This window comes from Lolium perenne, chromosome 3, assembly GCF_019359855.2.
Source record: "Lolium perenne isolate Kyuss_39 chromosome 3, Kyuss_2.0, whole genome shotgun sequence".
Classification (NCBI taxonomy): Eukaryota; Viridiplantae; Streptophyta; class Magnoliopsida; order Poales; family Poaceae; genus Lolium; species Lolium perenne.
This window is the reverse complement of record NC_067246.2, coordinates 272,421,696-272,493,784: the sequence shown is the minus strand read 5'-3', so window position 1 is coordinate 272,493,784 and position 72,089 is coordinate 272,421,696.

Genomic DNA, 72,089 nt, shown 5'->3' with positions numbered 1-72,089 from the left:
TAGTTATTGTCTAGTACTTTTGGTCCTCTATGTAATTTTTTGGACTAGTTTCCATTGGCACTGATAAACTTGAATTTTGACAAGTTCACAGGGAAAAAAATTCCTTTGCACATATGGCCTATCATGTATAAACATTCTTGAGATTTAAACTATATGTAATGTGCCATGCATTAACCCTAAACCATATATATGTAACTAACCCTAGCTGATCAAACCCTACTTAATTAAAACAAATAACCCTAAACTATACGCATGCACTTTATGCGCAAAGGCGCGGGTGCCTCTAATAATGTGTGTGCGCACTCGATCGATGATCCCTAAACCTTATACAACCCTGAAACCCTAATCCCTAATCCCTAAACCCTAAACACCCTAAACACTAAACCCTAAACCCTAAACCCTAGCTAACCCTAAACCCTAATTAAACCCTATATATAGGCCAACGACACTTAATTGTGCATCAAGCAGGCCAGGGGTGCCTCGCGGTCCTCTAATTAAATTAAATGTGCCATGCATTAACCCTAAACCATATACATGTAACTAACCATAGCTAATCAACCCTACTTAATGAAAACACATAACCCTAAAATATACTAGCTATAACCCGATCTAATAAAAACATGCTCTATATATAGCAGCTAGCTAGCAAACCTTAGATTAACACCAATTAATATATACATGGCCTATATCGATCATGTTGTATAACATATCCCTGAGATTCATTAATTAATTATATAATTATCGTGATAAATTAATTAACTCTAATTTTGACAAGTTCTCTCGAATGAAAACACATTTGATTAAGTTGCCTCATAATATATATATAATTAGTGTGCATGCATGGCCTACCATGCATTCGTGCATATATTTTAATGTATATTTGAACATATTCTTGGGGATTTCAATCTCTCTCTCTCGATCATCTATATATCGTTGGTGGCCAAAAAACACACATATATATGCATGCAATTTATGCATAAAGGCGCGGGTGCCTCTAATAATGTGTGTGCGCACTCGATCGATGATCCCTAAACCTTAAACAACCCTAAAACCTTAAATCTCTAATCCCTAATCCCTAAACCTAAACACCCTAAACACTAAACCCTAAACCCTAGACCCTAAACCCTAACCCTAACCCTAACCCTAAACCCTAGCTAACCCTAAACCCTAATTAAACCTTATGTATAGGCCAACGACACTTAATTGTGCAACGAGGCAGCCGCAGTCGTTTGAGTATGCCTAGGCGATAGAGGTGAGGGTGGCGGTGCTCATTCCAGGCATAGGGATGCAGGGGGAGGAGTAGGGCGCTCGAGCGCATGGCGTCCTGGCGCGTTCCAGAGCGTGGTCACCACGACGACTGGCACGCTCTGGCACGTTTTGGGGCGCGTCCGTTCTGGCCAATTTCGTGCGTTTGCGATCGAGTGAAAGGTACTGGTGTGATCCTTGTGCTTCAGGGATGTGTTTGGACACGATTTTGGAGAGAGGGGAGGGCCAGAGAGAGAGTGGCCAAAGGTGGCCGAGTGTGCATGGCATGGCATAGTTTAGGGGTTTTCTCCACTTTAAACAATGAGGCAAGTACACGATTCGATGCAGGGGGCTCAGAGAAGCAACAATGATCAAGTTTGGAAAGGGGTTTAGGCTAAGAACTGCTGGACAAAGGGCTATGTTGCAAATCAGAATTTATGCCTGCCAAGTGTTCGATCATATGGCCGCATGAACATTTAATTTGAATTTCGAAATTCTTTTTGGTGGAACTCATACATATTAATTATAGGTCAGTTTGGTGGTGGTGGGGTTCAATTTGAAGTTGAAATGTAAAGTTTCAACTTTGAGGTCATCTTCATATTGATTCAAAGTCACCACTTGTCAATACTCTACTGGTCAACCTGGTCAACTTTAACCATGGTTGTCAACATGAAAGTTGTAGACTTTGACATGGTCTTGGATGACATAGCATTGGTTGACCAAGTTTTGTTTAGGAATCAGAAGATAAATGGGTGCAAAGCGGTGAAGAAAATAAAAATGGGACATATGACCATTATCATATGTGAATTGAATTTGAGATTTTCTTTGATTTGATTCTTGTTTCTTTGATGTATTTGTGTTTGTTTAACATATATAAGTATTCTACAAGCAAGAGATCAAGCAAAGGTGGCCTTTGGTGAAGATTTGCAAAATTGGCCTTATGTGTATGTGAGTGAAATTGGGAAATCCTCACCATTTGATTTCTCTCCAATTGATTTGACTTTCTTTGACTCTAAAGTGGTTCTTATTAGTTTAGAAACATTTTAAGACCATTGGAACCATTTCAAATGGTCTTGTTCAAAGATTTGCGAAAATGGCCATAACACATAAGAGGTGATGTGTCATATTTCATTATTCTTGTAATTTGTTGACCTTGCTTTACTTGGACATGGGTTGGGGTCAATTTAGTGTTATATTAGGTTGAGAGATGGTTTCCCACCATTTGGTCAAGGTCTAAAGTCCTAGATCAAAGTTTGGTGAAATGGCTATGTGTCACATATACCTCTATGCATATGTTGCATTTGAGTTTTAATTTGACTTGGCTTGACCCAATTGGTGTGGTTGAGTGTTGAAATGGTATATAGGAGTGATCCCACCATTCACAACAAGTCTTAGGGTCAAGATCCTTAAATTCACATATTTGCTACTTTACTCTCATATGCCTCTATGGCATTTTTAGTTTCTTTTTAATTTATTTGGAAACCAATTGGATTTGGTTTGATAAGTGCTAGGTAAGGTGTATGAAGGTTTTCCAAACCTCTAAACAAAGTAGAAAGGCTTAGGGTAAAGATTTATAAAAATAGCCATAGGCACATATACCTTTTTCTTATTTAATTTCCTTTTATTTTATTTTAACTTGGGATGGTGAAAAGAGGGGTGAGGTTTAGGGTTTAGGATTATTTCAAACTACTATAACAAGCAATCATGGCAATAGCACAAGAATTAAGCAAGGTCACTATGGATCATACTTAATTTATAAAAGTTTTTGTTGGTTCCAAAATTTGGAACTAGGGAAGTGCATTGTCTTTGTTTTGAAATTTTTGGGATGTTACAAACCCTTCCCCCTTAAACAAATCTCGTCCCGAGATTTTAAGAAAAGTTAGGTTCCTAAGAGAGATTGAGCATTCTGTTTAGCAGGAAGACATACTTGGCATGGTGCAGGGTGCTTCACGAGCTTGATGGCGATCATGTGGTAGAGACGGCCGTTGTTGTTGTTCTGGTTCCTTCTACCTGCGAAGCGACGCTGTTGCTGAGCAGGTGTAGCGGTATTGGCAGAAATCCTGGCAAGCTTTTTGGGGCACTCATTGGAGAAGTGACCCACAACTCCACATTCATAGCAGTTGACGGTGGACTTGTCTTTGGGAATGATGGGGGTAGCATTGCTTCCAGTCCTTGGGGCAGTATTGGTGTTGTTGTTGTTTCCATTGTTGTTGCTGTTGTTGGGGTGGTTGTTGTTGTTGTGGCTGTTGTTGTTGTTGTTGTTGTTGCCTCCGGGCTTCGGGGGTCCTCCGTTGTTGTTGGTGTAGTTGGGGCGATAATTCTGGGCAGGGGGCTTGTTGTATCTTGGGGTGAATCCTCCAGAGGAGTTATTGCGGTACTTCTGGGTATGGTGGGGTCCACTCTGGTTCATCATCCTTCTTTTGCGGTTCTCATTGGCTTGATGCAGCTTTCCTTCCATCTGTATGGCTGAGTCCACGAGGGCTTCTAAGTCCGCGAACGGAATGTTCACTAACACAGTCTGCATCTCGTCGTGTAGTCCGTTCAGAAATCTTTCCTTTCTCTTCTCATTGGTGTCGGTCTCATCCGGGGCGTACCTTGACAGAGTGAGAAACCTGTCGCGGTATTCCACCACGGACATTCTTCCTTGCTTGAGTTCATGGAACTCGTCTCTCATCTTCTTGATCAGTCCTTGGGGCACGTGGTATTTGCTGAATTTCAGCTTGAAGTCTTCCCATGTCATCATCTGTCCCGCATTCATTGCACGGGCACTTGTCCACCAGGCTCTGGCAGGTCCTGACAGATAGTGGGTGGCAAACAGTACTTTTTCTGCGGCTTCAACTCCCGCAACTTCGAGGTTGTTCTCCATGGTCTGGAGCCAGTCATCAGCATCAAGGGGCTCTTCAGTCTTGTTGAACATCAGAGGGTTGGTATGCTGAAAGTTCTTCAGCTTTGATCCAGGGTGATCGTTGTTTCCGTGGCCTTGGTTGTTCTGAGCTATCTGTTGCAGTGCAGCAATGTTGGCTTGGCGTTCAGCTCTCTCGGCTTCCCGGTCGGCAAGCAGGGTTTGCAGCAGTTGCATCATCGCGTCGTTGGTGCGATTGGGAGGGGCCATCTGAACATTGATGTAGATGATAAGATAAGAGGGAAATTTCTATGGTTTGTTTTGTTAAGTTTAAAAAGTTCATAATATTGAAAACTTGAGTAGTGTTGCGGGGGTAAAAACCAACAACACTTTTTCATTCATACCAAGCATCACATATTACAAAGCTAACACACCATTGGTTCGAAGAACCATTCATCGCTCTACGATACAAGGGGATCCTGATACAACTCACACATACGAAAGTGCTTTAAATGAAACTACTCTTCAGGGGGGAATACTTCGTCTTCACGGGTAATGTGCTTGGCGAAAGGCGAGGGCGTTGTCCAACTCCTTGTGGGTCTTGTACAGCATGAAGTCGAGGTGTGCTACATAGTGGTTCATCTCCGTGTGCGGGGGCATGGTCATTGGTCTTCCGGTGGGGTCATGTCTTGGGTAGTAGATGAAGCGAGTGTTCTTAATCCTGTTCTCATTTTGTCCACACAGACAAGAAATTGCGTCTTGCATCGCTCTGACTAGTCCTTCCTTCCAAGTGTTTCCCGTTACAGAAAACCATATGGTTTCCCATATTGGGGTTCCAGGCTTCCTTCGTAGATCGGCAGAAACTTCCCACCGAGGTGGTCCTCCGGAGTGATTGTTGAGGGGTGTTCCGAAGAACTCGGGGTACGGGCGTCCTAGATAGTCCACTAGTTGCTTCAAGTCTTTCTCGAACATCAGGTTTCCCCCGTGACCAAGTTGATAGAACTCCCATTTGTACTCCATCTGTGAAGAATTATGATGAGTAAGTTAGAGAAGTGTGTCAAAATTTTATGTAATCGTATAAGAAGAATAGAGCATAACTTTCTTATTTTGAAAAAGATCTCAATGATAAGAGGGAGAATAAGTTTTTCTAAATAATCACTTCATTTGTTTCAAAACTAAGTTTTTCAGACGTCCATTCTAACTAGGGTCTCCTAAGGTCAACAATGGCTCTGATACCAACTTGTCAACACCCGGATTTTTAAGTCCAGATGCCTATTATGCCATTCCTCGCAATCCCAGGAATATTGTTTTTGCGAGACATAATAGATTGATATCACAACACATCATTCATTACATACCATAATCGTCTTACAAATAAAGGATCACATGATCCAGTCTCATTACAACATACGGGATCTAGAGATCCAAATATGAAACACATAGCGGAAGCGAAATAGTAGCGGTCTTGGTCCATCTATTCCACAGGCAACTGTCGACGTCAGGAGTGATCCTAGTTGTCGTAGACGTCCTGCTGTCCTTCTTCCGGGTTCTGGTATTCCTCTTCATAGTCTGGCCATTTTAATAGCCAGGGACACAGCCATGAGTACTTTAAAGTACTCGCAAACTAATACTAAGGTAAATACTATCAACTATAGTAAGGGGTTCTAAGCTCTAGTTTTATTTGCATAAAGCCAGTTTTATTTCATAAGCACTTTAATAATCAAAGCTTCTTCATTTAACTAACTCAAGTGGGAACATTAGTGTCATTCCCACAACTCAGTTGTGATTCAAAGTCAAAGTCACCTTTCAATTCAAATCACAAGTCACCATTCATATTTTTAGAAAAGTTCTGATGACGGAACAGTATGGCCTTTCCAACTGTCCATAACCGCGGACGCGGCTATTCGAATAGGTTTAACTCTGCAGAGGTTGTACACTTGTGCCACAACAATTGCAATAGTTTGTCAGGGGTAACTGGCCCTGATTTATCGTACGCAGTACGCGAACTACCAATCCTAACCTTTCATTTACATATTCTAGTATAGGCACCTCTCCCCATGAGCTTGGCCTCCCAGTGAAGACACGCGGTCAGCCTGGGAACTGCACAGGGCTTGGGCCGGACATTCACCTCATTTCACGTCATTTCACATCACTTCACCAGTACGGAGGCAGCCTCGGCATAACCCCTATGACGCTTGTTCAGAGGGAACCCATACTAAAATACATAAGTTTCCAGCTAAGCCTTACCCAGATTCAGGTATTGTGGGGGTACTTGTAAAATTGGAATGGTATCGCATCCGAACCCAACCATCAGTTTTTGTTAAATTCACCAAGTCATTCACCAGTCATAGTCACCTTCAAAATCTCTCAATAGAATGACTCATTATTCCAAGGTTTTCAAAGTCATTTCAATTCACAAGTTCCCAACTAGAGTAGTCACTTTTAATATTGCGCACTAGCCACTAGTTATGAGGGGTGCTAAGTATCTTGGAGCTTGCTAGGCTAAGTGTGATTCTCTTGTACTACTCTATAATTCAACCAAGTGAATCATAAATCAAAAAGTAACTTTGATAAATAAAATCAAGTAAAGCTTGTAAAGTAAAAAACTTGGGATAGGTTCATAAAGTAAAATGTACTGGTGCCTTGCTCTTGTAGAGCTTTGCACTTGGCAAGAATATAAACTTGCAACCAAAATAGTTTGCATTAGTCTAGCTTGCCTTGGTTGGTGATGTGATCAAAGTTCTCTTGCTCTTCCTCTTGGTAGAAGACCTCTTCCTCTTGATAGTCTCCGGTACTAGCGTCTATACATGAATACGAGGATACAATCACCAAACAACACTTAAGTAGTCTTAATTAGCCTTAATGGCTCACACAATGGATCTTAGCATCATTACTTAACATTTATCAACAAATTATTCTAGGGTTTCTTTATTTAATATTAGGAGAAATAATTTCCTCTCATTGAAAATTTAAATTAAGGTTTCTCTTTGGTTTGGAGAAATAATTTCCTCTCATTGAATTTTTCTTAAGATTTAATTTCTCTTATGAATAATATATGACCTAGGTTGACCAAAGTCAACCTCTTCATACTTATCATTTGAGAAAAATGATTTAAATGAGGTTCCATACCTCATGCAATTTAATAATAACATGGTAGTGATTTAATGCCACCAAATAACTCAATATGAGATTATATAGACCATGGTCACTACCTCATGTTGAATTACTTGAGAACAAGATTTAAATGAGAGGAAAACCTCTCATATGATTTATCACATAGTTGTAACTAATTTAAAAACTACTATTGAGGTGATTCAATATTCTCAAATAACCAGGGATGATCCCATGTTGACCAAGGTCAACACTTCACACTTAGTATTTGAGAAAAGGGATTTAAATGAGATTCATCATCTCATGTGATTTAAATAACCATGGCAATTGTAAATACTATTTAGATTTAAAAATCTACAAGTGGGCAAGTATGAGCCTAAGCATTTAAAGGTCAACACATTACTTCATATCACTTGTGAGAATGATTTAAATGAGGTGCTACACCTCATTGGTTTAAATTCCTAAAATTTGAAATAGTTTAAATGGGCTAGTATTGACTACATAGCCAATATTCTGCTTCTAGCCCATGATCATATACAGAACATATATCATACTTTTACATATTAAATTAGGGTTTGTTAAATGTGAATTATTGCAATTGGATTCACTTCATAATTCACAATGGTTGATTTTTAAGATTTATTTGAATACTGAAAAGTATCTGTTTTGTTATTTTTTCTATTCAAAAACTACACAACATATGGGGTTGAATCCAGTGAGGTTAGCTAGATAATTTCATAAGCTTTCTATAGCATTTTGAATCACCAGATTTGGATTTGTAGATTTAAATCTATTCAATTTTGAATTGGGCATCAGTATTGGATTTGAACAAAATGGATTAAATCATATTTGAATTATTGGGCCACGCGGGAAAACCTAACGGGCCGAAACAAAATAAACGAACACTGCGCGGCCCAACACGCATCTGGTGCGCGTGGGCTGCCTGACGAGGTGGGGGCCACCCGTCAGTGGCGCTTAGCCACGCGAAACGTTACGCGCGAGATGAACCGTTGGATTAGAGAGGAGATCCACGGCTCACAGAGGCCGTCGTCTCCGGCGGGATTCCGACGAGCTCACGGCGTGACTAGGGGGTCGGAGGGCGTACCGAGGTTCCCGCGGGGTTCTGCTGGGTGCTGGTCGACATTGGCGTGGACGAGGAAGCGACTGGTACCGTCGGCGAGGCTCGGGGCGGCGTGAATCGGCGATGGCGATCTGCGGGCTCCGGCGACTCTGAGCGTCAAATTGCGGCGGCTCCGGCGTTAATTGGATGAGCTAGTGGTGTGGGAAGACTCAGTGGTGAGAGGGGAGCAAGGTGGTGTGAGAGATGGGGTCGAGGGAGTGCTCCTTTTATAGGAGGGCGAGGGTTCCGTGGGTGCTGCGAAGGGGCGGCCATGGCGCGGCCGTTCTGGCGTGTCAAAGGGTGAGGCGAGGACAGCTACGGGTAGGCAGCATCACGGCGATGCTCAAGGTACAGCTAGCGCGGCCAGGGCGCGATAGGATTGCTCGGGCGCGTGCGGTGATCATTGCAGTACCCGCGGTACTTCTCCGGCGAGGACGACGGTGACGAGGCAGCCGCAGTCGTTTGAGTATGCCTAGGCGATAGAGGTGAGGGTGGCGGTGCTCGTTCCAGGCATAGGGATGCAGGGGGAGGAGTAGGGCGCTCGAGCGCATGGCGTCCTGGCGCGTTCCAGAGCGTGGTCACCACGACGACTGGCACGCTCTGGCACGTTTTGGGGCGCGTCCGTTCTGGCCAATTTCGTGTGTTTGCGATCGAGTGAAAGGTACTGGCGTGATCCTTGTGCTTCAGGGATGTGTTTGGACACGATTTTGGAGAGAGGGGAGGGCCAGAGAGAGAGTGGCCAAAGGTGGCCGAGTGTGCATGGCATGGCATAGTTTAGGGTTTTTCTCCACTTTAAACGACGAGGCAAGTACACGATTCGATGCAGGGGGCTCAGAGAAGCAACAATGATCAAGTTTGGAAAGGGGTTTAGGCTAAGAACTGCTGGACAAAGGGCTGTGTTGCAAATCAGAATTTATGCCTGCCAAGTGTTCGATCATATGGCCGCATGAACATTTAATTTGAATTTCGAAATTCTTTTTGGTGGAACTCATACATATTAATTATAGGTCAGTTTGGTGGTGGTGGGGTTCAATTTGAAGTTGAAATGTAAAGTTTCAACTTTGAGGTCATCTTCATATTGATTCAAAGTCACCACTTGTCAATACTCTACTGGTCAACCTGGTCAACTTTAACCATGGTTGTCAACATGAAAGTTGTAGACTTTGACATGGTCTTGGATGACATAGCATTGGTTGACCAAGTTTTGTTTAGGAATCAGAAGATAAATGGGTGCAAAGTGGTGAAGAAAATAAAAATGGGATATATGACCATTATCATATGTGAATTGAATTTGAGATTTTCTTTGATTTGATTCTTGTTTCTTTGATGTATTTGTGTTTGTTTAACATATATAAGTATTCTACAAGCAAGAGATCAAGCAAAGGTGGCCTTTGGTGAAGATTTGCAAAATTGGCCTTATGTGTATGTGAGTGAAATTGGGAAATCCTCACCATTTGATTTCTCTCCAATTGATTTGACTTTCTTTGACTCTAAAGTGGTTCTTATTAGTTTAGAAACATTTTAAGACCATTGGAACCATTTCAAATGGTCTTGTTCAAAGATTTGCGAAAATGGCCATAACACATAAGAGGTGATGTGTCATATTTCATTATTCTTGTAATTTGTTGACCTTGCTTTACTTGGACATGGGTTGGGGTCAATTTAGTGTTATATTAGGTTGAGAGATGGTTTCCCACCATTTGGTCAAGGTCTAAAGTCCTAGATCAAAGTTTGGTGAAATGGCTATGTGTCACATATACCTCTATGCATATGTTGCATTTGAGTTTTAATTTGACTTGGCTTGACCCAATTGGTGTGGTTGAGTGTTGAAATGGTATATAGGAGTGATCCCACCATTCACAACAAGTCTTAGGGTCAAGATCCTTAAATTCACATATTTGCTATTTTACTCTCATATGCCTCTATGGCATTTTTAGTTTCTTTTTAATTTATTTGGAAACCACTTGGATTTGGTTTGATAAGTGCTAGGTAAGGTGTATGAAGGTTTTCCAAACCTCTAAACAAAGTAGAAAGGCTTAGGGTAAAGATTTATAAAAATAGCCATAGGCACATATACCTTTTTCTTATTTAATTTCCTTTTATTTTATTTTAACTTGGGATGGTGAAAAGAGGGGTGAGGTTTAGGGTTTAGGATTATTTCAAACTACTATAACAAGCAATCATGGCAATAGCACAAGAATTAAGCAAGGTCACTATGGATCATACTTAATTTATAAAAGTTTTTGTTGGTTCCAAAATTTGGAACTAGGGAAGTGCATTGTCTTTGTTTTGAAATTTTTGGGATGTTACAAGATATCACATTTAAGACCAAGTCAGCTGGTTTCAAATAACAAAAAACTTGAGCTGCCAAATGAATAAGCCAATATTTACCAGATATTAGATTAAAACCAACTAGATGTTGCTTTGCATGAGATACGAATTTCAGACATTCAGATTTAGAGTAGGGTAATGCCAAGGTTTTCCACATAAAGTAAACTGGCATTAAGAATGACCAAATGTCAGGTTCAAATCACCTTCGCAGTTTCTCCAAGACAAGCATATCAAATAGGCAGAAACATAGTAAAGCATGAATGGCATTGCTATGGCAGGGTTCCAAGTGTTAATCTCTTGCATAAGGAACAATGCATATAGGTTATAGATAATAACGGAAGTAAACTGCCAAAATTACCAACCAAGAACTCAGATTCCAACCTTCCCTAGCGTCCCGGTAATGTTGGATGTTCTAATAAGTGGTTCGCATGATCAATCCCTAGGAAAAATAACATTGACAAGTCAGTCTACGATAATACAAAGACCAGACATGCACGCAGCAATAACTATATAAGCTAAAGACGAGGTATAAGAGCAAGCAGATTGGAAATGCACATAGCATGATTATAAAAGCAGTGTGAGAATAGCAGACACGAGAAAACAGCTAGCAGCTAGCGGTGAGCTAATGACGTGGTATAAGAACAAGCAGATTGGAAATGCCCATAGCATGACTATAAAAGCAGTGCGACAATAGCATGCAGTACAAAAACAGTTGGCAGCAAATGAATGGGTATAAGGCTATAAATATGTGGATGCACACAGGTGTCAGTAGAATGAACAGGATGGTAGCGACCGGATAATGCTTTTGTACTGTACAATATTTAAACAAACTTCATGCGAAGCAACACATCAAGAAAGTTAACGGCATATGAGATCTGCAAATAACTACACAAAACATGGCTAAAGAAACACCGCGATCTAACGGGCCAGCGTACTAACCAAGCTGCGGCGGGGTGGACGGGGGCGGCAACTTGCATTCCAGCGGCGGCGAACGCGGGAGACGATGAATCGACCCTGTTTCAGTAGAAGCGGGCATTAGTGAAGCAGATCTGGTTGGCTGGCAAGGGATTCGGTGAAGTTGATACAGCCGCTGCGCTGAGGTAGTCGGTGGCGAGGTCGGCGGTGAAACAGATCCGTCGGTGGCGAGGTCGGCGGTGAAGCAGATCCGTCGGTGGCGAGGTCGGCGGTGAAGCAGATCCGTCGGTGACGAGGGCGGCGGGGGAGCAGATCAGGTGGGTGGACAGCCAACACGATCAAGGCTATGCTGTGGAGGAGTATGCCGGCGGCGAAGCAGATCTAGTACTGTAGAGAGTCAGAGCTTTGGCGTGTGAGAGTATTTTTGAGCTAATGGGGCGAATGGTTGGTGGGTGGGTGTGGGCCTGTGGGGAGGGTTCGGGATCTAGGGAAGATATTTCATTGTTACCGAATGAGCCCTCCATGGTCGGTGGGTTGTAGCTTCCGGACCAGGGTTAAAAGGGTAAAACTGGTCACGGGATTTTCGAATGGATGTGGCGGGATGATTTGGCGCGTGGCCGAAATTTTCAGTTTCAAGCTACGAGCAGAACGACAAAAATAATGTTCTTCCCCAGGGAGCTCTCATTTCTTCCTCTTCTCTTTCTCTCTCGAGTCTCTCCCACTCCCCCGGCTCCTCTCCCCCTTCTCTCCGGCGGCCTCACCGGCCGGAGACGAGGCCGACTTCTCTCTGTATATTGTACACCCTCCGAACTAAATTAATTGATTCAACTTTCCTTAGACGTGTATGTATCTAGAGTAAAAACATGTGTGGATACATCCATATTTAGATAAGCAAAGTTGAGTCAGCTAATTTGGATCCGAGGGAGTTAGTGTTGTTGTAAGCTTAGATCCAGTGTTTCCCATGAGCAGAATGGCGCAATGGAGTCGGGATCTCGTCATCGGCTTCAGATCTGGCCTATGGTGAATCTGGCGGATCTTGCCGGCCAAACCCCGATCTGGTGCCATCAATGTGATGGCGCTAACGATGAGGCTTGCTTTGGTCAGTGCTTCAGATCTGGCCAATGGGGAAGTCAAGCTGCTAAAGTTCAGAAGCTCGGGGCATACGACGGCGTCATCCGTCTTGCCCGTGCACATCTTGGCCTTTCAGCGGCCCTTCTCAGAGCCAATATGCCGTTGCTGAGGCCCTTCTTCTCCTTCGTCCTGGCGACTACCGGCGACACCGTCCCAAGTGGTGCGTCCCTGGCGACGGAGTTGCTGGAAAGGATGCGGAGCGAGAGATCGATGTGCGGTCGAGAAGGACTCGATTGATTTTCTTCTATATGTTTTGGGGTCCTTTTTGTAAAGTTGCAGGTTCTATTAGTTATTGTCTAGTACTTTTGGTCCTCTATGTAATTTTTTGGACTAGTTTCCATTGGCACTGATAAACTTGAATTTTGACAAGTTCACAGGGAAAAAAATTCCTTTGCACATATGGCCTATCATGTATAAACATTCTTGAGATTTAAACTATATGTAATGTGCCATGCATTAACCCTAAACCATATATATGTAACTAACCCTAGCTGATCAAACCCTACTTAATTAAAACAAATAACCCTAAACTATACGCATGCACTTTATGCGCAAAGGCGCGGGTGCCTCTAATAATGTGTGTGCGCACTCGATCGATGATCCCTAAACCTTATACAACCCTGAAACCCTAATCCCTAATCCCTAAACCCTAAACACCCTAAACACTAAACCCTAAACCCTAAACCCTAGCTAACCCTAAACCCTAATTAAACCCTATATATAGGCCAACGACACTTAATTGTGCATCAAGCAGGCCAGGGGTGCCTCGCGGTCCTCTAATTAAATTAAATGTGCCATGCATTAACCCTAAACCATATACATGTAACTAACCATAGCTAATCAACCCTACTTAATGAAAACACATAACCCTAAAGTATACTAGCTATAACCCGATCTAATAAAAACATGCTCTATATATAGCAGCTAGCTAGCAAACCTTAGATTAACACCAATTAATATATACATGGCCTATATCGATCATGTTGTATAACATATCCCTGAGATTCATTAATTAATTATATAATTATCGTGATAAATTAATTAACTCTAATTTTGACAAGTTCTCTCGAATGAAAACACATTTGATTAAGTTGCCTCATAATATATATATAATTAGTGTGCATGCATGGCCTACCATGCATTCGTGCATATATTTTAATGTATATTTGAACATATTCTTAGGGATTTCAATCTCTCTCTCTCGATCATCTATATATCGTTGGTGGCCAAAAAACACACATATATATGCATGCAATTTATGCATAAAGGCGCGGGTGCCTCTAATAATGTGTGTGCGCACTCGATCGATGATCCCTAAACCTTAAACAACCCTAAAACCTTAAATCTCTAATCCCTAATCCCTAAACCTAAACACCCTAAACACTAAACCCTAAACCCTAGACCCTAAACCCTAACCCTAACCCTAACCCTAAACCCTAGCTAACCCTAAACCCTAATTAAACCTTATGTATAGGCCAACGACACTTAATTGTGCATCGAGCAGGCCAGGGGTGCCTCGCGGTCCTCTAATTAAATTAAATGTGCCATGCATTAACCCTAAACCATATATATGTAACTAACCCTAGCTAATCAACCCTACTTAATTAAAACACATAACCCTAAACTATACTAGCTAGCTATAATCCGATCTAATAAAAACATGCTCTATATATAGCAGCTAGCTAGCAAACCGTAGATTAACACCAATTAAAATATACATGGCCTATATCGATCATGTTGTATAACATATCCCTGAGATTCATTAATTAATTATATAATTATCGTGATAAATTAATTAACTTGAATTTTGACAAGTTCTCTCGAATGAAAACACATTTGATTAAGTTGCCTCATAATATATATATATAATTAGTGTGCATGCATGGCCTACAATGCATTCGTGCATATATTTTAATGTATATTTGAACATATTCTTGGGGATTTCAATCTCTCTCTCGATCATCTATATATCGTTGGTGGCCCAAAAAACACACATATATACGCATGCACTTTATGCATAAAGGCGCGGGTGCCTCGATCTAATAATGTGTGTGCGCACTCGATCGATGATCCCTAAACCTTAAACAACCCTAAAACCCTAAATCCCTAATCCCTAATCCCTAAACCCTAAACACCCTAAACACTAAACCCTAGACCCTGGACCCTAAACCCTAACCCTAACCCTAACCATCTGCCCTAGCTAACCCGAAACCCTAATTAAACCCTATGTATAGGCCAACGACACTTAATTGTGCATCGAGCAGCCCAGGGGTGCCTCGCGGTCCTCTAATTAAATTAATTAAATGCGCCATGCATTAACCCTAAACCATATATATGTAACTAACCCTAGCTAATCAACCCTACTTAATTAAAACACATAACCCTAAACTATACTAGATATAACCCGATCTAATAAAAACATGCTCTATATATAGCAGCTAGCTAGCAAACCGTAGATTAACACCAATTAAAATATACATGGCCTATATCGATCATGTTGTATAACATATCCCTGAGATTCATTAATTAATTATATAATTATCGTGATAAATTAATTAACTTGAATTTTGACAAGTTCTCTCGAATGAAAACACATTTGATTAAGTTGCCTCATAATATATATATATAATTAGTGTGCATGCATGGCCTACAATGCATTCGTGCATATATTTTAATGTATATTTGAACATATATATTCTTGGGGATTTCAATCTCGATCTCTCTCTCTCGATCATCTATATATCGTTGGTGGCCCAAAAAACACACATATATACGCATGCACTTTATGCGTAAAGGCGCGGGTGCCTCTAATAATGTGTGTGTGCACTCGATCGATGATCCCTAAACCTTAAACAACCCCTAAAACCTTAAATCCCTAATCCCTAATAATCCCTAATCCCTAAACCCTAAACATCCTAAACACTAAACCCTAAACCCTAACCCTAACCCTAACCCTAACCCTAACCCTAGCCCTAGCCCTAACCCTAACCCTAACCCTAAACCCTAGCTAACCCTAAACCCTAAACCCTAAACCCTAGACCCTAAACCCTAGACCCTAAACCCTAACCCTAACCCTAACCCTAAACCCTAGCTAACCCTAAAACCCTAATTAAACCCTATGTATAGGCCAACGACACTTAATTGTACGTGCATCGAGCAGGCCAGGGGGTGCCTCGCGGTCCTCTAATTAAATTAAATGGGCCATGCATTAACCCTAAACCATATATATGTAACTAACCCTAGCTAATCAACCCTACTTAATTAAAACACATAACCCTAAACTATACTAGCTAGCTATAACCCGATCTAATAAAAACATGCTCTATATATAGCAGCTAGCTAGCAAACCGTAGATTAACACCAATTAAAATATACATGGCCTATATCGATCATGTTGTATAACATATCCCTGAGATTCATTAATTAATTATATAATTATCGTGATAAATTAATTAACTTGAATTTTGACAAGTTCTCTCGAATGAAAACACATTTGATTAAGTTGCCTCATAATATATATATAATTAGTGTGCATGCATGGCCTACAATGCATTCGTGCATATATTTTAATGTATATTTGAACATATTCTTGGGGATTTCAATCTCTCTCTCGATCATCTATATATCGTTGGTGGCCCAAAAAACACACATATATACGCATGCACTTTATGCGTAAAGGCGCGGGTGCCTCGATCTAATAATGTGTGTGCGCACTCGATCGATGATCCCTAAACCTTAAACAACCCTAAAACCCTAAATCCCTAATCCCTAATCCCTAAACCCTAAACACCCTAAACACTAAACCCTAGACCCTAGACCCTAAACCCTAACCCTAACCCTAACCATCTGCCCTAGCTAACCCTAAACCCTAATTAAACCCTATGTATAGGCCAACGACACTTAATTGTGCATCGAGCAGCCCAGGGGTGCCTCGCGGTCCTCTAATTAAATTAATTAAATGCGCCATGCATTAACCCTAAACCATATATATGTAACTAACCCTAGCTAATCAACCCTACTTAATTAAAACACATAACCCTAAACTATACTAGCTAGCTATAACCCGATCTAATAAAAACATGCTCTATATGTAGCAGCTAGCTAGCAAACCGTAGATTAACACCAATTAAAATATACATGGCGTATATCGATCATGTTGTATAACATATCCCTGAGATTCATTAATTAATTATATAATTATCGTGATAAATTAATTAACTTGAATTTTGACAAGTTCTCTCGAATGAAAACACATTTGATTAAGTTGCCTCATAATATATATATAATTAGTGTGCATGCATGGCCTACAATGCATTCGTGCATATATTTTAATGTATATTTGAACATATATATTCTTGGGGATTTCAGTCTCGATCTCTCTCTCTCTCTCGATCATCTATATATCGTTGGTGGCCCAAAAAACACACATATATACGCATGCACTTTATGCGTAAAGGCGCGGGTGCCTCTAATAATGTGTGTGCGCACTCGATCGATGATCCCTAAACCTTAAACAACCCCTAAAACCTTAAATCCCTAATCCCTAATAATCCCTAATCCCTAAACCCTAAACACCCTAAACACTAAACCCTAAACCCTAGACCCTAAACCCTAACCCTAACCCTAACCCTAACCCTAACCCTAAACCCTAGCTAACCCTAAACCCTAAACCCTAGACCCTAAACCACCCTAGACCCTAAACCCTAACCCTAACCCTAACCCTAACCCTAACCCTAAACCCTAGCTAGCCCTAAACCCTAATTAAACCCTATGTATAGGCCAACGACACTTAATTGTGCATCGAGCAGGCCAGGGGGTGCCTCGCGGTCCTCTAATTAAATTAAATGTGCCATGCATTAACCCTAAACCATATATATGTAACTAACCCTAGCTAATCAACCCGGCCTACTTAATTAAAACACATAACCCTAAACTGTACTAGCTAGCTATAACCCGATCTAATAAAAACATGCTCTATATATAGCAGCTAGCTAGGAAACCGTAGATTAACACCAATTAAAATATACATGGCCTATATCAATTTTAATATATATTTGAACATATTCTAGGGGATTTCAATCTCTCTCTCTCGATCATCTATATATCGTTGTTGGTGGCAAAAAACACACACGTACATATATACGCATGCACTTTATGCGCAAAGGCGCGGGGTGCCTCTAATAATGTGTGTGCGCACTCGATCGATGATCCCTAAACCTTAAACCCTAAACCCTAAAACTCCCCTAAACCCTAAACACCCTAAACACTAAACCCTAGACCCTAAACACCCTAAACACTAAACCCTAAACCCTAGACCCTAAACACCGTAAACACTAAACCCTAAACACCCTAAACACTAATTAAACCCTAAACCCTAGACCCTAAACACCCTAAACTAAACCCTAGACCCTAGCTAAACACCCTAAACACTAAACCCTAAACCCTAAACCCTAGCTAACCCTAAACCCTAATTAAACCCTATATATAGGCCAACGACACTTAATTGTGCATCAAGCAGGCCAGGGGTGCCTAGCTCGCGGTCCTCTAGTTAAATTAAATGTGCCATGCATTAACCCTAAACCATATATATAACTAACCCCTAGCTAATCAAACCCTAGTTCATTAAAACACATAACCCTAAACTATACTAGCTAGCTATAAACCGATCTAATAAAAAATGCTCGATCTATATATAGCAGCTAGCTAGCAAATTAAACGGTAGATTAACACCAATTAATATATACGACATGGCCTATATCGATCATATGTTGTATAACATCTCCCTGAGATTCATTAATTAATTATATAATTATCGATGATAAATTAATTAACTTGAATTTTGACAAGTTCTCTCGAATGAAAACACATTTGATTAAGTTTCCTCATAATATATATATAATTAGTGTGCATGCATGGCCTACCATGCATGCATTCGTGCATATATTTTAATATATATTTGAACATATTCTTGGGGATTTCAATCTCTCTCTCTCGATCATCTATATATCGGTGTTGGCCAAAAAAACACACACATATACACATGCACTTTATGCGCAAAGGCGCGTGTGCCTCTAATAATGTGTGTGTGCGCACTCGATCGATGATCCATAAACCTTAAACCCTAATTAAATAAACCCTAATCCCTAAACCCCTAAACACCATAAACATTAAACCCTAGACCCTAGACCCTAAACCCTAACCTCCTAACCCTAAACCCTAAACCCTAATTAAACCCTATATATAGGCCAATGACACTTAATTGTGCATCAAGCAGGCCAGGGGTGCCTTAGCTCGCGGTCCTCTAATTAAATTAAATGTGCCATGCATATATATATGTGTTTAATTTGGGGATTTCAATCGCTCTCTCGTATGTAGATCTCTCTCTACCTCTCTCTCTCTCTCTCTCTCGTTAATTGGTGGCCAACAACACACACATGCACTTTGTGCGCAAAGGCATGCGCCTCTAATAATGTGTGCGCAGTCGATCAATCTAGTTTTGATTAATCATAGCACACAAATAAAGAAGTTGTATTTGAATCCACACAACCTAATCTAAAACACATAACCCCTAACATGGCCTAATTAATTAACCCCTTCTCTCTACCTAATTAGTGGAAATTGCACAAAATCAAAAGGGGTCCCTCACTAATTGTGCATATCTGCTAGATTGTGATAAACTTTTGCCCCATATATATTTGGTGGATGGGTGCATCTTGGCATGTAAAACAATTAGTGTTTGCAAATGGCGTTGTCAAAATTTATGTACAAATGATTTCTTTCCATCCAAAGTGCATAAAATGGGAGTTTTAAAGAAGAAAGTACAAATAAAACAGCTCAACATGCTTCCACACCCCGATTTCCACACGAAGTAGAGCATATTTAAAGGATAATTCCAGAGTTTTACTATTTTTCAAGCAACTTTGCTAATTTTCCCCCACTCACATGACTTTATGTCGATTTAACGAAAATATGGCGAATTTAAACTACATGGGCGGGATAGTTTGAATTGTGCGCGCGGCAAAGGGAACCGCCTATTCCTCAACCTTGTGCACGGCAAATTACACACGCAACTCCATTAAACGCCACCTACCGACCTTAATTATCACCCCGGCGGCCCGGCCGCATGACCCCCCACCCACCCCTACACAACTTATCCCCGTCCGTGCGAAGAGCTTCCCCTCCTCGTCCCGTCCATGCGAAGAAGAAGCTTCCCCTCCCCGTCGTTCTTCTCGAGACGCACCGGTGGTCAAGTTGATCCACGGTAGGGCTGCTATCTCTAGCTCAATCATGTATCGGGCAAGACAGCCTAACGATTTATATTTTCTTGATGCTGCTAAAAAAATTCGTCAGTATGCTCGAACTAATTGGCACTTTATAGTTTTCCGCTCGATTTGTCATCGATCAATTTGTTCATTTGCGTGGGCATATAGAGTCAGTTCTGCACTCGATCTGTTAATTTGCTGAAATGCCATGGCAGAGTTTTGTACACGATCTGTTTGCTAAAATGTCGATGGGCATTTTTTGTTTTGTACTCGACATGATTGCTGAAATGCATAATCATGTAGTATAGTTTTGTACTCGATGGATATACATTTCCTACTTCGCCTTAAATTAATCACCAACCACTGTATCTCATAATTAAACAGATGGACAGAACTTGGATACTGCATGGACACTTATGTTCCCCTTCATATATAAATGGTGTTCAACCCTTTATGGGGTTTATTAGAGCTCATGAAGGTCACAACCTGGACGTGTATTGCCCGCGCTGCACATGTATGAATGGTGAGAAGAGGCCTCACCCTGTAGTGGCAGATCATTTACACATTTTTGGAATGGACCGCACATATGTTAGGCGGGTTTAGCATGGTGAACCATATAATGATCCTTTAGCAGGAGAAGCAGATCTTGCTCACACTGTATGTGTGCTGGCATATGTAGTTAATTATTTATATTGATGCTGCCGCTGTTTCAATCAATAGTTTGCATTGCTGTGCAAGGTTCTGTACTCAAATTTAACTTGTTGCAGATGGATGGACGGGAAGGAGAGAAAAAGCGCTTGCTTCAGGAAACGGGTTTCAGCTCTCGGACATGTGCTGTGCCAGATGAGAAGGTAAATATGTAAAACGGCATTTGTTCATGTTGCATCCCTTAGATGTTTGTCTAATCGGTTGATGTACTAATTGCAGAAGCATTGAGTTGAAGAGGTCTCTCAGTTTGATGGGAGATTTGAAGATGAATCTCAGTTTGATGCACCTGTGGATGGTACTGATGACGAGCCTTTCATAGACGAAGGTCCTGCACCTGAGATTATCCAGCCTACAGAAGGAGGCCGTGGACCGAGTACACAGCTTTGCGTTGAAGTGGATGCACGCCCGGAGATCATCAGGGGCGTCCGGGTAGTCTCAAGACCACCCAGCCCTGATGCACCTGTGGATGGTACTGATGACGAGCCTCTCATAGACGAAGGTCCTGCACCTGAGATTATCCAGCCTACAGAAGGAGGCCGTGGACCGAGTACACAGCTTTGCGTTGAAGAGGATGCACACCCGGAGATCATCAGGGGCGTCCCGGTAGTCTCAGGACCACCCAGCCCTGATGCAAAATGTTGAGCTACTTTATGATTCGTACTCTTATGTTCTGGTGCTGTAGTATGTTATGATTTGTACGCCTTTGGCGCTAGATTAAGCATTCAGTGGATGATCGCGTTGCAAAATTCGACACCCACACAATCAGTTCATCGTATGAGTAGTAGCACAATTACTTCTACAGCGATTCCTGCCAGCGCATTAGTTGGTAGCATGAAACACTTTCAGGTACTCCCCTCTGATTCATATTAATTGACTCAATTCTGTCTAGATATGGATGTATCTAGATGCATTTGTTAACTAGACTAACAAACTTGAGTCAGTTAATATGAATCCGTGTAAACCGCCCAGTCCTCGAGCAGCTAGTTTATTGACTCTGGACTCCAAGCCTCTCGCGGCAAGCCATCGACGAAGCTTTGACCAGATCTTGGCCCGGAATTTTGTGTGTGTGGCGAATAGCAAAGCTTTGACCAGTTCCTCTCGGGATGCAGCATGCCGGTGAGCTTGCACGGTTGCCATGAGCACTTTCCGGCGGAACTTCCTCTTCAGCGCCCTCAAGCCGCTGCTGCGAGAAAGCACGCAGTGCCTCGAGGTGGACGGAATTCTGGATCTCAGGGCGGGGGGTCCGCATCGTCCGGGAACGATCTCCAGCGGGTTAACGAGGACATGCATGGCGGCCAGGGGATTTGTTTTTTTTTTGGTTTGAGCTTGGGATTTGGGGTTTTTTCGGATAGGGGAGGAGGAACCGAGGAAGAGGAAGGAACAGCCGCGTGCTTGGTGCATGGCGGTGTGCTTGAATTTCGAATTTTTGTGAAATGTTTCATTTCCCCGCTACAATTCGGGGGTTTCTTGACGCGCCAATGCGTCCCGCCGGGCAGCTTCAAGTGAATTTGGGGTGCCACGCTATGGGCCCTAGTTTCAGTGAGACATGTAATGACTAGTCACATCAGTAAGTACACTGTGTAATAAAATATGTTACCCCTCCCCTTTATGTAGCACCCCTTCTCTCCCGATCGAGTGCCGATTGCCGACGGATGCAAGCCGCTAGCTCGATCCCCTCCTTTCGCCTCCACCGTCCAGGCATCCAGCTTGGAGGGGCAAGCTGCATCTAGACCAAGCGGATTAGGTAGGACTAGTAATGTTCTTTCCTTTCTCGAGATCGGTTCTTTTTTCCTCTCCTCGATATCTTGCGCATCTCTTTCCTATTCTGGGCGAAGGGGTGTCTTTCTGGTCACCCTCGAGCTGGGAGTGATTGATGGGGGTGGGGGCGGGGGCTACCTTTGCTTGGATTGGGGTGTTCTTCCTTTATTTGTCGACATTTGCAACCTTTGTAGTTTCTGCTGATCCTCACTGTATCTTTTGTCAGCTTGTACAGGAAAGGTAAGACCTCGGCGGTGGGGGCAATGGAGCGTAAGGCCACCACGCATGTGGGCAGTTGGCTGAGCCTGAGCTGCGTCCCCAGCCCCACGAAGCAGGTACTCCGTTTGCTTATCCACTCTTTACCTTTTAAGTGTCTCTCTGCATCCTCAATCTGTTCCTGTTCTGGAATATGCTTAAAGTAGCACATGTCTTCAGGTGTTTGTGCGTAAAGCCTCTGTGATACCATGCTCTATATTCTCTGTATCAGGTTGGTACCTCCAGGTTCCGTGCTGAGGCTATGGGGAACGAGAATAGCGCCCCACCTGCTGCAGGAGCATGGCCCGATCTACAGCACAAGAAGCGAAATGCCACTGCCGAGCTAGGCAGGGACCGCCTAGGGGTAATTTTTTTTAACCAACTTACCATGATGTAGTCTGAATCTGATACTCCCTCAGATCCAAATTAATTGACTCAACTATATGTAGATACGGATGTATCTAGATGTGTTTTAGCTCTAGATACTACTGCCTCCATCCCAAAGCTTTGGGCTTATATTATTTTTAGAAAGTCAAACTATACCATGTTTGACTAAGCTTTTACCAAAAATCAGTAACATGCAAAATACAAAATTAATATCATTAAATAGATAATAAAATATATTTTCCTACGGTATCTACACAGTATTATATTTGTTGATAGAATGTTCTAAAATTTTGGTCAAACTTTGCTTGTTTTGATTTCTCAAAAATAAATAAGGCTTAAGCTTTTGGATGGTGGTAGTACATTCATATCTAGACAAAGCTGAGTTAACTAGTTTTTTGTCTGTCCATAGCTAGTGTTCACGCTGCAAAAGGCTAAGAGCATCCACTATATGCATCAGTCTATCTCATACAGTAATTCAATATCACTGCTGAGGTCTGCCTTTTGTTTTGCTATTCATATGGAGACTGAAACTTTAGGGCCTTTACTCAAAAGGAAGATCAAAACTGCGGCTGATCAGGCTGCCAGTATGTTGATGCCGCCCCCATCTTCTAAATGCCTCTACAAGCACAAGGCCACGCGCCAGCTGAGTGGTGATCTTTTAATGAATATGGTATATTTTCTTAATCCACAAAACATGCCTTGATTTTTCTCTGTTTATTGTCGGTTTTTTCTATGCTTGCCAAAAGTTTACAACAACAACAACAACCAAGCCTTTCAGTCCCAAACAAGTTGGGGTAGGCTAGAGTTGAAACCCATAAGATCTCGAAGCCAAAAGTTTAGAAACACCAAATTCGTTTGCTTACAATCAACATACAGTAATGTTCATCTACTCCAGTTCCCCTAACCCAACAAAAAATGATGTTAATTATGATTTTTAGATTAAAAGAGCACCATTAGGCGCTGTTAATTATGACTTTGAGATTAAAATGTCATTTGCAATTGTTAATTACAATTTTGAGACAAATGGTTAGTTTAACCTCGATCTCTTCTGCTCTCCATTTGTCCCAACCGAACAAAAATTTAACCATTCCATTCCTCTGAAATGGAACTATTCCATTCCATTCCACGCTGTTTCAAAACCGAACACACCCTTGCATTGTTGTGAACTGTTGTCCATACACGGCCATACCCTTCCACTTACATCCAGCACTATATGCATCAGTCTGTCTCAGAGTCATTCAATATCACTGCTGAGATCTGTTCCCATTCTTATGCAGGCTGAAACTGCTGCGCCTTTACTCAAGTGGATGCAAAATGAGGCTAATGAGGCTGCTGTGAGGACGATGGTGCTGGGACCATCTTCCGAAAACCTCTACAAGCACGAGGCCATGGGCCAGCTGGGTGGTGACCTTTTAATGAATCTGGTATATTTTCTTAATCCACATACATGATTTCATTATTATCTATTTAATTACTGTTGGCTTTGTCTAATGCTTACCAAAAGTTCAGAAACACTGCGTTTGCTTACAATCATCATACACTAATTTTTCACTTTTCAGTCTGTCTCATCCAGTATATAAACTGTTGATTTCCATTGGCTTCTTTTGTAATCATTTGCATTGTTGTCAACTGTTCTCTATGCACAACCCTATTCTTCCACTTACACCCGCACTATTTGCATCAGTCTATCTCATAGATTTATTAAATATCAATGATGAGTTCTGTTGCTATTCATATGCAGGATGAAACTTCTGTGCCTCTACTCAAATGGATAAAAAATGATCCTGATGAGGCTGCTGTGAAGACGATGGTGCCGCCACCATCTTCTGAAAACCTCCTCAAGCACAAGGCCACGGGCCAGCTGGGTGGTACCCTTTTCAAGCAGCAGGTATATTTTCTTAATCCTCATACATGATTTGATTTTTGTCTGTTTATTGCCGGCTTTGTCTAATGCTTACCAATAGTTCAGAAACACACACACCTATTCTTACACTTACATCCAGCACTATATGCATCAGTGTCTCATAGATTCATTTTATATATCATCACTGATGTCTGTTGCTCTTCAATTTTCATATGCAGACTGAAACTGCTAACCCTTCATTGGTCAAAAGGATTGCAACTGCTGCTGATGAGGCATCTGCAGAGGCTGCCACCAAGTTACTGTCAGCCCCACCTTCTGGATGCTTATATAAGCTCAAGTCCAAGGACCAGCCGGGCCGTAACCATCCAAGGGTTCAGGTATATTTTCTTAAGCCACATATACATGCCATGATTTATGTCTGATATTATCACCGGCTCTGTCTAATGCTTTTTGGAATTCGGAAACACCAAATTAGCATGCTTATATTCATCATACACTAATTTTTCACTGTTCAGTTTGTAACATAGTGTTATGCACTCGCTTGTCAACATTTGCATTGCTCTGAACTATGCACTTTACACAACCTAATTCTTCCACTTACATTCAGCGCTACGCACCAGTAGTACCTCCCATGTTTCCTTCACTATCCTGATGCCGAGCTTGCGGGAATATGGCGGGCCCATGTACATACCCCGCATATAACACCTCCTATGGCTCTATCTACCTTTCTAGTAGCTCCTTCACAGAGTTACAGGTATGTATTCTCAGTGGTTTAGCATGAATTGGCATATAGTAAAGTCTTGTTTTTAGTCTTCCTGCTTCTTACATTTGTATCAATTTTCACATGCAGACTGTACCTTGTGAACTTCGTCCAATGATTAACCAGATGTGTCCGCATGAAGGGTCTTTCACTATGCATGGCAATGGCAAATTGATGAACACCTACACGGTCTATGAGGTGTATGTCTACAAGACGCAGGCCATCACATATTTGTATGGACATGATTGGAGAAAGTTTGCTTTTGACTACGGTCTGAATAAGGGCGACGAGCTGAGGATCAGAAACTCAAACGAGGCGGATATACGTAATCGCTACGTAGTTGGAGACACTTCCAAATATATAATATGTAACTTTTTTCTACTCATATCTTTTGATAAGCATTACGAGCAGTTGTTCTAAACCATTCCCTCTGTTCTAGCTTGCTGGGTTTAACATGATCAAAGCTGCAGATCCCCTGATGGAACATGAGCGGATGTCACAAAGGGCAACCACACCAGCACCGGCACCGGCTTCCCACTCTCATGCATCAGCATCGGTTCCTGTACCAGCTCCGTTTACTGCATCTACCCAGCAGTCCCCTACATCAGCATTGGTTCCTGTAGAGGCCCCATATACTACACCTGCCCAGCAGCTCCCGCATCAAGACTGGTTCCTCTAGCTGCACCGTTTCTGCACACCTGTGATCTCCTGCATCAGCACCGGTTCCTCTAGAGGCACCATTTATCGCACCTGCCCAGCAGTCTCCTGCATCAGCACCAGCTCGTGTACCAGCCCTGTGCTCCCCGCACCTGCCCCAGATCACCGAGGTCTCAGCTCATTGCTTTGTGGCCACCCGTGTGGTGACCAGACGCATCCGAAGGCTATGTTCGTGAGTATATGACAGCATAACTGCTCTTATCTTGATGTCTTCTCTGCTCAAAGTCTCACATGGTTCAGTGCATTGGTGCCATTGACTAATTTTTGGTGGTATCTCTTGCTTTGAATCAGAAATTGCCTAAAAGTATCTCCAAGGATCTCAATGCTGGCCGAAGGGGCAAGATATCCCTCGTCATGGAGAGTGAAGGTCTCACCGTGGAGGGACGGTACTCCGTCGGTCCCACAGAGATGGCCGCTTGGTTACTTCCTGTGGAAAAAGTTCATTGACGGTGCCAAACTTCGCATTGGATCAAAGTTGAAGGTCAAGATCTTTCGATGCCGCCGTGACATGCTGGTCATAAAGTTCGCGGTTGTCTAGTTCTGTTGCCCCATGAGCCCTTAGCAAATGCATTTGTAGTTATACTTATATAAGGTTACCTTATCTGAACTGCTAATTAATTGTATGGGTGGTAAAACTCTGGCAAGCTTTTGCTCTTAGCAAGTATGTATGTATGATCAGCTATTATGATAACTAATGTTTGTGTTCATCTTAATTTGCATTTCCGTTTTAGAAAAAAACTTAATTTCTATTTTGGCTGACCTGTTAGAGAACTATCGATTGAACCCACAACATGATTCAAATAGATTCATTACACCGAGCCACATGTCTTGACCTTGCTATACACTACTTCCATTAATCGGTGCAAGAAGGCTTACCCGAGCTGCCCGAACCATGGCAGATTCGAATCCACCTTATCTATCTAGAAATACAACCTTTGCAGAAGAGGATTTGCAGTATGGGGAGGCTGACATTGGGGACCCATGAGCCAAGAACGTCGTCAACGTTTTAAAGGTGGCAGGAGATCGAAAGAAAAAATAAGCCAAAAATCAGTTGGTAAACAAATTCAAGAAAAGAAACATTTACCTTTACGAGAGGATGACATGCGGGACCCATGAGGCAGCAGCATCCTCAACTATTTCAAGGCGGCAGGGATCAAAAGAAAAAAGGAAATAGCCGAGAAATTAATTAGGGTCAAAAATAAATCCATCAAAGGAAACTTTTATTGTTCATAGAGGATGACATGTGGGACCGACTTGCCACCTGCGTCGTCATCGTTTCAAAGGGGGCAGGATCAAAAGAAAAAGGCAAATAGCCAGAAATTAGGGGAAAAAATAAATCCAACAAAGGAAACTTTTATTGTTCATAGAGGATGACATGCGGGACCCATGAGCCAGCCTTTCCTCAACGTTTCAAAGTCGGCATGAGATTGAAAGAAAAAGGCAAGTGACATAATATCGAGCCAAAAATAATCCAAGAAAAGAAACTTTATTATACATAGAGGATGACATGCGGGTCCCATTTTGTAGCAGCGGTCTCAACGCTTCCAAGGCGGCACAGACCGAAAGAAAATGAAGTAGCCGTAAATCAGGGTGTGAAAAAAAATCCAAGACAAGAAAGATTTCAATTGGGCTGTATCTGGACATCTGGGCCTTCGAACTATCCTGCTGGGCCCTTTGACTCGTACAATTTCAGCCCACTCCAAAACAGGAAAGGTCGGATTTTTCTCAAAAAAAAAGGAAAGTCCTATGCTTCGCAAAAACAAAAAACAAGGAGATTCAACATATAAGTTTGTTTATGTAGATATAAAGATTTAATTTATCCGTTTGCAATAGCTCAGAGCGAAATACAACGTTTATTGTCTACAAAATAAAATATCACATGTTTCTTGTACGGGGAGGCTGACATCGGGGACCCATGAGCCAGCAGCGTCGTCAACGTTTCAAAGGCGGCAGGGGATCGAAAATAAAAAAAAAGCCAAAAATCAGTTGGTAAAAAAATACAAGAAAAGAAAACATTTATCGTTCTGAGAGGATGACATGCGGGACCCATGAGGCAGTAGCATCCTCAACGTTTCAAAGTCGGCATGAGATCGAAAGAAAAAGCCAAGTGACATAATATCAGGAGCCAAAAATAATCCAAGAAAAGAAACTTTATTGTACATAGAGGATGACATGCGGGTCCCATTTTGTAGCAGCGGTCTCAACGTTTCCAAGGCGGCACAGGACCAAAAGAAAAATGAGGCAGCAGCATTCTCAACAATTCCAAGGCGGCAGGGGATCAAAAGAAAAAAAAGGAAATAGCTAGAAATTAATTAGGGGTCAAAAATAAATCCACCAAAGGAAACTTTTATTGTTCATAGAGGATGACATGTGGGACCGACCTGCCAACAGCGTCCTCATCGTTTCAAAGGGGGCAGGGGATCAAAAGAAAAAGGCAAATAGCCAGAAATTAGGGGTAAAAAATAACTCCAAGAAAGGAAACTTTTATTGTTCGTAGAGGATGACATGCGGGACCCATGAGCCAGCAGCTTCCTCAACGTTTCAAACGTGGCATGAGATCGAAAGAAAAAGGCAAGTGACCAAATATCAGGAGCCAAAAATAATCCAAGATTTATTGTACATAGAGGATGACATGTGGGTCCCATTTTGCAGCAGCGGTCTCAATGTTTGTAATGCGGCTTGAGATCAAAAGAAAAAGAAAGTAGCTAGAAATTAGGGGGTGAAAAAAAATCCAAGAAAAGAAAGTTGATGGACATAGAGGATGACATGCGGGTCCCTTGAGCCAACAACTTACTCAACGTTTCAAAGGGGGCAGGGGATCAAAAGTAAAAGGCAAGCCAAAAATCAGAGGGTGAAAAAAAATCCAACAAAGGAAACTTTTATAGCACATAGAGGATGACATGCGGGTCCCATGAGCCAGCAGGTTCCTCAACGTTTCAAACGTGGCATGAGATCGAAAGAAAAAGGCAAGTGACCAAATATGAGGTGCCAAAAAAACTCCAAGAAAAGAAAGTTGATTGCTCATAGAGGATGACATGCGGGTCCCATTTAGCTGCAGCGGTCTCACAGTTTGAGAGGCGGCAGGGGATCGAAAGAAAAAGGCAAGTGACCAAATATCAGGAGCCAAAAATAATTCAAGAAAAGAAAGTTTTATAGTCCATAGAGGATGACATGCGGGTCCCATTTAGCAGCAGCGGTATCACCGTTTGAGAGGCGGCAGGGGATCGAAAGAAAAAGGCAAGTGACCAAATATGAGGTGCCAAAAAAATCCAAGAAAAGAAAGTTTTATAGTCCATAGAGGATGACATGCGGGTCCCATTTAGCAGCAGCGGTATCACCGTTTGAGAGGCGGCAGGGGATCGAAAGAAAAAGGCAAGTGACCAAATATGAGGTGCCAAAAAAATCCAAGAAAAGAAAGTTTTATAGTACATAGAGGATGACATGCGGGTCCCATTTAGCAGCAGCGGTATCACCGTTTGAGAGGCGGCAGGGGATCGAAAAAAAGGCAAGTGACCAAATATGAGGTGCCAAAAAACTCCAAGAAAAGAAAGTTGATTGCACATAGAGGATGACATGCGGGTCCCATTTAGCGATGGCGGTCTCAACGTTTCCAAGGCGGCAAGGGATCAAAAGAAAAAGGAAGTAGCCGAGAAATCGGGGGTCAAAAAAATCCAAGAATAGAAAGAATTTTGGTTCATAGAGGATGACATGCGGGACCCATGATCCTGCATCGTAAACGGCTCGATCGGAGAACGTTGAACGAGATGGCGCGATCTAGAAAAAAAACAATGCCAGAGAGGCTGCCATCTGGGCCCTACATCCCTCGGCGGTGCGGATTTGCGTTGACTCGGCCGGCGAACCCGAGATTTCGAGATGCACCACGTCCCGGGCCACCATACGCGACGTTTTGGCCGCTTTCGTCGGGCTAGGTGGCCTCAAAAATGAGAAAAAAAAAGTTTTGACATGCACCACGGAGGGACCCAAAATCGTCGGCCATGGTACACCAGCAACCACGGCGCGACTTCAACTTCGTCGGCCATGGCAACTTTTCTTGTAGTGCATGCTGTCAGAAATCGATCGACTACGAGAAGCTGGTTTCATCAAGGAGTTGCACACAGAAGCCACATGGGTAGCAAATCCTGTGTTGGTACTGAAGAAAAACACTAAGGTCCTTCGCATGTGCGTCGACTTTACGTGTCTCAATAAACATTGTCCAAAGGATCACTTTCCCCTCCCGAGGATCGATCAAATTATTGACTCCACGGCTGGATGTGAACGTCTTTCCTTTCTGGACGCATATTCTGGTTACAACCAGATCAGATTGAAAGAAGAAGATGAAGTAAAGACAGCGTTCATCACACCTTATGGCGTGTTTTGCTACAGAACAATGCCCTTTGGTCTGAAAAACGAGGGAGCAACATATCAGAGGATGATGCAGAAGTGTTTGGTGACACAGATTGGGAAAAACGTGCAAGTATACATCGACGATGTCGTCATAACGTCAAAAAAGGGGGCAACGCTGATCGAGGATCTCAAGGAAACCTTTGACAACCTCGACAAATTCTGCCTCAAGCTGAACCCGACGAAGTGTTCTTTTGGCGTTCCAGCAGGAGAACTTATGGGGTTTCTAGTTTCAGCAAGAGGGATTGAAGCAAATCCCGACAAAATACAAGCTATCGTAACAATGAGGAAGCCAACAAAGTTGAAAGAAATACAGCAGCTAACTGGGCGAGTCGCAGCTTTGAGCAGATTCGTCGCCAGGCTGGGAGAAAAGCGTTACCATTTTACGCTCTGATAAAGCAAGGAGAGAAATTCCAGTGGAACGAAGAGGCCGACAGAGCTTTCGAGGATTTGAAGCGCACAATCTCGACACCACCAATCTTGGTGGCGCCGAAGGAAAAGGAACCTCTCCTGCTGTATATTGCAGCCACGCCCCAATGGTTAGCACGGTGCTAGTTGTTGAAAGAGAAGAAGAAGGAAAACTCCATGGAGTGCAAAGGCCAATATATTTCATCAGTGAAGTTTTATCGCCTTCCAAACAGCGGTACCCGCAGTACCAGAAACTAGCATATGGAGTAATTGCAACGGCAAGGAAGTTGCGCCACTATTTTTTGGCACACCCGATAATAGTAGTCAATGAAGCACCTCTTTCAAATATACTGAACAACCCAGAAAGCATACGGGCGTGTCTCCCTTTGGGGAATAGAACTTTCCCTCGGGACATCACGTATGAAAAAGAAAGGCAATCAAGTCGCAAGTTCTCGCATTTCATTGCAGAGTGGATGGAGCTACAAAACACGGGACCCCCAGATTTGTCGAGAACTTGGACCATGAACTTCGATGGGTCCAAGAGAGTAGAAGGAGCTGGCGCAGGAGTAGTACTTATATCACCTGAAGGCGACAAGTTGAAATACGTCCTTCGGATGACATTCCCTAACGCATCCAACAATGAAGCAGAATATGAAGCCCTCATACACGGGATGAAGATGGCAAAAGCTTGCGGTGCAACTCGACTAAAAATCTTTGGCGACTCACAATTGGTGGCTCAGCAAGTTATGAACCAATGTGACGCAGTCAATGATAGCATGATGGCATACAAGGAGGTGTACAATGAGCTTGAGAAGCTGTTTGATGGGTGTGAGGTAAATCACATCAGTAGATTGAGCAATGATGAAGCCGACGTTCTCGCAAAAATCGGATCGCAGTGCCTCCCAATCCCGCCAGGAGTATTTTGGGAAGAAATAGCGGAGAGATCCACGAAGCCGAAAAAGGTGCATAAAAAAGCAAAGGAAGGAAAAACTTCGGCGCCACTCAACGAAACCACGGAGGATGAAGAGGACCAAGAACTTGTGATGATGGTAGAAGTTCCTTGGATGCAAGTGTATATATCATATATCCTCAGGAAAGAAATACCCGACGATCCAGTTGAGGCCAGGCGAATTATTCGACGATCCAAAGCTTTCACAGTGATCAAGGGGGAGTTATACAAGCGAAGTATTTCAGGCGTCCTGCAAAGGTGTGTCACACCCGAGGAAGGAAGAATAATTCTGAAGGATGTACACGAAGGAATATGTGGCCACCACGCAAGTAGTCGAGCTATTGCAGCCAAAGTTTTTCGGGCAGGATTCTATTGGTTGACAGCAATCGAGGATGCCAAGGAAATAGTAAGAACTTGCGACGCGTGTCAAAGATTTGCCGCAAAACCTCACTCTCCAGCGGCAGAATTAACACCAATACCATTGTCGTGGCCCTTTGCCCAATGGGGACTTGATATGGTGGGCAAGTTGCACAAAGCTTCGCCAGGAGGGTATGAGTACTTGCTGGTCGCTGTCGACAAATTCACCAAGTGGGTAGAAGCGAAGCCAATAAATTCACCAGATGCAGCATCGGCAATAAAGTTTGTGAAAGGCCTCGTTTTTTGGTTTGGAGTGCCTCATAGCATTGTCACAGATAATGGTTCAAACTTCACATCCAAGGAATTCAAGGAATACTGCGCAGAAGTAGGCATTAAATTGCACTTTGCGTCAGTTGGGCACCCGCAAACTAACGGACAAGTCGAGAAAGCCAATGGAATCATCTGCAACGGCCTCAAAAAGCGCCTGCTAGGACCGCTTGAAAAAGCTCGACATACTTGGCCAGAGGAATTGCCAAGTGTTTTGTGGAGCATCCGAACAACACCAAATACGGCGACACAAGAAACTCCGTTTTTTCTCGTCCACGGAGCCGAAGCAGTACTACCAATTGAAATAGAGCATGATTCTCCAAGAGTAACAGAGTATGACGAAGAAACATCACAAAAAGCTCGGGAGGATGATATGGACGCACTCGACGAAGCTCGCGATGAAGTACTTTCACGAGTCACCAAATACCAGCAAGACCTCAAAAACTACCACAGTCGACGGTTAAGACCAAGATCTTTTCAAGTTGGGGATTTGGTCTTGCGGTTAAATCAAAAAAGTACTGAGAAGCTCGAATCACCATGGTTGGGGCCTTACATTGTCACGGAAGGCATCAACAATGGCGCAGGGTTTGCAGCTTGGAGGCGAGGAGCTTAGGAGGCAGTGGATCGCAGGAGGAAATTTGCAGATGAGAGAAGGAGGACGGCGCGAGCGGAAGTGCTCAAGGAGGAAGAAGACGATCTTATATAGGGGTGCGGTGAAACGACGAACCGTTGGATAAGGAAAATGTGTGACAGATGATAGCCGCGTGGCAACTAGGGTAAAAAAGTAATTCAACGTTGGGGAAGTTACGGTGCGTGCGCCAGAAAAAGCGGAGGACGTGTGTCCCCCACTTGCACGACGTGTCAAGATAGTGGATCAATTGGGCCCGCATGGCAGAGAGAAAAGACTTGTCGCAAATTTCTGACTAGCAATCGTGGCTATCGTCAGCAACAACGTCATTTTGGCAGAAGAAAAAATTCGACTCAACAGCTTCATAAAAGGCGACACGGAAAAATAATGCTGAGCCTTTGATCAAATACAAGTTTTTGATCAAATGCTCGGGGGCTACTTTGGAAAAAAGGAAAAGATTCAGAATGACAAGATAGAAATGGCGTGAGCCTATGACCAAATACAAATATTTGTTCATAGCCTCGGGGGCTACTCCCATCGGGAACGCTGCTCGCGTGCCCGATGAAATTATAAAAAAGAAAGAAAGAAAGAGAAAAAGAAAGATAGAAGAGCAAAAGAGTATATTTCGAGTTATAATCAACTCTACATATACTCCCATCGGGAGGGCAATATAAGTCATCTTTGACTCGATAAAATGTGCCATTCCAACAGCCGAAAAAGCACTCGACAATATATTCTCAGAACGCCGAAGTTGCGATCAATTTTCTGAATGCCGCAAATTTGCGAAGGTAAGACCCCAGATCCGTTCTGCTGGGCGTGGCATCGCCGAAGACTGCGCTCTGCTACTTTTATCCGTATCAACAGATACGAAGAAAAATCCTAACGGACGCGTTAGGTACCCGATAAATTTTACTGGGACTCGACAGAATGGTAAGACCTTAAGCGGCACCTGTCGAAGTTTGCACCAGTATCCCGAGGTCATGTCCAGGGACGTGATCTTGAAGTAGGTTTTTGCGGATTGCCACTAGAGCAGTTAACTAGTACCTGATCCGTCAGATGAACTAGCCCCAACTACCATCATCCCTGTACAATATAGATGTTTATGAGAAGAAATATAGAAAAAGTCGAAGCTGTCGAATAAAAATAAACAGTGGAGATTTTCCTTGACCCTACGATTCAAGCAAAATCTCGGGGGCTACTAACATAGGCATCCCAAATGGGCCTGCCGAAGATAGTACCCGGGGTTTACTGAAGGCCCATTACCCGAAGAATAAGAAGATTCGGAAGCCCAAGATATTATTAAGGAAAGCTAGAGTTGTAATAGAAAGTCTTATTTGTAATTTTACGGGATGAGTTAGAAACCTTCCCGGACTTTGTAACTTGTACAGCACGAATCCCTCGGCTCCGCCTCCTATATAAGGGGGAGTCGAGGGACGCGGAAATCATCGAATCATTGTTTACAAACTTTAGTTTTCATAATCGCCGAGTATTTTCGGCTGAAACCTTCGAGATCTACTTGCCCTCTACTTCCAACTAAACCCTAGTCTACAATCCGTAGGCATTGACAAGTTAATACCTTGTCAATGATACAACATGATCAAGGAGAGTGAAAGCTCTAAGCTTGGGGATGCCCCGGTGGTTCACCCCTGCATATATATAGAAGACTCAAGCGTCTAAGCTTGGGGATGCCCAAGGCATCCCCTTCTTCATCGACAACATTATCAGGTTCCTCCCCTGAAACTATATTTTTATTCCATCACATCTTATGTGCTTTTCTTGGAGCGTCGGTTTGTTTTTGTTTTTGTTTTGTTTGAATAAAATGGATCCTAGCATTCACTTTGTGGGAGAGAGACATGCTCCGCTGTAGCATATGGACAAGTATGTCCTTAGGCTCTACTCATAATATTCATGGCGAAGTTTCTTCTTCGTTAAATTGTTATATGGTTGGAATTGGAAAATGATACATGTAGTAATTGCTATAATGTCTTGGATAATGTGATACTTGGCAATTGTTGTGCTCATGTTTAAGCTCTTGCATCATATGCTTTGCACCCATTAATGAAGAAATACATAGAGCATGCTAAAATTTGGTTTGCATATTTGGTCTCTCTAAGGTCTAGATAATTTCTAGTATTGAGTTTGAACAACAAGGAAGACGGTCTAGAGTCTTATAATGTTTTCAATATGTCTTTTATGTGAGTTTTGCTGCACCGGTTCATCCTTGTGTTTGTTTCAAATAACCTTGCTAGCCTAAACCTTGTATCGAGAGGAAATACTTCTCATGCATCCAAATACTTGAGCCAACCACTATGCCATTTGTGTCCACCATACCTACCTACTACATGGTATTTCTCCGCCATTCCAAAGTAAATTGCTTGAGTGCTACCTTTAAATTTCCATTCTCTACCTTTACAATATATAGCTCATGGGACAAATAGCTTAAAAACTATTGTGGTATTGAATATGTACTTATGCACTTTATCTCTTATTAAGTTGCTTGTTGTGCGATAACCATGTTCACTGGGGACGCCATCAACTACTCTTTGTTGAATTTCATGTGAGTTGCTATGCATGTTCGTCTTGTCTGAAGTAAGAGCAATCTACCACCTTATGGTTAGAGCATGCATATTGTTAGAGAAGAACATTGGGCCGCTAACTAAAGCCATGATCCATGGTGGAAGTTTCAGTTTTGGACAATATCCTCAATCTCATATGAGAAAATTAATTGTTGTTACATGCTTATGCATAAAAGAGGAGTCCATTATCTGTTGTCTATGTTGTCCCGGTATGGATGTCTAAGTTGATAATAATCAATAGCGAGAAATCCGATGCGAGCTTTCTCCTTAGACCTTTGTACAGGCGGCATAGAGGTACCCCTTTGTGACACTTGGTTAAAACATGTGCATTGCGATGATCCCGGTAGTCCAAGCTAATTAGGACAAGGTGCGGGCACTATTAGTATACTATGCATGAGGCTTGCAACTTGTAAGATATAATTTACATGATACATATGCTTTATTACTACCGTTGACAAAATTGTTTCTTGTTTTCAAAATCAAAGATCTAGCACAAATATAGCAATCGATGCTTTCCTCTTTGAAGGACCATTCTTTTACTTTTATTGTTGAGTCAGTTCACCTATCTCTCTCCACCTCAAGAAGCAAACACTTGTGTGAACTGTGCATTGATTCCTACATATTTGCATATTGCACTTGTTATATTACTCTATGTTGACAATATCCATGAGATATACATGTTACAAGTTGAAAGCAACCGCTGAAACTTAATCTTCCTTTGTGTTGCTTCAATGCCTTTACTTTGAATTATTGCTTTATGAGTTAACTCTTATGCAAGACTTATTGATGCTTGTCTTGAAGTACTATTCATGAAAAGTCTTTGCTATATGATTCAATTGTTTACTCATTTCATATACATTGTTTTGATCGCTGCATTCACTACATATGCTTTACAAATAGTATGATCAAGGTTATGATGGCATGTCACTCCAGAAATTATCTTTGTTTATCGTTTACCTGCTCGGGACGAGCAGGAACTAAGCTTGGGGATGCTGATACATCTCTGACGTATCGATAATTTCTTATGTTCCATGCCACATTATTGATGTTATCTACATGTTTTATGCACACTTTATGTCATATTCGTGCATTTTCTGGAACTAACCTATTAACAAGATGCCGAAGTGCCAGTTGTTGTTTTCTGCTGTTTTTGGTTTCAGAAATCCTAGTAAGGAAATATTCTCGGAATTGGACGAAATCAACGCCCAGGGTCCTATTTTGCCACGAAGCTTCCAGAAGACCGAAGAGGAGACGAAGTGGGGCCACGAGGTGGCCAGACTATAGGGCGGCGCGGCCCAGGTCTTGGCCGCGCCGACCTATAGTGTGGGCCCCTCGTGATGCCCCTTGACCTGCCCTTCCGCCTACAAATAGCCTTCGTCGCGAAACCCCCAGTACCGAGAGCCACGATACGGAAAACCTTACTGAGACGCCGCCGCCGCCAATCCCATCTCGGGGGAATCAGGAGATCGCCTCCGGCACCCTGCCGGAGAGGGGAATCATCTCCCGGAGGACTCTGCGCCGCCATGGTCGCCTCCGGAGTGATGTGTGAGTAGTCTACCCCTGGACTATGGGTCCATAGCAGTAGCTAGATGGTTGTCTTCTCCCCATTGTGCTTAATTGTCGGGTCTTGTGAGCTGCCTAACATGATCAAGATCATCTATCTGTAATTCTATATGTTGCGTTTGTTGGGATCCGATGAATAGAGAATACTATGTTATGTTGATTATCAATTCATGTCTATGTGTTGTTTATGATCTTGCATGCTCTCCGTTACTAGTAGATGCTCTGGCCAAGTAGATGCTTGTAACTCCAAGAGGGAGTATTTATGCTCGATAGTGGGTTCATGTCTCCGTGAATCTGGGGAAGTGACAGAAATCTCTAAGATTATGGATGTGCTGTTGCCACTAGGGATAAAACATTGGTGCTATGTTCGAGGATGTAGTTACTGATTACATTACGTGCAATACTTAATGCCATTGTCTGTTGTTAGCAACTTAATACTGGAGGGGGTTCGGATGATAACCTGAAGGTGGACTTTTTAGGCATAGATGCATGCTGGATAGCGGTCTATGTACTTTGTCGTAATGCCCAATTAAATCTCACAATACTCATCATAATATGTATGTGCATGGTCATGCCCTCTTTATTTGTCAATTGCCCAACTGTAATTTGTTCACCCAACATGCTGTTTATCTTATGGGAGAGACACCTCTAGTGAACTGTGGACCCCGGTCCAATTCTCTTTACTGAAATACAATCTACTGCAATACTGTTCTACTGTTTTCTGCAAACAATCATCATCCACACTATACATCTAATCCTTTGTTACAGTAAGCCGGTGAGATTGACAACCTCGGTGTTTTGTTGGGGCAAAGTACTTGGTTTGTGTTGTGCAGGTTCCACGTTGGCGCCGGAATCCCTGGTGTTGCGCCACACTACATCTCGCCGCCATCAACCTTCAACGTGCTTCTTGGCTCCTACTGGTTCGATTAAACCTTGGTTTCATACTGAGGGAAAACTTGCCGCTGTATGCATCACACCTTCCTCTTGGGGTTCCCAACGGACGCGTGCTGTACGCGTATGATGTCTACTTCCCCCTCCTTTTCCTGTAGACAGTGTTGGGCCTCCAAGAGCAGAGGTTTGTAGAACAGCAGCAAGTTTTCCCTTAAGTGAATCACCCAAGGTTTATCGAACTCAGGGAGGAAGAGGTCAAAGATATCCCTCTCATGCAACCCTGCAACCACAAAGCAAGAAGTCTCTTGTGTCCCCAACACACCTAATAGGTGCACTAGTTCGGCGAAGAGATAGTGAAATACAGGTGGTATAAATATATATGAGCAGTAGCAACGGTGCCAGAAAATAGCTTGCTGGCGTGTAGTTGATGGTGGTAGTATTGCAGCAGTAGTAACACAGTAAAACAGTAAACAAGCAGCGATAGCAGTATTTAGGAACAAGGCCTAGGGATTACACTTTCACTAGTGGACACTCTCAACATTGATCACATAACAGAACAGATAAATGCATACTCTACACTCTTGTTGGATGATGAACGCATTGCGTAGGATTACACGAACCCTCAATGCCAGAGTTAACAAGCTCCACAATTTGTTCATATTTAAGTAACCTTATAGTGTAAGATAGATCAATAGACTAAACCAAGTACTAACATAGCATGCACACTGTCACCTTCATGCATATGTAGGAGGAATAGATCACATCAATACTATCATAGCAATAGTTAACTTCGCAATCTACAAGAGATCATGATCATAGCCTATGCCAAGTACTAACACGGATGCACACACTGTCACCATTACATCGTGCAGGAGGAATAGAACTACTTTAATAACATTGCTAGAGTAGCACATAGATAAATTGTGATATAAACTCATATGAATCTCAATCATGTAAAGCAGCTCATGAGATTATTGTATTGAGGTACATGGGAGAGAGATGAACCACATAGCTACAGCGGAGCCCTCAGCCTCGGGGGTGGATTACTCCCTCCTCATCATGGAGGCAGCGATGGCGGTGAAGATGGCGGTGAAGACGGCGGTGGAGATGGCTCCGGGGGCAATTCCCCGTCCCGGCAGGGTGCCAAAACAGAGTTCTGTCCCCCGAATTGGAGTTTCGCGATGGCGGCGGCGCCCCTGGAGTCTTTCTGGAGTTTCGTCAATTGGTACTGCGTTTTTAGGTCGAAAGGGATTTTATAGGCGAAGAGGCGGCGCAGGGGGGTCGAAGGGGTGCCCACACCATAGGGTGGCGCGGGCCCCCCCTGGCCGCGCCGCCATGTGGTGTGGTGGCCCCCTGGCCCCTCTCCGACTCTTCTTCGGTGTTCTGGAGCCTTCCGGGAAAAATAGGAGGTTTGGTGTTGATTTCGTCTAATTCCGAGAATATTGCCCGAACAGCCTTTCTGGAACCAAAAACAGCAGAAAACAGGAACTGGCACTGTGGCATCTCGTTAATAGGTTAGTTCCGGAAAACGCATAAAAATGATATAAAGTGTGAACAAAACATGTTGGTATTGTCATAAAACAAGCATGGAACATCAGAAATTATAGATACGTTGGAGACGTATCAGCATCCCCAAGCTTAGTTCCTACTCGTCCTCGAGTAGGTAAACGATAAAAGATAATTTCTGAGGTGACATGCTAACAACATAATCTTAATCATACCATTGTAAAGCTTATGTAGTGAATGCAGCGATCAAAACAATGTATATGACATGAGTAAACAAGTGAATCATATAGCAAAGACTTTTCATGAATAGTACTTCAAGACAAGCATCAATAAGTCTTGCATAAGAGTTAACTCATAAAGCAATAATTCAAAGTAAAGGCATTGAAGCAACACAAAGGAAGATTAAGTTTCAGCGGTTGCTTTCAACTCGTAACATGTATATCTCATGGATATTGTCAACATAGAGCAATATAATAAGTGCAATAAGCAAATATGTAGGAATCAATGCACAGCTCACACAAGTGTTTGCTTCTTGAGGTGGAGAGAAATAGGTGAACTGACTCAACATTAAAAGTAAAAGAATGGTCCTCCATAGAGGAAAAGCATCGATTGCTATATTTGTGCTAGAGCTTTGGTTTTGAAAACATGAAACAATTTTGTCAACGGTAGTAATAAAGCATATGTATCATGTAAATTATATCTTATAAGTTGCAAGCCTCATGCATAGTGTACTAATAGTGCCCGCACCTTGTCCTAATTAGCTTGGACTACCGGATCATCACAATGCACATGTTTTTACCAAGTGTCACAAAGGGGTACCTCTATGCCGCCTGTACAAAGGTCTAAGGAGAAAGCTCGCATTGGATTTCTCGCTATTGATTATTCTCAACTTAGACATCCATACCGGGACAACATAGACAACAGATAATGGACTCCTCTTTTATGCATAAGCATGTGACAACAATTAATAATTTTCTCATATGAGATTGAGGATATATGTCCAAAACTGAAACTTCCACCATGGATCATGGCTTTAGTTAGCGGCCCAATGTTCTTCTCTAACAATATGCATGCTTAACCATAAGGTGGTAGATCTCTCTTACTTCAGACAAGACGAACATGCATAGCAACTCACATGAAATTCAACAAAGAGTAGTTGATGGCGTCCCCAGTAAACATGGTTATCGCACAACAAGCAACTTAATAAGAGATAAAGTGCATAATTACATATTCAATACCACAATAGTTTTTAAGCTATTTGTCCCATGAGCTATATATTGCAAAGGTGAATGATGGAATTTTAAAGGTAGCACTCAAGCAATTTACTTTGGAATGGCGGAAAATACCATGTAGTAGGTAGGTATGGTGGACACAAATGGCATAGTGGTTGGCTCAAGTATTTTGGATGCATGAGAAGTATTCCCTCTCGATACAAGGTTTAGGCTAGCAAGGCTTATTTGAAACAAACACAAGGATGAACCGGTGCAGCAAAACTCACATAAAATACATATTGTAAACATTATAAGACTCTACACCGTCTTCCTTGTTGTTCAAACTCAATACTAGAAATTATCTAGACCTTAGAGAGACCAAATATGCAAACCAAATTTTAGCATGCTCTATGTATTTCTTCATTAATGGGTGCAAAGTATATGATGCAAAAGCTTAATCATGAGCACAACAATTGCCAAGTATCACATTACCCAAGACATTAATAGCAATTTCTACATGTATCATTTTCCAATTCCAACCATATAACAATTTAACGAAGAGGAAACTTCGCCATGAATATTATGAGCTAAGAACACATGTGTTCATACGAACCAACAGAGCGTGTCTCTCTCCCACACAAGCATTTATTCAAACAAAAACAAAAATAAAAGCATACAGACGCTCCAAGCAAATCACATAAGATGTGACCGAATAAAAATATAGTTTCAAGAGAAGGAACCTGATAATTTGTCGATGAAGAAGGGGATGCCTTGGGCATCCCCAAGCTTAGACGCTTGAGTCTTCTTGATATATGCAGGGGTGAACCACCGGGGCATCCCCAAGCTTAGAGCTTTCACTCTTCTTGATCATAGTATATCATCCTCCTCTCTTGACCCTTGAAAACTTCATTCACACCAAACTTCTCATAAACTTCATTAGAGGGGTTAGTACATAATCAAAAACTCACATGTTCAGAGGTGACACAATCATTCTTAACACTTCTGGACATTGCTCAAAGCTACTGGAAGGTAATGGAACAAAGAAATCCACCCAACACAGCGAAAGAAGCAATGCGAAATAAAAGGCAGAATCTGTCAAAACAGAACAGTCCGTAAAGACGAATTTCTAATAAATACTTCCGTTGCTCAAATCAGAAAACTCAAAACTAATGAAAGTTGCGTAGATATCTGAGGAACGCGCACGTAAATTGGCATATTTTTCTGATTTTCCTACAGAGAAAACAACCCAGATTCGTGACAGATAGAAATCTGTTTCTGCGCAGAAATCCAAATCTAGTATCAACCTTCGATTAGAGGCTTCACTTGGCACAACAAAACACAAAACTAAGATAAGGAGAGGTTGCTACAGTAGTAAACAACTTCCAAGACACAAATATAAAACAAAGTACTGTAGCAAAATAACACATGGGTTATCTCCCAAGAAGTTCTTTTCTTTATAGCCATTAAGATGGGCTCAGCAGTTTTAATGATGCACTCGCAAGAAATAGTATTTGAAGCAAAAGAGAGCTTCAAGAGGCAAATTCAAAACACATTTAAGCCTAACATGCTTCCTATGCAGAGGAATCTTGTATACAAATGAATTCATGAAGAACAAAGTGACAAGCATAAGAGGATAAAACACGAGTAACTTCAAGATTCTCAACATAAAGAGGGGAAACTTAATATTATTAAGATGCATATAACCATATTTCCCTCTCATAATAAATTTCAGTAGCATCATTGATGAAATCCACAATATACCCATCACTTAAAACATTCTTATCATGGTTCATATGCATAGAAGTATCATTAATTTTGGCATAAGAAGAGTTATTCTCATTAATAGTAATTGGAGCAAAATTATTATCAAGAATTTGAACATGGTAAACAAGTTGCATATTAAAAGAATTGTTTTTGGTAATCCAATCATGACTATGACAAGTTTCATAAGGATAGTTATTACCTATATCATAGCATTCTTTATAATAATCATCAAAGATTGGAGGCACATTGTCATCATAAGAAATAGAATAGTTATCTTTCACAGTCGGTTTATCTGTGTCCACACCATCATTGTTATTAGAAGGAGATGCATCAAGAACATAATGACCAGTAGCAAAAGGATTTTCAAACACCTCTTCCCCAAGCTTAGAGCTTTCTATATCATTATGGGAGGAAGCATGGATAGCACTGACACTATGGCAATTATTATCATCATCATTTTCAGAATTAGTTTCCCAGAGATTTGCAATATCAAAAGTAGTGCGCTCATTCAAATCATGATTGCTAATATATGTAAAGGGCATAGGAAGATCATCGTATTCAGATTCATTATCACAATAATCATTAGGAGCAACATACTTACGGTTACTTAGCGTTATCTCATTCACGCGGGCATACGCCGTTACCTCTTTCTTTTTATTCTCCTTCTTCTTCTTCTTCTTCTTCTTCTTCGTTCCCTTCTTCTTCTTCTTCTCTTCCTTCTCCTCGTTCCCTTCTTTAGGAGGAAGAGGCTTGAAGGGTAGCTTGTCCGCATAACCTGATTTATTTTCAGAAACAATAGAAGAAACTTGGGAGGACCCCTCCTTTTCATTAATTAGTTGAAAACACACAGCGGTCCTATCATATTTTGGCAAGGTGTCATCTTCTAAAATATTTTGTATGTAAGTATTTGTATGGCTATTATCAATGCAATAAGAAAAACACCCATGTAGGACATTGATACGTCCAATTTGCATCACTATTTTATATCATAATTTGCTGTTATTCATTGATATATTTCATATTGGGACACAATACTTATGTTATTTCATCTATTTTGCATGTTTCATCATTATTGGAGGATCGAACACCGGAGCCAGGATTCTGCTAGAAAAAGCACCGTCAGAACGCAATATTTCGGAAGATCAACTCTGGAAGGAAATTATACCAAAAATCCTATTTTTCAAGATGACGAAGGAAGCCAGAAGGAGGAGCCAGGAGGAGCCAGGGTGGGCCCACACCCTAGGGCGGCGCGGCCCAGGCCTTGGCCGCGCCGGCCTATGGTCTGGGGGGCCCACGACCCTTTTCGCCTCCTTTTCTTCGCCAAACCCTTCGTCCCGAAGACCTAAGCCACAGAGGGTACCTCGCGAAGAGTTACAGCCGCCTCTGCGGGGCGGAGAACACCAGAGAGAAAAGAGCTCTCCGGCGGGCAGGAATCCGCCGGGGAAATTCCCTCCGGGAGGGGGAAATCGACGCCATCGACACCGTCATCGAGCTGGACATCATCGCCATCACCATCATCATCATCTCCACCATCATCACCGCCGCCATCACCGCTGGACACCGCCACCGCCGTAGCAATTTGGGTTTGATCTTGATTGTTTGATAGGGGAAACTCTCCCGGTATCGATTTCTACTTGTTGTTGATGCTATTGAGTGAAACCATTGAACCAAGTTTATGTTCAGATTTTTATTCATCATCATATCACCTCTGATCATGTTCTGTATGATGTCTTGTGAGTAGTTCGTTTAGTTCTTGAGGACATGGGTGAAGTCTAAATGTTAGTAGTGAATTATGGTTGAGTAATATTCAATGGTGTGATATTTAAGTTGTGGTGTTATTCTTCTAGTGGTGTCATGTGAACGTCGACTACATGACACTTCACCATTTATGGGCCTAGGGGAATGCATCTTGTACTCGTTTGCCAATTGCGGGGTTGCCGGAGTGACAGAAACCTAAACTCCCGTTGGTATATCGATGCAGGAGGGATCGCAGGATCTCAGAGTTTAAGGCTGTGGTTAGATTTAATTCTTAATTACTTTCTTGTAGTTGCGGATGCTTGCAAGGGGTATAATCACAAGTATGTATTAGTCCTAGGAAGGGCGGTACATTAGCATAGGTTCACCCACACAACACTTATCACAACAATGAAGATTATTTAGCCGTATGTAGCGAAAGCACTAGACTAAAATCCCATGTGTCCTCGAGAACGTTTGGTCATTATAAGTAAACAAACCGGCTTGTCCTTTGTGCTAAAAAGGATTGGGCCACTTGCTGCAATTATTACTCTCGCACTTTACATACTCGTACTTTATTCAACTGTTACATCAAACCCCCCTGAATACTTGTCTGTGAGCATTTACAGTGAATCCTTCATCGAAACTGCTTGTCAACACCTTCTGCTCCTCGTTGGGATCGACATTCTTACTTATCGAAGATACTATGATACACCCCCTATACTTGTGGGTCATCAAGACTATTTTCTGGCGCCGTTGCCGGGGAGTGAAGCGCTATTGGTAAGTGGAATTGGTAAGGAAAACCTTTACTGTTGTGCTGATTTTATTTCTACCTGCTGCTATAAGTCATTATGGAGAGATCTTCTCTTCAATTTTTATTTGGGAAATCTACTACTACTGCAACGGTAGTGGATGAGGCGCCAGGTGAGGAAGTGATACCATATAAAATACCTATGAAAATTATTGAACGTGTTATGGATAACCGCTATGAAGGGGATGGAACTGTCCATCCTGGTGATCATTTACTGTTTTTGCATGAATTATGCGGGTTATTCAAATGTGCAGGTATTGCTATGGATGAAGTGAGGAAGAAACTATTCTCTTTGTCGCTGTCCGGTAAGGCGGCGCATTGGTATAAATTACTGGATAATGGGGATTCTCTTGAATGGAATGATATTGTGCCCCGGTTTTATTCTAAGTTCTATCCTCCAAGTGAAATTCATAAGGATCGGAATCGCATATATAATTTTTGGCCTCATGATGGAGAGAGTATTGCCCAAGCTTGGGGGAGATTGAAGTCTTTAATGCTCAAATGCCCCATTCATGAGCTTCCTGGTAATGTTATTATTGATAATTTCTATGCAAGACTTTCCTTTCAAGACAAGACCTTGCTGGATACTTCCTGTTCTGGATCATTTACACGCAACAAAGAAGAGTTTAAAAGGGACCTTCTTGATCGGATCCAAGAAAATACTGAAGGTTGGGAGAACGACAAGGATAGAGAATCAGGTATAATTTATGATTATAAATGCATTGAAGCTTTTATGGATCTTGATAAATTTCGTAATATGAGTGCTATATATGGTCTTGATTCTCAAGTTGCTGTAAATCTTTATAAAGCTTTTGCCTCTCATTATGAATTGCCAAGGAAGAATTTTGATAAGTATCATGAACCGTATAAAGATAAAATTGATTCATCTATTAATAAATGCGTTGTAGTTGAAACTGCTGATCATGTTATTCCTGAAGCTTATATTGAAAAAACTCCTTTCCCTGCTAAAATGAAAGAGTACTCTGTTATAAATAGTGCGGTTCATAAAAGTGAAAAGAAACACAGTAGAACCTGAAGAACAAATAAAAGTTGAACTCTTTGTTGCAATAGTTAAAGATCTTGTGACTGAAAATGTAGAGGATGGTCATATTATTTTCTGTGAAGATGCTTCTAATATTGTCTCACATCCTAATAAACCCAAACAAGCTAGTGTTCCTATGCTATCTGTTAAAATTGGTGATCATTGTTATTATGGATTATGTGATATTGGTGCAAGTGTTAGTGCTATTCCGTATGAGCTTTACACGGAGATTATGCACGAAATTGATTCTTGTGAACTTGAAGATATTGATGTGGTTATTCAGCTGGCTAATAGAGAAACTATTTCTCCAATTGGTATTGTTCGAGATGTGGAAGTTTTATGCGGTAAGATTAAATATCCAGCTGACTTTTTGGTACTTGGTTCTCGCTAGTGATTATTGTCCTATTATTTTTGGTAGACCTTTTCTAAATACTTGTGGAGCTATTATAGATTGCAAGAAAGAGAAAATTTTGACTAAATTTGCTGGTGAATCTTATGAGTTTAACTTCTCTAAATTTACTAAAACTCCTTATAAAGCTGATTTGCCTAGTAATGATTTTAAAATGGAGCAATGTGCATCTATTGTTCTTGTTCCTAATAATCCTTTGCAGCAACATTTGGAGGAGAGCGAGAGCGAAATTTTTAGGAAAGAAAGAGATGAGCTTGAGGAAATTTTTCTTCGCCAACCTATTCTCAAGCATGATTTACCGGTGGAAGATTTGGGTACAACACCGCCACCAAAGGAAGATCCTGTTTTTGATTTAAAGCCTTTACCGATAATCTTAAATATGCTCATATTGATGATAAGAAAATATATCCTGTTATTATTAGTTCTAAGCTTTCGAGAGATTGAGGAAGAAAGGTTATTGGAAATATTGAAGAAGCATCGAGGCGCTATTGGCTACACTCTTGATGATTTGAAGGGGATTTCTCCGTCTATATGCCAACATGCTATTAATATGGAAGATGATGCAAAGCCTGTTGTTGAACCTCAGCGTCGTCTAATTCCGAAGATGAAGGAAGTGGTAAGGAATGAGGTATTACGACTTCTTGAAGCTGGTATTATATATCCTATTGCTGATAGTAGATGGGTTAGTCCTGTGCATTGCGTTCCCAAGAAAGGAGGTATGACTGTTGTGCCTAATGATAATGATGAGCTCATTCCTCAAAGAGTAGTTGTAGGGTATAGAATGTGCATTGATTTTCGAAAAGTTAATAAAGTTACTAAGAAAGATCATTACCCTTTACCATTTATTGATCAAATGCTAGAAAGATTGTCTAAAAATACTCATTTTTGCTTTCTTGATGGTTATTCTGGGTTTTCACAAATTGCCGTTAAAGCTAAAGATCAAGAGAAAACCACCTTTACTTGTCCTTATGGAACTTATGCTTATAGACGCATGCCTTTTGGTTTATGTAATGCTCCTGCTACTTTTCAAAGATGCATGTCTGCTATTTTTCATGGTTTTTGTGAAAGTATTGTAGAGGTATTCATGGATGATTTTTCCGTCTATGGGAATTCTTTTGATAGTTGCTTGCGAAACCTTGATAAAGTTTTGCAGAGATGTGAAGAAACTAACCTTGTTCTTAATTGGGAGAAATGCCACTTTATGGTTAATGAAGGAATTGTATTGGGACATAAAATTTCTGAGAGAGGTATTGAAGTTGATAGAGCTAAAGTTGAAGCAATTGAGAAGATGCCCTATCCGAGGGATGTTAAAGGTATTCGTAGTGTTCTTGGTCATGCTGGGTTTTATAGGAGATTTATTAAAGATTTCTCCAAGATTTCAAAGCCTCTTACTAATCTTCTTCAAAAAGATGTACCATTTGTTTTTGATGATGATTGTAAGGAAGCTTTTGAAACTCTTAAGAAAGCCTTAACAACTGCTCCTATAGTTGAACCCCCTGATTGGAACTTACCCTTTGAAATTATGTGTGATGCTAGTGATTTTCTTGTAGGCGTCCTTGGACAAGCGAGTAGATAAAAACTGAATGTTATTCATTATGCTAGTAAAACTCTTGATGCTGCTCAAAGAAATTATGCTACAACCGAAAAGGAATTATTAGTTGTAGTCTTTGCTTGTGATAAATTTAGATCTTATATTGTTGATTCAAAAGTTACTATTCATCTTGATCATGCTGCAATTAGATACCTTATGACAAAGAAAGATGCTAAGCCGAGGCTTATTAGATGGGTACTTCTTTTGCAAGAATTTGATTTACATATTGTGGATAGGAAAGGTGTTGATAATCCTGTTGCTGATAATTTGTCTAGATTGGAAAATATTGCTTATGATCCTGTTCCTGTTAATGATAGTTTTCCAAATGAATAATTGGCTGTAATAAAGGTGAGCTCGCGAGACAGTCCTTGGTATGCTGATTATGCTAACTTTATTGTTTCCAAGTACTTGCCTCCAACCTTTTCAGCTCAGCAAAGGAGGAAATTCTTTTATGATTTGAGGCATTATTTCTGGGATGACCCACACTTATATAAAGAAGGAGTGGATGGTATTATGCGAAGATGTGTCCCTGAATATGAACAACAGGAGATATTGAGTAAATGTCATGGTAGTGCTTATGGAGGACATCACGCTGGAGAAAGAACCGCGCAAAAGGTTTTACAATCAGGTTTTTATTGGCCAACTCTCTTCAAAGATGCGAGAAAGTTTATTTTATCTTGTGATGAATGCCAAAGGGTTGGTAATATCTCCAGACGCAATGAAATGCCTATGAATTATACTCTTGTTATTGAACCGTTTGATTGTTGGGGATTTGACTTCATGGGACCTTTTCCGTCTTCGGAAGGTAACACTCATATACTTGTTGCTGTTGATTATGTTACTAAATGGGTGGAAGCTATACCTACAAAAAGTGCTGATGGTGAGACCTCTTTAAGAATGCTCTTAGATATTATTTTTCCTAGATTTGGAGTACCTAGATATATTATGACTGATGGAGGTTCTCATTTTATTCATGGAGGTTTTAGAAAAACTCTTGCTAAGTATGGTATTAATCATAGAATTGCTTCTGCTTATCATCCTCAAACTAGTGGTCAAGTAGAATTATCAAATAGAGAGATTAAATCTATTTTGGGAAAGACCGTTAATAAAACTAGAAAGAATTGGGCTAGTAAATTGAAGGATGCACTTTGGGCTTATAGAACTGCTTATAAAAATCCCATGGGAATGTCACCTTATAAAATGGTTTATGGGAAAGCTTGTCATTTACCTCTAGAACTAGAGCACAAAGCTTATTGGGCTGTTAGAGAATTAAATAAAGATCCTAAACTTGCCGGTGATAAGAGGTTGTTGCAATTGAGTTCTCTAGATGAATGGAGAAGTGAAGCATATGAAAATGCTAAACTCTTTAAAGAGAAAGTTAAAAAATGGCATGATAGGAGGATCATCAAAAGAGAATTTAATATTGGGGATAAAGTCCTATTGTATCGGTCTCGTCTCAGATTCTTTGCAGGGAAATTACTCTCGAAATGGGAAGGACCATATGTTGTTGAGGAGGTGTATCGTTCAGGAGCAATCAAAATTAGCTCTCTCCAAGGCAATGCTACGCAAGTGGTGAATGGACAAAGACTCAAGCATTATATCTCGGGTGATTCTTATAATGTTGATGTTGATATTATTCAAGTGGAAACACCGGAGGCCTACATCAAAGGGCAAATTGACAAATCCGCGTAACTCGACTTCGAATAGGTAACGATCTTGGTAATGAAAAGTACGCAATTTACTTTCCGAACTATATTTTTGCTGTTTTTGGAAAATATGAGAAATTACGAGTTCGAAACGGAGTGGAAAGGACGCACGAGGGTGCCACCATAGGGCGGCGCGGCCTGACTGGGCCCGCGCCGGCCTATGGTTTGGCCGCCTCGTCGCCCCTTTCCGACTCTGGTTCGATCTGGTGCTTTCCTTTTGACGAGAAATTTTTTGCTATATAATCCCCCGGACCCCTGGAGGTCCGTATATCGTTTTCTCGACGTGTTTTGTTTCGAGTTGTTTCTGCCAGGATTTGCTTTGGATCTAGAGCCATCATGTCTTCGTCGGAAACTCCGAAGGACAGCTCCAGCAAGGATGTTGGCAACTTGTACATGGAGGAGCTGAGGATGCACCCCAAGGAGTTGCTGCTCGTTGAAGGAGAACTGCAGGTCAAGGATGTCCAGAGTCCTAAAGGAGAAGGAAGCCTGGAAGACAGGATGGAGAAGCTAGAACAAGAGGTTTTCAAATACAAGAAGATGGCTGAGCGTGAGGTGGATATTTTCCACAGGATTGTGTCTGAACTCATTGATGAACATGAGAAGGAAACTGCAAAGCTTTGGAGCGATATCCTCTCACTTCACGACACCACCAACAAGCTCCAAGCACAACTCTATGATTTTCAGAATCAGAACTGTGAGTATGAAAACAGGTTTAAATACATAAGCCGTGCTGCTAGTTTCAGGATCCCCGAGACCAAGATGTCGTTTCTTGATGGAGAGCCTCTTCCTTGGAAGTTTGATGACGGGAGTTCATCACCATCATCGCCAAAGGAGTAATTCATCATCGGTATTGGCATCCCCTTGGTTTGTTCCAAGCTTGGGGGAGTGCCGCGGTATCACATTATCACTACCTTTTACTTTTATTGTCAAGTAGTATCATATCATGAGTAGGGAAGTTATCATATAAGATGGGTTGCGTTTGGAAGTATCTCTCCTTTAGTTGGTTATCTATGTATCCCTTGGTGTGAGTTATCGTTATGGAATATTAATGAGAAGTCTTATCATTTACATATTGCACATCTTATTCTAGTTTGCAATCTCTATCATATGATTTACCTTGTTGTTAGTATTGGTATCACTTTGGGAGCATTGAATAAATCTATTTGGTTTTGGCAAACTTAGCATTGGTCAATAGCAACAACACTTTGAGGTTTAAATATAAAAGAGAAATACATGTAGATGTTTCATTGTCTTTCTTGTTAGCTCATAGCTTATTATTCTGAAGTTAAAATTGTTTGTACTTACAAGGAAGATGCATGATTGTTTCTATCACATGTATATTTGTTTGTTTCCCTCGACTCTTATGCTTGCTAATTAACCTTGCTAGCCAAAGACCTGTACTGAGAGGGAATACTTCTCGTGCATCCAAACCTTAACCAAAACCTATGCCATTTGTGTCCACCATACCTACCTACTACATGGTATTTTCTGCCATTCCAAGTAAATACTTCATGTGCTACCTTTAAACAATTCAAAACTTAGTATCTCTTATTTGTGTCAATGTTTCATAGCTCATGAGGAAGTATGTGGTGTTTTATCTTTCAATCTTGTTGGGCAACTTCCACCAATGGACTAGTGGCTTCACCCGCTTATCCAATAATTTTGCAAAAAGAGCTGGCAATGGGATTCCCAGTCCCAAATTGATTAAACTAAATAGACACTCCTCCATGGTATGTGATTGATGGACGGCACCCGAAGGATTCGGTTAGCCATGGCTTGTGTAAGCAAAGGTTGGGGGGAGTGTCATCATCATAATAAAGCTAAAATAAAAAGGCACTCCTTCATGGTATGAGATTGTTGGTAGGCACCCGAGGATTCGGTTAGCCATGGTTTGTGAAAGAAAGGTTGGAAGGAGTGCCACACAAAATGAAAATAATATGGGAGCCGCTCTTAGGAGGTTGTCTGGCAAGGGGGTTAGAGTACCCGCTACCGATCGTTGACAACAACAAACACCTCTCAAAATGTTACTTTTATTCTCTTTATATGATTGCAAAAATTGAAAAAGCTCTAGCACATGATTTAATCCCTGCTTCCCTCTGCGAAGGGCCTGTCTTTTACTTTATGTTGAGTCAGTAAACCTATTTCCCTCCATCTCAAGCAAGCATTTGAGTAGTTGTGATCAAACCATTATATTGTGATTTGCTACATCATGTCTTTTATTCTTCTTTGTTTAGTACAAGTTTTATCTGAATGAATATAGCTTTGCAAGTTATCAATGATCATGAGAAAACCATTATGATTGAGTATGCAAGTTGTGCCTTATAAACTTTAACATGGGAGCGCTGCTCAATGAGATATAATCTGTTAATTGTTCTCTGACCAAGAACGAAGTTTGCCATCACCAATTATGATTTCTTATGCACCTTTACTTGTGATTACCTTATACTTGTTTCAATATGAGTTATAAGAGATTGTTTACTATAATGTCCTGTGTGAATGAATATGATGCTTCTTGTCCGTATTTTATTCATCGACTCTTCACTCCATAAACATGTGGTCATGTCTATCGAGCTCGGTTCGCTTGGGGACAAGCGAAGTCTAAGCTTGGGGGGAGTTGATACGTCCAATTTGCATCACTGTTTTATATCATAATTTGCTGTTATTCATTGATATATTTCATATTGGGACACAATACTTATGTTATTTCATCTATTTTGCATGTTTCATCATTATTGGAGGATCGAACACCGGAGCCGTGGATTCCGCTGGAAAAAGCACCGTCAGAACGCAATATTTCGGAAGATCAACTCTGGAAGGAAATTATACCAAAAATCCTATTTTTCAAGATGACGAAGGAAGCCAGAAGGAGGAGCCAGGAGGAGCCAGGGTGGGCCCACACCCTAGGGCGGCGCGGCCAGGCCCTGGCCGCGCCGGCCTATGGTCCTGGGGCCCACGACCCTTTTCGCCTCCTTTTCTTCGCCAAACCCTTCGTCCCGAAGACCTAAGCCACAGAGGGTACCTCGCGAAGAGTTACACCCGCCTCTGCGGGGCGGAGAACACCAGAGAGAAAGAGCTCTCCGGCGGGCAGGAATCCGCCGGGGAAATTCCTCCGGGAGGGGAAATCGACGCCATCGACACCGTCATCGAGCTGGACATCATCGCCATCACCATCATCATCATCTCCACCATCATCACCGCCGCCATCACCGCTGGACACCGCCACCGCCGTAGCAATTTGGGTTTGATCTTGATTGTTTGATAGGGGAAACTCTCCCGGTATCGATTTCTACTTGTTGTTGATGCTATTGAGTGAAACCATTGAACCAAGTTTATGTTCAGATTGTTATTCATCATCATATCACCTCTGATCATGTTCCGTATGATGTCTTGTGAGTAGTTCGTTTAGTTCTTGAGGACATGGGTGAAGTCTAAATGTTAGTAGTGAATTATGGTTGAGTAATATTCAATGGTGTGATATTTAAGTTGTGGTGTTATTCTTCTAGTGGTGTCATGTGAACGTCGACTACATGACACTTCACCATTTATGGGCCTAGGGGAATGCATCTTGTACTCGTTTGCCAATTGCGGGGTTGCCGGAGTGACAGAAACCTAAACCCCCGTTGGTATATCGATGCAGGAGGGATCGCAGGATCTCAGAGTTTAAGGCTGTGGTTAGATTTAATTCTTAATTACTTTCTTGTAGTTGCGGATGCTTGCAAGGGGTATAATCACAAGTATGTATTAGTCCTAGGAAGGGCGGTACATTAGCATAGGTTCACCCACACAACACTTATCACAACAATGAAGATTATTTAGCCGTATGTAGCGAAAGCACTAGACTAAAATCCCGTGTGTCCTCGAGAACGTTTGGTCATTATAAGTAAACAAACCGGCTTGTCCTTTGTGCTAAAAAGGATTGGGCCACTCGCTGCAATTATTACTCTCGCACTTTACATACTCGTACTTTATTCAACTGTTACATCAAACCCCCCTGAATACTTGTCTGTGAGCATTTACAGTGAATCCTTCATCGAAACTGCTTGTCAACACCTTCTGCTCCTCGTTGGGATCGACATTCTTACTTATCGAAGATACTACGATACACCCCCTATACTTGTGGGTCATCAGACATCATCAATATCAAGATCACTCATATGTAACAAAGAGATTTTTCTCGACAGTTCTTCACACCCCAAAAATAAAGTAAGTTCATCATGCTGATTGGGAGTAATTTCATCATCACAATACAAATTTGCAGCACTCATTGGGTTCAAATTATCATTGGAGGAGCATTGAAAATTAAAATGACCCACTTCATGGCAAACTTCACAAATAAAAGGATAGAGGGCACAAACTTTTTTTACCAAGATCATCTAGAGCCCTAAACCACTTTCTAGTTTTTTCATTAATATGATGGATGCAATATTCATCTTCGATTTGATTAATTCCACAAGGTCTATGCATTCCACAAAAATTAACATGCTTATAAGAAATAGCATTCTTAGGAGTTTGAGCATGCTCATTGCAATAATTAACAACAATTTCATTCTGCATGCAAGCCTCTTTAAAAGGTTCATGATACTTATCAAAATTCTTTTTAGGCAATTCAAAATGGGAAGCAAAGGCTTTATAAAGATTTGCAGCAATTTGAGAGTCAAGACCATAAGTAGCACTCATATTTCGAAATTCATCGGTATCCATAAAGGCTTCAATGCATTCATAATCATAATTTATACCTGACTCTTTACCTTCATTGTTCTCCCATCCTTCAGCGTTCTCCTTAATCCGATCAAGAAGATCCCACCTAGCTTCAACCTCCTTGCTTGTGAAAGATCCCTCCGAACACGCGTCCAGATAGTCCTTGTGTTGTCCTGAAAGCCTCGCATAAAAATTGTTAACAATAACATTACGGGGAAGCTCATGAATGGGACATTTGAGCATTAGTGACTTCAGTCTCCCCCACGCTTGAGAAATACTCTCTCCATCACGAGGATAAAAGTTATAAATATAATTCCTATCAATATGCACTTCATGAGGAGGATAAAATTTAGAATAAAAGAGAGATGCAATTTCCTCCCAACCAAGAAAATGTCTATTCTCCAACAATTTATACCAATGCGCCGCTTTACCAGACAGCGAAACAGAGAATAGCTTCTTCCTCACTTCATCCATAGAGATACCTGCACACTTGAATAACCCACATAATTCGTGCAAAAACAGTAAATGCTCTCTAGGATGGACAGTTCCATCCCCTTTATAGTGGTTGTCCATAACACGTTCAATAATTTTCATAGGTATTTTATATGGAATACTTTCAGCAGGTGGATTTAAAATATCAGAAGCATCATTAGAGTTATCGCATATGGGAGATAAAGCATTATCAGAGCAAAATATTTCTTCCAAAGCTGAGGAGCAACAAAGATTATTTTTATATAAACTAGCTTCCCCAAGCTTAGACTTATCCATAGTATTAGCAGTAATTGCATTCATACTAATAACATCGCTACTAGCATGCAAATAAGGTTCCATAGGTTTTTTAATTTTCGCATCAAACAATTCTAAATCAGGAAAAAGATTAAAAAGCTCACCAATTTTTTTGTTGTTTTCCATTATGCCTAACTAGTGTAAACAAGAAACAAAAAGATGCAATTGCAGGATCTAAAGGAAATAGCTTCGAGTGCTTACAGTGCCGGAAAATAGCTTAGTAGCCGAGGTCCGAAGTGTGAGTACCTTTTACCTTTCCTCCCCGGCAACGGCGCCAGAAAATAGCTTGATGTCTACTTCCCCCTCCTTTTCCTGTAGACAGTGTTGGGCCTCCAAGAGCAGAGGTTTGTAGAACAGCAGCAAGTTTTCCCTTAAGTGAATCACCCAAGGTTTATCGAACTCAGGGAGGAAGAGGTCAAAGATATCCCTCTCATGCAACCCTGCAACCACAAAGCAAGAAGTCTCTTGTGTCCCCAACACACCTAATAGGTGCACTAGTTCGGCGAAGAGATAGTGAAATACAGGTGGTATAAATATATATGAGCAGTAGCAACGGTGCCAGAAAATAGCTTGCTGGCGTGTAGTTGATGGTGGTAGTATTGCAGCAGTAGTAACACAGTAAAACAGTAAACAAGCAGCGATAGCAGTATTTAGGAACAAGGCCTAGGGATTACACTTTCACTAGTGGACACTCTCAACATTGATCACATAACAGAACAGATAAATGCATACTCTACACTCTTGTTGGATGATGAACGCATTGCGTAGGATTACACGAACCCTCAAGGCCGGAGTTAACAAGCTCCACAATTTGTTCATATTTAAGTAACCTTATAGTGTAAGATAGATCAATAGACTAAACCAAGTACTAACATAGCATGCACACTGTCACCTTCATGCATATGTAGGAGGAATAGATCACATCAATACTATCATAGCAATAGTTAACTTCGCAATCTACAAGAGATCATGATCATAGCCTATGCCAAGTACTAACACGGATGCACACACTGTCACCATTACATCGTGCGGGAGGAATAGAACTACTTTAATAACATTGCTAGAGTAGCACATAGATAAATTGTGATACAAACTCATATGAATCTAAATCATGTAAAGCAGCTCATGAGATTATTGTATTGAGGTACATGGGAGAGAGATGAACCACATAGCTACAGCGGAGCCCTCAGCCTCGGGGGTGGATTACTCCCTCCTCATCATGGAGGCAGCGATGGCGGTGAAGATGGCGGTGAAGACGGCGGTGGAGATGGCTCCGGGGGCAATTCCCCGTCCCGGCAGGGTGCCGAAATAGAGTTCTGTCCCCCGAATTGGAGTTTCGCGATGGCGGCGGCGCCCCTGGAGTCTTTCTGGAGTTTCGTCAATTGGTACTGCGTTTTTAGGTCGAAAGGGATTTTATAGGCGAAGAGGCGGCGCAGGGGGGTCGAAGGGGTGCCCACACCATAGGGTGGCGCGGGCCCCCCCCTGGCCGCGCCGCCATGTGGTGTGGTGGCCCCCTGGCCCCTCTCTGACTCTTCTTCGGTGTTCTGGAGCCTTCCGGGAAAAATAGGAGGTTTGGCGTTGATTTCGTCCAATTCCGAGAATATTGCCCGAACAGCCTTTCTGGAACCAAAAACAGCAGAAAACAGGAACTGGCACTGTGGCATCTCGTTAATAGGTTAGTTCCGGAAAACGCATAAAAATGATATAAAGTGTGAACAAAACATGTTGGTATTGTCATAAAACAAGCATGGAACATCAGAAATTATAGATGCGTTGGAGACGTATCAGCGTATCAATAAAACATGTGAGTATTGTCATAAAACTAGCATGGAACATAAGAAATTATAGATACGTTTGAGACGTATCAAGCATCCCTAAGCTTAGTTCCTACTCACCCTCGAGTAGGTAAACGATAAGGCCTTGTTTGGTACTAGTGTATCAGTGGGGATTACTGGGAATAATACTCTAGAGTATTGGGTGAATTACTGCTGTCACCCAATCTCCACAAAACCCCATCCCAATCCACTAGGTAGGGGTAGAGTATTGGGGATTGAAAAAATTACACTAAAATTTAGGGGAAAAGTGGGGATAAGTGGGGATTAAACTCTCTCATACTCTAGCACCAAACATGCATTGGGGATAAGTGGGGATTTAAAATTTCGAGCAGATTATCCCCGCTAATCCCCACTAAAACTCTAGTACCAAACAAGGCCTAACAAGGATAATTTCTGAAGTGACATGCTATCATAATCTTGATCAATACTATTGTAAAGCATATGAGGTGAATGAAGTGATTCGAAGCAATGGTAAAGACAATGATTAAACAACTGAATCATATAGCAAAGACTTTTCATGAATAGTACTTTCAAGACAAGCATCAATAAGACTTGCATAGGAGTTAACTCATAAAGCAATGGATTCTTAGTAGAAAGTTTTGAAGCAACACAAAGGAAGATATAAGTTTCAGCAGTTGCTTTCAACTTCAACATGTATATCTCATGGATAATTGTCAACACAAAGTAATATGATGAATGCAAATAAGCAAGGATGTAGGAATTAATGCACACAGTTGACACAAGTGTTTGCTTCTAAGATAGAAAGAAGTAGGTAAACTGACTCAACATAAAGTAAAAGAAAGGCCCTTCGCAGAGGGAAGCATGGATTGCTATTTTTGTGCTAGAGCTTTTATTTTGAAAACATAGAAACAATTTTGTCAACGGTAGTAATAATGCATATGTGTTATGCATAAGACATCCTATAAGTTGCAAGCCTCATGCATAGAATACCAATAGTGCTCGCACCTTGTCCTAATTAGCTTGGATTTACATGGATTATCATTGCATAACATATGTTTCAACCAAGTGTCACAAAGGGGTACCTCTATGCCGCCTGTACAAAGGTCCAAGGAGATAGATCGCATTTGATTTCTCGTTTTTGATACATCTCAACTTAGGACATCCATACCGGGACAACATAGAAAACAGATAATGGAATCCTCTTTAATGCATAAGCATTCAACAACAGATAATATTCTCATAAGAGATTGAGGATTAATGTCCAAACTGAAACTTCCACCATGATTCATGGCTTTAGTTAGCGGCCCAATGTTCTTCTCTAACAATATGCATACTCAAACCATTTGATCATGATAAATCACCCTTACTTCAGACAAGACGAACATGCATAGCAACTCACATTATATTCAACAAAGGTGTAATAGTTGATGGCGTCCCCAGAAACATGGTTACCGCTCAACAAGCAACTTATAAGAAATAAGATACATAAGCTACGTATTCTTTACCACAATAGTTTTTAAGCTATTTTCCCATGAGCTATGTATTGTAAAGACAAGGAATGAAATTTTAAAGGTAGCACTCAAGCAATTTACTTTGGAATGGCAGAGAAATACCATGTAGTAGGTAGGTATGGTGGACACAAATGGCATAGTTTTGGCTCAAGGATTTGGATGCACGAGAAGCATTCCCTCTCAGTACAAGGCTTTGGGCTAACAAGGTTGTTTGAAGCAAACACAAGTATGAACCGGTACAACAAAACTTACATAAGAACATATTGCAAGCATTATAAGACTCTACACTGTCTTCCTTGTTGTTCAAACACCTCACCAGAAAATATCTAGACCTTAGAGAGACCAATCATGCAAACCAAATGTCAACAAGCTCTATGGTAGTTCTTCATTAATAGGTGCAAAGTACATGATGCAAGAGCTTAAACATGATCTATTTGAGCACAACAATTGCCAAGTATCAAATTATTCAAGAAAATATACCAATTACCACATGAAGCATTTTATGTTTCCAACCAAATAACAATGAATGAAGCAGTTTCAACCTTCGCCATGAACATTAAAAGTAAAGCTAAGAACACCAGTGTTCATATGCAACAACGGAGCATGTCTTTCTCCCACACAAGGAATGCTAGGATCCAATTTTATTCAAACACAAACAAAAGTAAAAACATACAGACGCTCCAAGTAATGCACATAAGATGTGACGGAATAAAAATATAGTTTCACTAGAGGTGACCTGATAAATTGTCGATGAAAAAGGGGATGCCTTGGGCATCCCCAAGCTTAGATGCTTGAGTCTTCTTGAAATATGCAGGGATGAACCACGGGGGCATCCCCAAGCTTAGAATTTTCACTCTTCTTGATCATATTGTATCATCCTCCTCTCTTGATCCTTGAAAACTTCCTCCACACCAAACTCAAAACAAACTCATTAGAGGGTTAGTGCATAATCAAAAATTCACATAAGAGGTGACATAATCATTCTTAACACTTCTGGACATTGCACAAAGCTACTGAAAGTTAATGGAACAAAGAAATCCATCCAACATAGCAAAAGAGGCAATGCGAAATAAAAAGGCAGAATCTGTCAAAACAGAACAGTCCGTAAAGATGAATTTTTTAGAGGCACTTAACTTGCTCAGATGAAAATGCTCAAATTGAATGAAAGATGCGTACATATCTGAGGATCACACACGTAAATTGGAAGATTTTTCTGAGTTACCTACAGAGGGGGCTACTCAAATTCGTGACAGCAAGAAATCTGTTTCTGCGCAGTAATCCAAATCTAGTATCAACCTTATTATCAAAGACTTTACTTGGCACAACAATGCAATAAAATAAAGATAAGGAGAGGTTGCTACCGTAGTAACAACTTCCAAGACTCAAATATAAAACAAAAGTGCAGAAGTAAAATAATGGGTTGTCTCCCATAAGCGCTTTTCTTTAACGCCTTTCAGCTAGGCGCAGAAAGTGTGAATCAAGTATTATCAAGAGATGAAGCATTAACATTCTTACCAGGGGTCTTTGCGCCTACCCTTCTTACTCTTATTCTTACTCTTTGGTTTAGGGAATATATGGCCACATCCGGGTGTAGAGGTAAAATTTAGAGTGCCTTTCCCCACATCTATGATTGCTCCCACGAGTTTCAGCAGGGACCTTCCAAGTGTGATTTGTCCTGTCCCTACACATTCAACAACAAGATAATCAGTGGATACCGTTCTTCCAAGAAAAGTTGTGAACACGCCTTCAGCTATTCCCTTAGGAATTATAACAGAGTTATCGGTAAGAGTTATTCCTTCTCCTCCTTCAGTAAGTTCCCAAAGTGTCAAAGATTCATAAATACTTTTAGGCATAAGGCAAAACTCAGACATAATATCACAACGGGCATAAAAAAATTCACCACAAATAGCAACTTTAATGGTAGGCACCCACATTGAAGGTTCAAAGCTTAATGGAACATAATCATAATATTCGCGAATCTGGTTGTACCCTTCTTTTAAACAAGATATATTTGTTTCGAGAGTGTTTAATCTATTATGAATGCTAGCAAGAGATGAATCAAAATTATTAGCGGAGCTAGATGATGTAACCAATTTTTCATGGCATTAAAATCTTGATCCCCATCACAGTGAAGGAAATCTCCTCCCACTACAGCATCTAAGGCATATGTATAGCGAAGAATAAGCCCAAAATAAAAGTTACTAAGAAGCAAACTTAGAGTCATTTTAGGTTCAGTTTTACTATAAGAATCAAAAATTCTAGACCAAGCTTCTTTAAAACTCTCCTCACCCCCTTGTTTAAAAGTAAAGATCGATTCCTCAGGTGATAGAGTAGCAGCTACGGGACTAGTCATGATAACAAAATAAAGTAAATGCAAGTAACTATTTTTTTGTATTTTTGATATAAAGAACGCAAACAAGACAGTAAATAAAGCAAAGTAAGTAACTAAATTTTTTGTATTTTTGATATAAAGCAAACAAAGCAGTAAATAAAATAAAGTAAAGCAAGACAAAAACAAAGTAAAGAGATTGGATGAGGGAGACTCCCCTTGCAGCGTGTCTTGATCTCCCCGGCAACGGCGCCAGAAAAAGAGCTTGTTAACACGTGAAGCACACGTCCGTTGGGAACCCCAAGAGGAAGGTGTGATGCGTACAGCAGCAAGTTTTCCCTCAGTAAGAAACCAAGGTTTTCGAACCAGTAGAAGTCAAGGACCACGTGAAGGTTGTTGGTGACGGAGTGTAGTGCGGCGCAACACCAGGGATTCCGGCGCCAACGTGGCACCTGCACAACACAATCAAAATACTTTGCCCCAACTTAACAGTGAGGTTGTCAATCTCACCGGCTTGCTGTAAACAAAGGATTAAATGTATGGTGTGGGAAATGATGTTTGTTTGCAATGAGCAGCAGAGAACAATGATTGCAGTAGATTGTATTCAGATGTAAAAGAATGGACCGGGGTCCACAGTTCACTAGTGGTGTCTCTCCAATAAGAAATAGCATGTTGGGTGAATAAATTACAGTTGGGCAATTGACAAATAAAGAGGGCATATATGCACATACATACCATGATGAGTAATATGAGATTCAATTGGGCATTACGACAAAGTACATAGACCGCTATCTAGCATGCATCTGTGCCTAAAAAGTCCACCTTCAGGTTAGCATCCGCACCCCTTCCAGTATTAAGTTGCAAACAACAGACAATTGCATTAAGTATGGTGCGTAATGTAATCAATTCAAATATCCTTAGATAAAGCATTGATGTTTTATCCCTAGTGGCAACATCACATCCACAACCTTAGAATTTTCTGTCACTGTCCCAGATTCAATGGAGGCATGAACCCACTATCGAGCATAAATACTCCCTCTTGGTGTCACAAGTATCAACTTGGCCAGAGCCTCTACTAGCAACGGAGAGCATGCAAGATCATAAACAACACATATATGATAGATTGATAATCAACTTGACATAGTATTCCATATTCATCGGATCCGAACAAACACAACATGTAGCATTACAAATAGATGATCTTGATCATGATAGGCAGCTCACAAGATCTAACATGATAGCACAATGAGGAGAAGACAACCATCTAGCTACTGCTATGGACCCATAGTCCAAGGATGAACTACTCACACATCAGTCCGGAGGCGATCATGGTGATGTACAGTCCTCCGGAAGATGATTCCCCTCTCCTGCAGGGTGCCGGAGGCGACCTCCTGAATCCCCCGAGATGGGATTGGCGGCGGCGGCGTCTCTGGAACTTTTTCTGTATCGTGGCTCTCGGTAATAGGGTTTTCGCGACGGAGAGTTTAAGTAGGCGGAAGGGCAGAGTCGGAGGCGACGCAGGGGCCCCACACCATAGGCCGGCGCGGGCCCCATGCTGGCCGCGCCGCCCTATGGTTAGGGCGCCTCGTGGCCCCACTTCGTATGCTCTTCGGTCTTCGGGAAGCTTCGTGGAAAAATAAGACCCTGGGTGTTGATTTCGTCCAATTCCGAGAATATTTCCCGTGTAGGATTTCTGAAACCAAAAACAACACAAAACAGGAACTGGCGCTTCGGCATCTTGTCAATAGGTTAGTGCCGGAAAATGCATAATAATGATGTAATGTGTGTATAAAACATGTGAGTATTGTCATAAAACTAGCATGGAACATAAGAAATTATAGATACGTTTGAGACGTATCAAGCATCCCTAAGCTTAGTTCGTACTCACCCTCGAGTAGGTAAATGATAAGGCCTTGTTTGGTACTAGTGTATCAGTGGGGATTACTGGGGATAATACTCTAGAGTATTGGGTGAATTACTGCTGTCACCCAATCCCCACAAAACCCCATCCCAATCCACTAGGTAGGGGTAGAGTATTGGGGATTGAAAAAATTACACTAAAATTTAGGGGAAAAGTGGGGATTAAACTCTCTCATACTCTAGCACCAAACATGCATTGGGGATAAGTGGGGATTTAAAATTTCGAGCAGATTATCCCCGCTAATCCCCACTAAAACTCTAGTACCAAACAAGGCCTAACAAGGATAATTTCTGAAGTGACATGCTATCATAATCTTGATCAATCCTATTGTAAAGCATATGAGGTGAATGAAGTGATTCGAAGCAATGGTAAAGACAATGATTAAACAACTGAATCATATAGCAAAGACTTTTCATGAATAGTACTTTCAAGACAAGCATCAATAAGACTTGCATAGGAGTTAACTCATAAAGCAATGGATTCTTGGTAGAAAGTTTTGAAGCAACACAAAGGAAGATATAAGTTTCAGCAGTTGCTTTCAACTTCAACATGTATATCTCATGGATAATTGTCAACACAAAGTAATATGATGAATGCAAATAAGCAAGGATGTAGGAATTAATGCACACAATTGACACAAGTGTTTGCTTCTAAGATAGAAAGAAGTAGGTAAACTGACTCAACATAAAGTAAAAGAAAGGCCCTTCGCAGAGGGAAGCATGGATTGCTATTTTTGTGCTAGAGCTTTTATTTTGAAAACATAGAAACAATTTTGTCAACGGTAGTAATAATGCATATGTGTTATGCATAAGACATCCTATAAGTTGCAAGCCTCATGCATAGATTACCAATAGTGCTCGCACCTTGTCCTAATTAGCTTGGATTTACATGGATTATCATTGCATAACATATGTTTCAACCAAGTGTCACAAAGGGGTACCTCTATGCCGCCTGTACAAAGGTCCAAGGAGATAGATCGCATTTGATTTCTCGTTTTTGATACATCTCAACTTAGGACATCCATACCGGGACAACATAGAAAACAGATAATGGAATCCTCTTTAATGCATAAGCATTCAACAACAGATAATATTCTCATAAGAGATTGAGGATTAATGTCCAAACTGAAACTTCCACCATGATTCATGGCTTTAGTTAGCGGCCCAATGTTCTTCTCTAACAATATGCATACTCAAACCATTTGATCATGATAAATCACCCTTACTTCAGACAAGACGAACATGCATAGCAACTCACATTATATTCAACAAAGGTGTAATAGTTGATGGCGTCCCCAGAAACATGGTTACCGCTCAACAAGCAACTTATAAGAAATAAGATACATAAGCTACGTATTCTTTACCACAATAGTTTTTAAGCTATTTTCCCATGAGCTATGTATTGTAAAGACAAGGAATGAAATTTTAAAGGTAGCACTCAAGCAATTTACTTTGGAATGGCAGAGAAATACCATGTAGTAGGTAGGTATGGTGGACACAAATGGCATAGTTTTGGCTCAAGGATTTGGATGCACGAGAAGCATTCCCTCTCAGTACAAGGCTTTGGGCTAACAAGGTTGTTTGAAGCAAACACAAGTATGAACCGGTACAACAAAACTTACATAAGAACATATTGCAAACATTATAAGACTCTACACTGTCTTCCTTGTTGTTCAAACACCTCACCAGAAAATATCTAGACCTTAGAGAGACCAATCATGCAAACCAAATGTCAACAAGCTCTATGGTAGTTCTTCATTAATAGGTGCAAAGTACATGATGCAAGAGCTTAAACATGATCTATTTGAGCACAACAATTGCCAAGTATCAAATTATTCAAGACAATATACCAATTACCACATGAAGCATTTTATGTTTCCAACCAAATAACAATGAATGAAGCAGTTTCAACCTTCGCCATGAACATTAAAAGTAAAGCTAAGAACACCAGTGTTCATATGCAACAACGGAGCGTGTCTTTCTCCCACACAAGGAATGCTAGGATCCGATTTTATTCAAACACAAACAAAAATAAAAACATACAGACGCTCCAAGTAAAGCACATAAGATGTGACGGAATAAAAATATAGTTTCACTAGAGGTGACCTGATAAATTGTCGATGAAAAAGGGGATGCCTTGGGCATCCCCAAGCTTAGATGCTTGAGTCTTCTTGAAATATGCAGGGATGAACCACGGGGGCATCCCCAAGCTTAGAATTTTCACTCTTCTTGATCATATTGTATCATCCTCCTCTCTTGATCCTTGAAAACTTCCTCCACACCAAACTCAAAACAAACTCATTAGAGGGTTAGTGCATAATCAAAAATTCACATAAGAGGTGACATAATCATTCTTAACACTTCTGGACATTGCACAAAGCTACTGAAAGTTAATGGAACAAAGAAATCCATCCAACATAGCAAAAGAGGCAATGCAAAATAAAAAGGCAGAATCTGTCAAAACAGAACAGTCCGTAAAGATGAATTTTTTAGAGGCACTTAACTTGCTCAGATGAAAATGCTCAAATTGAATGAAAGTTGCGTACATATCTGAGGATCACTCACGTAAATTGGAAGATTTTTCTGAGTTACCTACAGAGGGGGCTACTCAAATTCGTGACAGCAAGAAATCTGTTTCTGTGCAGTAATCCAAATCTAGTATCAACCTTATTATCAAAGACTTTACTTGGCACAACAATGCAATAAAATAAAGATAAGGAGAGGTTGCTACAGTAGTAACAACTTCCAAGACTCAAATATAAAACAAAAGTACAGAAGTAAAATAATGGGTTGTCTCCCATAAGCGCTTTTCTTTAACGCCTTTCAGCTAGGCGCAGAAAGTGTGAATCAAGTATTATCAAGAGATGAAGCATTAACATTCTTACCAGGGGTCTTTGCGCCTACCCTTCTTACTCTTATTCTTACTCTTTGGTTTAGGGAATATGTGGCCGCATCCGGGTGTAGAGGTAAAATTTAGAGTGCCTTTCCCCACATCTATGATTGCTCCCACGAGTTTCAGCAGGGACCTTCCAAGTGTGATTTGTCCTGTCCCTACACATTCAACAACAAGATAATCAGTGGATACCGTTCTTCCAAGAAAAGTTGTGAACACGCCTTCAGCTATTCCCTTAGGAATTATAACAGAGTTATCGGTAAGAGTTATTCCTTCTCCTCCTTCAGTAAGTTCCCAAAGTGTCAAAGATTCATAAATACTTTTAGGCATAAGGCAAAACTCAGACATAATATCACAACGGGCATAAAAAAATTCACCACAAATAGCAACTTTAATGGTAGGCACCCACATTGAAGGTTCAAAGCTTAATGGAACATAATCATAATATTCGCGAATCTGGTTGTTCCCTTCTTTTAAACAAGATATATTTGTTTCGAGAGTGTTTAATCTATTATGAATGCTAGCAAGAGATGAATCAAAATTATTAGCGGAGCTAGATGATGTAACCAATTTTTCATGGCATTAAAATCTTGATCCCCATCACAGTGAAGGAAATCTCCTCCCACTACAGCATCTAAGGCATATGTATAGCGAAGAATAAGCCCAAAATAAAAGTTACTAAGAAGCAAACTTAGAGTCATTTTAGGTTCAGTTTTACTATAAGAATCAAAAATTCTAGACCAAGCTTCTTTAAAACTCTCCTCACCCCCTTGTTTAAAAGTAAAGATCGATTCCTCAGGTGATAGAGTAGCAGCTACGGGACTAGTCATGATAACAAAATAAAGTAAATGCAAGTAACTATTTTTTTGTATTTTTGATATAAAGAACGCAAACAAGACAGTAAATAAAGCAAAGTAAGTAACTAAATTTTTTGTATTTTTGATATAAAGCAAACAAAGCAGTAAATAAAATAAAGTAAAGCAAGACAAAAACAAAGTAAAGAGATTGGATGAGGGAGACTCCCCTTGCAGCGTGTCTTGATCTCCCCGGCAACGGCGCCAGAAAAAGAGCTTGTTAACGCGTGAAGCACACGTCCGTTGGGAACCCCAAGAGGAAGGTGTGATGCGTACAACAGCAAGTTTTCCCTCAGTAAGAAACCAAGATTTTCGAACCAGTAGGAGTCAAGGACCACGTGAAGGTTGTTGGTGACGGAGTGTAGTGCGGCGCAACACCAGGGATTCCGGCGCCAACGTGGAACCTGCACAACACAATCAAAATACTTTGCCCCAACTTAACAGTGAGGTTGTCAATCTCACCGGCTTGCTGTAAACAAAGGATTAAATGTATGGTGTGGAAAATGATGTTTGTTTGCAATGAGCAGCAGAGAACAATGATTGCAGTAGATTGTATTCAGATGTAAAAGAATGGAACGGGGTCCACAGTTCACTAGTGGTGTCTCTCCAATAAGAAATAGCATGTTGGGTGAACAAATTACAGTTGGGCAATTGACAAATAAAGAGGGCATATATGCACATACATACCATGATGAGTAATATGAGATTTACTTAGGGCATTACGACAAAGTACATAGACCGCTATCCAGCATGCATCTATGCCTAAAAAGTCCACCTTCGGGTTAGCATCCGCACCCTTTCCAGTATTAAGTTGCAAACAACAGACAATTGCATTAAGTATGGTGCGTAATGTAATCAACACAAATATCCTTAGACAAAGCATTGATGTTTTATCCCTAGTGGCAACAACACATCCACAACCTTAGAACTTTCTCACATCCGTCCCGCATTCAATGGAGGCATGAACCCACTATCGAGCATAAATACTCCCTCTTGGAGTTACAAGTATCAACTTGGCCAGAGCCTCTACTAGCAACGGAGAGCATGCAAGATCATAAACAACACATATATGATAGATTGATAATCAACTTGACATAGTATTCCATATTCATCGGATCCCAACAAACACAACATGTAGCATTACAAATAGATGATCTTGATCATGATAGGCAGCTCACAAGATCTAACATGATAGCACAATGAGGAGAAGACAACCATCTAGCTACTGCTATGGACCCATAGTCCAAGGATGAACTACTCACACATCAGTCCGGAGGTGATCATGGTGATGTAGAGTCCTCCGGGAGATGATTCCCCTCTCCGGCAGGGTGCCGGAGGCGATCTCCTGAATCCCCTGAGATGGGATTGGCGGCGGCGGCGTCTCTGGAACTTTTTCCGTATCGTGGCTCTCGGTAATAGGGTTTTCGCGACGGAGAGTTTAAGTAGGCGGAAGGGCAGAGTCGGAGGCGGCGCAGGGGCCCCACACCATAGGCCGGCGCGGGCCCCATGCTAGCCGCGCCGCCCTATGGTTAGGGCGCCTCGTGGCCCCACTTCGTATGCTCTTCGGTCTTCTGGAAGCTCCGTGGAAAAATAAGACCCTGGGCGTTGATTTCGTCCAATTCCGAGAATATTTCCTGTGTAGGATTTCTGAAACCAAAAACAGCACAAAACAGGAACTGGCGCTTCGGCATCTCGTCAATAGGTTAGTGCCGGAAAACGCATAATAATGATGTAATGTGTGTATAAAACATGTGAGTATTGTCATAAAACTAGCATGGAACATAAGAAATTATAGATATGTTTGAGACGTATCACTTCCATCCGGTTGTGACCTGTTACGAACATATCCTTTAATGACCCCATTCATTCTTTTAAACGGCATCATGTTATGTAGGAATGTCGGCCCTAGATTGGTGATATCATCCATGATATGGACCAACAGATGGACTATCACGTCAAAGAATGCAGGCGGTAAGTACATCTCAAGCTCACATAGGATCACCACGATCTCTTCCTGGAGCCTTGCGAGTTCCTTCACGCTTATCGACTTCCAAGTTATGACGTCGAAGAAGTTACAGAGCCGAGTCAGCGTTGCACGGACATGGTCATCCATTATACCTCGGATTGCAACCGGAAGAATCTGCGTCATCATCACATGACAGTCATGAGACTTCATGCCGCTGAAGTTTCGTTTCTTGGGGTCCATGTACCTGCTTATTAGCCCGGAGTAACCGAAGGGTACTCTGACTCCTAGAAGGCAATTGAAAAATTGATAGACCTCAGCGGGACTAAAAGTGAAGCAAGAGGGGGGCAATAATAGTCTGGCTGCTTAATCCTTTTGCGCTTCTGACCGCCGTCCGTCTCCTCCTCCGACTGTCCATCTTGGATCGACGGGATCTGAAGCTCTTCCCTGATGCCCAAAACTTTCAGGTCGTGTCTTGCTTTCGGCCCATCTTTGGTCCGGTCTGGCATGTTGAGAAGAGTGCCAAGCAAGCTCTCGCACACGTTCTTTGTAATATGCATGACATCAAGGCAGTGAGGTGTATCGAGAATTTTCCAGTACGGAAAGTCCCAAAACACGGACCTCCTTTTCCATACACCAATGAGCGGCGTCCTTTTTCTTCTTCTCTCTAGGCTTTTGACGAATCTTTCCCGACGCAGGGCACTCCTTCCAACCTTTCAGTAATGTATCGATCTCTTCGCCGCTCTTCTTACGTGGAGGTCCTCGGGGTTCATTTGTACCATCGAACAGATCTCCACGCTTTCTCAACGGGTCAGTCTTGTGTAGCCACCTTCGATGCCCCATGTAAACGGTTTTCGAAGAGCCGGGATCCTTACCAAGCTTCAAAAACACTGTCTCTTCCATGCACCTGACACATGCCTTGTGTCCATGGCACACTGATGTCTACGCACGCTTCTATTCCTGTAGATAGTGTTGGGCCTCCAAGAGCAGAGGTTTGTAGAACAGCAGCAAGTTTCCCTTAAGTGAATCACCCAAGGTTTATCGAACTCAGGGAGGTAGAGGTCAAAGATATCCCTCTCAAGCAACCCTGCAATTAAGATACAAGAAGTCTCTTGTGTCCCCAACACACCTAATACACTTGTCAGATGTATAGGTGCACTAGTTCGGCGAAGAGATAGTGAAATACAAGTAATATGGATGATTATAAGTAGTAATTGCAATCTGAAATAAAAATGGCAGTAAGCGAACATGTAGCAGAACTTGTTGGAAACGGTGTTTCAATGCTTAGAAACAAGGCCTAGGGATCATACTTTCACTAGTGGACACTCTCAACAATGATCACATAATTGAATAAATAAATGCTACTCTCAAAACCTCTTTTGTTGGATAACAAACACCATTCATTGTGTAGAGCTGCAAAAGCACACCTCAAGCCGGAGTAAACAAGCTCCACAATGTCATAAAGGAATCACACACGATGCGCACACTGTCACCATCACACCGTGGAGAGTGACTCCGGAGTTCATATTAAAGTAACCTCTAGAGTGCATAATAGACAAGAGTAACATCTACATATTCAACTAGATTACAAAGCTCATGATCACATAAAGATCACACCATGGGAGAGAGAGATGAACCACATAGCTACCGGTAGAGCCCTCAGCCTCGGGGGAGAACTACTCCCTCCTCATCATGGGAGACAACAACGGCGATGAAGATGGCGATGGAGTCGATGGAGATGGCTCCGGGGGCAATTCCCCGTCCCGGTAGGGTGCCAAAACAGAGACTTCTGTCCCACGAATTAGGGTTTTTTGGTGGCGGCGGAGCTACGGAACTCTTATGGATAAATCATCGATCCCCCTAGGGTTTTTGGGGACGAAGCTTAATATAGGCGAAAGGGCGGCGCGAGGGGGTGCCCGAGGGGCCCACCTCATAGGGCGGCGCCGCCCCCCTCCTGGCCGTGCCAGTTGATGGGGAGGAGGCCATGGACCTCCTCTGTCCTGGCCCTTCTGGATCCGTGGGTCTTCTGGCGAAATAGAATTTCTGTGATTTTTCTGGATTTTTCCGAGCACTTTGGTTTTTGGGCCTTTTCTGCAATAAACAAACATAATAAACAGAAACTGGCACTGTGGCATCTTGTTAGTAGGTTAGTCCAATAAATGCCATAATATGATATAAAGTGCATATAAAACATGTAGCTATTGGCATAAAACTAGCATGGAACATAAGAAATTATAGATACGTTGGAGACGTATCAAGCATCCCCAAGCTTAGTTCCTACTCGTCCTCGAGTAGGTAAACGATAACAAGAATAGTTTCTGAAGTGACATGCTACCAACATAATCTTGATCAATACTATTGTAAAGCATATGAGATGAATGAAGTGACTCAAAGCAATGGTCTATAGTTTGCTAACAAATAGATAATGACTAAACAACTGAATCATATAGCAAAAACTTTTCATGAATAGTACTTTCAAGACAAGCATCAAAAAGTCTTACATAAGAGTTAACTCATAAAGCAATAGATTCTTAATAAAAGGTTTTGAAGCAACACAAAGGAAGATTTAAGTTTCAGCAATTGCCTTCAACTTTCAACATGTATATCTCATGGATAATTGTCAACACAAAGTAATATGATGAGTGCAATAAACAAGCATGTAAGAATCAATGCACACAGTTGACACAAGTGTTTGCTTCTAAGACAGAAAGAAGTAGGTAAACTGACTCAACATAAAGTAAGAGAAAGGCCCTTCGAAGAGGGAAGCAGGGATTAAATCATGTACTAGAGCTTTTCAAGTTTTGAAATCATAAAGAGAGCATAAAAATAAAGTTTTGAGAGGTGTTTGTTGTTGTCAACGAATGATAGTGGGCATTCTTACCCCCTTGTCAAACAGACTTTCAAAGAGCGGCTCCCATGAAGGACGTTATCTCTACCGGCAAGGTAGATCATCCCTCTTCTCTTTTGTTTACACATGTATTTTAGTTTTATTTATAGATGACACTCCTCCCAACCTTTTGCTTTCACAAGCCATGGGTAACCGAATCCTCGGGTGCCTT